Source organism: Amphibalanus amphitrite, unplaced genomic scaffold (genome assembly GCF_019059575.1).
Source record: "Amphibalanus amphitrite isolate SeventyFive unplaced genomic scaffold, NRLGWU_Aamphi_draft 001605F_arrow, whole genome shotgun sequence".
NCBI lineage: Eukaryota > Metazoa > Arthropoda > Thecostraca > Balanomorpha > Balanidae > Amphibalanus > Amphibalanus amphitrite.
The window spans coordinates 1-54789 of record NW_024883098.1 but is presented as its reverse complement, the minus strand read 5'-3'; the positions used below and the strand labels follow the sequence as shown (position 1 = coordinate 54789).

General features: G+C 51.1%; 1 protein-coding gene across 1 annotated transcript; it reads left to right on the top strand.

Moving 5' to 3' along the window:
- Positions 1-6718: 6718 nt before the first annotated feature.
- On the top strand, positions 6719-31881 carry LOC122374103 (pre-mRNA-splicing factor cwc22-like). The gene is made up of 3 exons (XM_043352655.1): positions 6719-6843; positions 30009-30205; positions 30443-31881. Exons 2-3 carry the CDS (start codon positions 30033-30035, stop codon positions 30774-30776), a joined length of 507 nt encoding a protein of 168 aa, XP_043208590.1. The 5' UTR covers positions 6719-6843; positions 30009-30032; the 3' UTR covers positions 30777-31881.
- The last annotated feature ends 22908 nt before the right edge of the window (positions 31882-54789 follow it).

Sequence of the window (54789 nt, the reverse complement as noted above, 5' to 3'; positions counted from 1 at the left end):
AGTTATAGTTCATTCGATGCGTCTTGACGAGAGGAACACGATGCCGGTAAAAGTAAACTCGTACAGGGCTTGGGTCAAAAGTTATTGCAGAAAAACTGTTTTCGAAAAAATCGGCTATTTTTGCAGTTTTTGCCCCCTGCAGGCAAAACCGTTGACGCTAGGTCAAATCTGAGAGAATTACTCAGAAAGGGCGTTAATAGGGCTATCGAATGCGCTTTTCCGCGGCGCTGTAGCTCTATTGGTTCCCGAGTTATGCGTTGGCTTCTTGGAAATTTTCGCCATTCGACCTGGAAATCGGCGAAATTTTGCCTTCAATGACCTCTGGTGACCTGACCTTTGACCTGACCAAAAAATTGACCGAAGTGATTTCGTCATTATTTTTGACGCTCTTTCGAACGCCGCCTTCCGCGTATCGCTACGTGGCCCAGGAGCCGAGTTACAAGGGGGGGTGTTCAAACACCCCCCCCAGCAGGGCGTGGAAATCCAGGACCCCCAGCCGGGCGCGGGTTAAAAAAGGGGGAGCCGAACCATGTTGGGTCGGGTTGAACCCAGTTGGACCTGTGTCTTACACGCAATCATGGTCAGAGAAAACAGAGGCCAATTTTGGGTCAAATATTTTTATTAACCGATCTTACTGTTTTTTTAGCTTACACGTATAATAACTTTAAGCTTTTTTAATCGAGACTTCATGCACAAAAATGTGGCATTCGTCCGCTTTTCCTCATCTTCTCTCAGCGACTTGATTTGACCTTAAATCTTACCAGCAAAAAATAAATCACCTGCGTAATAATTATTAGCCCAAGGGCGCTCTACACAAGAAACGCCAGCCGGTCAAAAAAAAAAAAAAAAACTGGCGACGCCGCCAAATTTTGGGTACCTTATGGGGCAAATCTTGCGCATCTTTTGATAAAAAAAAATTTGACCGGGTCATGTCAGGTCACGGAGTTATGACGTCACAAAGGGAACAGCCTCCGGCCGGATTTTCACAAACTGAGTGCCAACGCCCGAGGTTTCCTGCCGGTGGTACGGACATCGGTTGATGGATCGTGATGAAACTTCCCATGCATGTTGGGGCAAGTATTGGCTATCATATGGTATAAGAAACTTGACCGGGTCAGGTCAGGTCACGGAGCTATGACGTCACAAGAGGAACAGCGTCCGGTACTATTTTTGAAAAGCGCCCGAACCACTATTTTGCTAATTCTTGTCACCTCAATGGGAATATGCAGCAATATTAGCTTCTATAGGGAGCAAATGGACATCCCAAATCCAAAAATACAATCAAATTTCAAAAATTTAAATTTTGATTTTTCGAATTTCTGCCGCCGACTGTGACCTTGCCGACTTCCGGCGCTCCCAACGCGCCATTTTTAGAGCTAGGGAAACGAAATACATACCAAACGATAGAGAATTGATCAAGGAACACGATAGTGAAGGTTTCAAGTCGATATCTCCCACCGTTTTGCCGCAATCGCCGCGGAAAATTTGAAAAAGTCTATTTTTCCGAAAATTTGACCTTTGACCGGTCAAAAGTAGGTCAAATGTTGACCTAGGACCAAAAAATATACCACCAATCGCGAGATCTCGGCGAGAGCAATCCGTTGGTCTTTTCCGCTAAGCTCTACGACGCTCCGTTTTCAAACGCCAAGGGGGGGGTCGCACCAACCCCCCCCCCCCTGCATGGGCGAAGGTGGCAGATCGCCGTTTACGGGCGAGGGTTAATCCTTAGCTACCGGGCGCTCGGAGCATTCGCTAGCATTCCATTGCCAGCTGCATTACCAACATCATATTTGCATTACTTTGGGTTAATCATAGTTGACAGTAGATGAACCGGCCACAGCAAACCCATGCCTCATTATCCTTTCCTTCCAAGTAGCCAAGCTAACCGGCCGCCCGGCCCACCACCGCGATATGGAACAACACTGGAGTGCGCCATTTGCCTGCGGCAGTGCCCCACCACGCCGGGGCTGTTTGACAGGTCACCCGCACCGTGACCTCGCCAACCGCCCCCCCCCCCCCATCGGGCCCAGCTCGGTACTGACCTCCCCTTGAATTTGACATGGACTCGACTGAGGCTCAACGCCATCTAGTAACGTCTGGAGATCCTTAATAGATCCACTGTACGGTACTCTGTTCTGTGCTAGTGATGTGTGCATTTGCATGAACACGAATCGATGCCTACGTATTCCAACTGGTCACTGGTTTAAACTGAACGGGTCAATATTTTCCGTGCTACGTCTTTTCCCCTTCCATCACAGACAGACGACTGAAACTGAGAGCGGAACAGGTGGCCGATGGCTCACTGTTCGAACACGGACCGTGACGAGCGGCACCGCGTCCCGTGCCCAGGCGCGAATAATTAATGCCGGAACTTGCATAGTGCATTGTCCGACACGGGCCTCGCGTTCGTTATCTGGATGTCGTATTTTCCTCCATGTGCCGGTCGGCCCATTGTAGACGCATTAAAAATATGGTGTTTAGCAGTCAGGAGTAGAACGACAAGGCAAACACCGCCTGACGTTCACATGGATTAGCCTGAATCGGCCTCGGCTCGGCTGAAAGTGTGTAGCCATGCATTGTATAATGCTATGGGTGCCGTAAGTTCATGGTGGTTACCCTTAGGTGTTGTTTTTTACATGGTGGTTACCCCTTGCATGTGGTAGGCTAGGGCGACTTACCACCGCTTCTGGAAAAAAAAAAATCACCATTGAACCAATGTGTTTATGAATTATAGCTTTATAAGGTGTCCAGTATTGAGGAAATCTACTACAATGAAGCAAGCCCCTATTCATTTTAGACGAAGCCTGTCCTAGGTTTTAAGGTGAAAACCCGTCCCTGAGCCCACGAAGAATCCCACAGGCCCTGCATACTCAGCCCGGTTCTTTAGATAGAACACTTCTCATGTCATGCCCACTCTCCGCGCGCTCTCCCCTCTCCGAGCTGACAGTTCCCGTGACCCCCGCCCCCGGGTTCAACATTCCCGGGACTGCGGGGTCGTGCCGGTCTCGGAGGGCCGGCTGGTGCGCGTGGATCGCCCCGACCGTCACTCGGGCCCCTGATCGATGTATATTATTAGCTGGTGTTTTTTGTTTGTTTTGTTGGGTTAGGCCTTTTCGGTCTGACAAGACCATTGCAGAGCCGGAAGGACGATAGGAATTAGGGGGAGACATTGGTCTGGGCAGGCACCCTAGTGAGTCGCCGGGGCTGAGCCCGTCCAGAGGACAGGCCACCCAGCCCCAAGGCACTCACTGCACCCGGCTACGGGGTGCGCTCCCTCGGGAGCAGCGGTGCCGCTCCAAGGGAGCAGCCCGCATGAGATAAAGTTGCCTGTCCAGCCCGGAGGGGGGTTGCGGCATGGAGGAGAAGGATTTCTGCATCCTGAGGATAGAAGCATGGAACGGTGATGATTAGCTGGTGATGTATGGCCAGGTACCCTCACGGCTCGGGCGGTCTCCCGTGCCCCACCCTTGGTGACTCGGGTCTCCGAGCGGGGGTGAGAGTCTCTGTCTCCCCATGGTTGTCTCTTCGGCGAATGGCTTCATTTGGCAGGGTGGAGGATACGTTTGACAGCGAGAGAAGCGGCGATGGGATGAGGCGGAGTCGTTCAGGGAAGTTGTTGGTGTTCTTTTGGGCTGTGCGTGGGTCGCACGACCAGAACTGGGGTCACAGTTCGGATAACGCCGAGAGAAAAGGCCACCCTCGAATTCTGTGAACAGGGGAAGGGGTAAGCGTCTGACGCGCACCGGCGAGGAGGGCCAGCTGTAACTGGACGCTCCAGCGCATCCCTCCCTCCTGTCATGGACCTGCTGATGACTGAACTTTACCCTTCTGTGGGCCGTTGCAGCGTGGGATCTCTACTCTCCACTATCTTTCGGAAGTAATAGTCCGACCATTTACAGCCCATACAAGCTGCACGGCCTCCACGGCCCACGCAATGACATGGGGTTTGACAGAGTCGCCACCGCCAATCAGGAGTCAGACCAACGCTTGGAGACCATCGACTGAGTATTTCTCGTAAAGTAGCTCTGGGATTGGAGTTTGGTTTGATTGCAGCTCGTTTGACTTTTACTGGCTAATATGGATAAATGGTTGCGTGTTTGCTCGTTGGGGATGACGTTTCGGGAAATGAAATGGGAATGACATCTATGAAAATGGGTCTGATGATATCGATAACCATTTCATTTCCCGATTGAGTACTCTTGGTGCATGCCACTGTGCTTTCATTTCAAATCAAGCCAAGTATCGACTCTTGCGTAGCTCCCGTCGTGGTCTCCTAAAATCCTCCGTGGAGCGGCTGTATTTGGAATTTACCAGCCACGTGCGTCGGTGGGTCGTCTGCTAAGCGGTGACACATCCCACATCTTACGAGCCCGCTAACCCAGCTGAGCATTCGACCAAGGATAAGCCGTTTTGCTCGGGCCAACCCATGTTTTAAGATGTAACGCCAGCTTTGGTAGAGTACATACTTGTGTTTCTATGGCATTTGAGGACGGTATTAGACCGGACTTGATCCAACAAAACCTGTTTCGGCGTTGTGTTTATCAGTAACACAGTATTTGCCGACGGTTCTAGGGTTCCTTACGTGGGTGGTCTCTTTTTAAGAGAAATGTTTATCAGTAACACGGTATAAGTGTAGACGGTTTAAGTGTTCTCTGTGCTCACGTGTGTTGTCTTTATCTTTTTTGCTTGAATTGTCCACCAAGTTTTGTTGTATTCCTACAGTGGTGCTCGCGCTCATTGCAGGACTAAAACGCGTAACGAATGGTGATTGTGCATCATTACTGGACGTGAGCTTGCCTGTCCTTTCGTGGAAGAAACTTCAGTCGACTTTCAGTTGTTCAGTTTTTCTTCCTGAAATGTCGAAACTGGGTGTTGAATGCCTGCTCTTCCTTAGGCCTCCATGATGCATGTGGTTACTGCCTACTGACTCATCATGCAACTCTGACTATCTCAATTCTCATCCCTCTCCGGTGTCAGCCGTGCCGTACCCATCTCCCTCCATCTCCTGTCACCCGGATCCAGCAGTAAACTACAGAGCCCATCCGCTAACGACCTCAGCCCGAGCTGTCGTGACGAGCGACATGAGGTCACCCAGGGCCTGCTGACGTCATATGTGACGTCACCAGTGCAGGATGACGTCACTGGCGGTGTGGTCTGGGCTCAGCGTGTAGTGTTTGTTGCTGACTCTGGTTTCTTGGCCAGCTGGCCGGCCGGTTTTGACCGAGTCGGTCCGGTCGACATGAGCCAAGTGTCACGGACTTGTGAGGTTCGTTCCGCTGGTCAAATTGGCTGTCAGAGCGCCAGGGCTAAGGAGATGTCGGCGTCTGCTAGCATGGCGAACGTCCTAACTCGGGTTGATGCTACTGAGTCGGTCCTCCCTGGATCTGCTAAAACCTATTGTGTCCCGATTTCAGAGCCTCCTGGAATTGATAAAAAAGCTTATATTTGCTGTGCTTGTCAAAGTTGTTGTTAACGCCTGCAACGATAACCTCGACTCGAGTGACGGAGTACGAGGGTAAATATTCTACTCACGGTTCCATACTCCAGTCCGTACCCTTACGGTGTGAACTCCACGCTGTCCTATCCGGTCACGACTCACGGCCGGTGTGTGAGTACCGCCCGGTGCTCGGCGCCGACCCGATCCGCCGGTCATGAATGGACGAGCTATCAGGACACGGCCGGATCGCGGCCGTCTGCTCTGGCCGTCGACCGGTCACGTCTGCCGTGAGCGCCGCCCGGTATCGCGCCGCAGCGTGACAGAGCCAGTGAGCAGACGAGAACGGCCCCGCGGCCAGAGTCTGCCAGGGGTACGGTGTTTTGGCGGAGATGAGGTGAATGAGGTGGAGAGTCGTGCCTCCAGATTGGATGTTTCGTTCTTGCATTCAGGATGTTGTGCCCTGTATTCTGGCGGTTCAGTGAGATCAGGCGTTCAGCGTTTTCAAATACCCATCGTTCCTTGCTCTGTGGCTCGGAATTGGCCGCTCTACAGATGTCTGCCTTCCTGAGCCATGTGTTTACCAGTTCCTGGCGCACACGTTTGGTTCCCTCCTCCCCAGTCACACAGCTGGTCCGGTCTACACGTGTGACCGAGCAGCGGGCAGAAATAGCTGCCGCTGGGGAGACTCGCCGCCGCGGAGGGTGAGCCAGCCCCTCCTCGGCCTCCGTCTTCCACCCCACACGGGCGGCCCGCTCCGAGTCGTACCGGCCGCGCTTCGTGCGTGTGCGTGCGGCCCGGCCGTTTGGAACCGCCGCGCCGGCTCGTCATAACGCGAGAGTGGAAAATGAACTGAAACTCGGTGAAACTGAGTGTTCGGCTGCGCTCTGTTCATCTCTGATCATTGCAAACGCGAACCCTAGGCGTTTTTCGTTTGTGAACTCTTGTCAGCAGACACTGATCTTCATAGACTTTAGTCACTTCAATAGTGCAAACTCTTCCTGATTTTGTCTCGTAACTAAATCACAATCTTGTCTCCCTAACTAAATCACAATCGGCTCCCCCTAACTTAATCAACAATCGTACACTGAGTCTACTGTAACTTCTGTGCCGCCACTGTCGGTAATTCTCGTCCACCCCAGCCGGTAACGCCGGTAACTTTTGTGATGACCGTGACGGCGGCGCGGTTCGGTACGTCGCGGCACGGGCGGAGCGTGCGCCGCCGCCGCCGCCGCCGCCGTTGCCCCGTGCCGGTCGTCGGCCCGTCCGTCGCCAGTCGCCGGCGAGCCGCCGAGGTGTAAGGAGGTGTGTGACTGGGGTGTGAGCGTTCGGTGCACGGTGCGCGGTGGAACGGTGTGGTGTCGAGAGGGGAGTACACGAGAGGACTTCACGGAGCCACGCAATCATGGGTGAGTGTGGGCAAGGGCTGTAGGTGGGCACAGAGACGAGACAGGTTGACAGGTAGTGCAGACCGCTCGTAGAGGAGCGAAACACAGCAAGGGAAGGAAGAAGACAAATGTATATGAAGAGGTGGAAGAGGTGCCTTGAATAGGTGGAGTCGTAGACAACGTGGGTTGGTATGTGGCATAGGTCCCAGACATTGGATTATTAGGAAGAGGTATGAATACGCTGAGTGCGTCTGGTGATGGATCACAGAAAAGGCCTGCAGGCTTTGTAGGATGGATGAGAAGCGCTGTTCCGTGCTGAAACTGTTCTTTATTTGGTTTAGCAAAGGCTGGACCAGAGAGAACCTGCAACAGGCGCAGAAAGTGGACACAGTCCGAACAGACGGCGTCCGGAGGTGTTGGCGGATTCCCGGAAGTGTCTCCCGTTCGCCGGCGGCTGGTGCGATACGTGTGTTTATGGAGAGCCGGTGCCGTGTGACGACCTCGGGGACGTGGGAGCGCCGACGGCGATCGGTCCACGCCCACGGCACGATATGGACGCCGACGGTGGTCCGCGGCATACATGAGAAGGGCTATCCTGTGTAGACGTTCGTGGGTCAATGTCTCCTTTCGGAAGACGACACGGAGCGAGGAGATTCGGTTTGAAAACGGGAGGGATTTCAAATCAAGGGATGGCTGTCCTTCGGCGCAACATCTGACACCATGGTCATAGGTCAATCATGTGGCAATCGTCTGTCCTTCCTTCGTTGTTTGGTGAACATTCGTCACCGGTCCCGAGGCTGTCCTTACGAAAACGATGTTCGTGCTGGTCGTGCGTCGCCAGAGCTTTGGTGTTCACACGGACGAATACCAAAACGGTGGTGTGAAGATGGAGCGGTCTACCGTCCGCATTCCGGTGAATTGTCTTGAGAGATGTGGGCTCGGTGAAGTTTGGAATGCCTCGGCTCATGAGAGTGACAGATTCAGTTTTTAGAGCGTTGGCCTTGACATTCTCCATCTGTTGCTGTTGACTGTTCCAGACGTTTTAGCATCTCCCGTTTTGCTGGACCTTACACATACCTACGTCAGTCTTTTTGTCCTCGTGCCACGGAACCCGCCAGCAGCTGAATCTCATCTTATGACCATGTTATGTAGTTCAGCTAGCCACTGATACCACCTGGAGACCTCGAACCCCATCTGCCCTCCACCGCGACCCGTCCGCTCTCAGCCACTCCTGCCCGTCAGGGCTGACACTCATCATCTCCACCGTCCAGTGTTTGCGGTCGATGCGGCTGAGGCCGGACGCCTGCGGCTGTCCGTTTTTACCAAAGCTCGTGCACAGTGCACAGCACGGTCCCGGTGCACTGATCTGCACAGGTGCGTCTCATCTGTGCACACCGCGGCGCGCCAGCCATGCCGGCAGCGTCCGGTGTGAGCGCGCGCGATGAGTGCTGCGGCCGCGCACCACGCAGGGTTTTCTTAGATGGACTGGTTACATGGCCTCGGCGGAGTTTTTTTTCGGTGGTTTTCAAATTGTTCGTGTGACTTCCATTGTCCTTTCTTATTTATATTTTGACGTGCCTGAATCATGTCTGGTCCATTTCATCCACTGGTGAATGAATCCCATGCTCTTTTCATGTGGCTCTTATCACCCTTTCAGTGTTATCCATCTTGTCACCCGTGCCTTTTGTCCCAACTTCATTGCGCTGCTGTTCGTGACTTGCATTTTATCGCTTCTTTGCTGGCTGGCTCGTAATGACCCATGCACTATGCTCAAACGCTCTTCCTCCCTGATATAGTTTTGTCACAGTTTGAGCTCTGTTTTGTACACCTCTCACAGCATCCGCCGGTCCCAGGTCGGCCCATTCCCAGCAGACCGGGCGGTGGTGGCCGCTGTGGTGCCGCGTCCCCCATGTGAAGGCCGGCGTGGCCGCACAGACCGGTAGCGGCCACAGTAGCCTCCACGGTCTGTGCTCCGGGTAATGACGCGGTCACAGCACGCCTCGGTGACGAGCTGTCTGGGGAGCCGACACAGAGCCGCAGACACTCCGACCCAGCTGCTCCGCCACCCGTGGACACCATGGTGGTGACAAGGTGTTATGGACGAAACTGTGATGACTGGAGTTTCGCTAAGGATCGTAGCGGGTGGCTGCCGTTGGGTATCTCGCACCTTGCGTGCCTATGGCTGTGTCTTGATGTCAGCTGACTGGATCACCAAATTGGTGGTCCTGCTCAGCTCTTGATCAGTGAATCGACCACTGTCCTGGTCACCTTCGTCTGTCCAAATCTCCATGGCACAGTTCCGCAGTCGACGCTTAGTGAGATGTCAACAAACCGATCGACGACCGGGCCCAGACGACTGGCGAGTCTGACGGCCGCTGATCGCCACACGCCGACTGGTCAGGGACCGGGCTATTACCGATAACAGATGGTGACAATTACCGCAGCTGTGTCGTCGACACGCTCCGACACCTGTAGGGAATATCAGTGGAAGCATGACAAGCCTGCTGGTGTTCCCCGGTCAGCCACCGTGGTGGGGTGTCTACATTCGCTGATGATGACCCTCCCACTCAGAGTCACATTGTGATGTCAACAGTAGTACAACTGTGATGATACATGATCACAAGTTGTCAGAGTCCATGTCGAGTCGTGTCTGATCTGAGGAGTATCAGGGACTCTGAGGGTCAGACCGAGACGGCGCGGCGGAGGGTCTGACGGCTATGTGGCGGCCGTGAATCTGATTGATGTTTCGCGTCGCTCGGGTTAAATCCAAACGAGGCCGGCCTGGTTACAATGTTCGGTGGAACGTGACGACATGGCCACCGCCGAGCTTTGCGGCGCGGGCCAAGGACGATTGTGCTCCTGGTTAAAACCACCACCTTTAAGTTCGACCCTAAAACTGAAAATGCTTGGATGTTACGGTCTTGATGACAATCTGTCATTGAGTTAATGTAGGTACAAGCCGAGGACTTTGAAGCCAAAATATTACCTTTTCCATGTCTTATATACCGTCCGGCTGCTCCATCACAAATCATCCTTGATGATCGTTGCTTCGTCATAGCGGCGATGTCTTACCGCCCACCCGCCCATCTTCCCAGGCCGTGCCTGAGCCGGCGTCTGGCTGCCACCTCATTCGGTGATGTCAGTTCCCCCAAGTGCGGCCGATCCGCCGACCAGCCCTCTCAGAGCTGCCCTCGCCGGGCCATGAGACCAGCGTCATCGGGCGGGGTTCACCCGTACCGACGCCCACCTCCTAGAGTGGCGATAGGTCGTTGATAGTTGGTTTTGTTAGGAAACTTTTCCTTGATTGGCATGTGAATCGCTTGAGTTCAAAGGACGGATGATGCAGTTCTACTTGATTTATTATAATTGTATGGTTTTATTCCTTTTTCCGGTAATGCAACTCTCTCAGGAGTCTGACTTTATGGTCTTATGGTGGATGACCACATTCATTTTTTTTTCAGATTTCCTCGTTAAGTCGTCGTCCCTCTCTGGCTTCCCGACGGGTTCTGTCCCGGGGGTCAGCGTCCTGTTCAGGGCCGTCGTCGGGAGACAGCACCGCCGCCCAGGGCCCGCATCGATCGTCGACGCCGATCATTTGCCTCCAGCGCCCGGTGCCCGGTCCTGTCGAGACGCCGTGCACGCGCCGCGCGATCCTTTGTTGGCCGCGGCTGAGGGCGCCGCCGCCGGGTGCAACGCGCTGGAAATGGATCAACAGGGGTCGGCGCCGCGATAAATGGCTTACTCAACGGAGGCGCCGGCCGATCTGCATCGGAAAACGAGGGGAACGCTGAGATTAGGCCGAATAATAGATGGGGTGAGAGGGTTAAATTGGATGAGGCGCTTTGGAGGCTTTCTTCAAAGGCTCTACGTCTCTGAAGCGAAGGGCCTCATTTCTCTGGGTGATCACGCTGTCGGGCTGGAAGCCTTTCCATCCGGTCCGCCCTCCACAGTATCTCCCCGGCACGGTCCCTCGGGCCGCGCCAGGTCGGTCCGGCCGGCCGGCTGGCTCATGACGTCAGGACGAGTCGGGTCGTATTGATCTCCCCGTCCTGCAATCACAGAGCACTGGCCGGCGGGCTCCGAAAGCCAGCGGCCTCCTCGAACCGACAGCGCCGGCCGCGGTGTGGCTTCATGTCTGGATGGAGCCAACTTGTCCGCTAGTTGAAGATGACCCACGCGGATGTGTCTTCTACGTTCATTAGATGTCATACCAGCCTACCTTTCGGCAATATCGTTCATGGCGAATGGCGATGTTATAACCCGATTGGCATGTGCGATATGATTATATCTCGATATTATCATATCGAGATTATATTGCGAGACTATATTGAGATAATCGAGATAATCTGAGATAATCGAGATTATATTGAGATCATATTATATTCTATCTCATGAGATCGGATGACCAGCGGTCACTGGCGAATAGGACAGCCGCAAAACTCCGGAAAGAAAACGGAGCAGAGCGCTGCGTTGGTGACCTCATTGAGCGTCACTGCAGCCGCCCGTGGCTGCCGGCGCACTTCCAGTGCTGGTGACAGCCGGGCTGAAATATTACGCCGTCTCTGCGTGCTGCCAGTAAATGACTTTTCGCCAGCCGTCTGGCGCAGTCGACAGTGTAATCCACTCTGGAAGAGCTCAACACCGTCATTCATCACCCAGGGGTCGTGAGTCACATGCGCGAGGCGACTGAACTGAACTTGGGAAGCCTGGGAAGCGTTGGGAGCACTCAAGTCGCCCCGACTCAAGTGTCTCTATTCCTCGTTTTGGTTCGCGAAGTCGGTTGTGATTTTCCTTTTTTTTTAGATTCATAAGCCTAAAGCCTTTGTATATTTTGTATCTGTCCGTGCGGGTGGCTCAGCTGAGCCCGATCTCCCCTGGCTCACGCGGTTCATGAGTCTCCGCCGACCCACGCCGTCTGCAGCTGACAGAGGGGTAGGCAGGGGGAGGTGATAGTGCGTGACGGCCAGCCGACCGTGTGTGCATGTCAGCCATGGCGTCACGTCGTCACGATCACCGGCTGACACCGAGCGTGACATCGTGACGCCCCCAACCCCGCCCCGCCCCGCCCCCGCCGCCACGACTCCGAAAGCTGCTGCCACTACGAGACCATATCGCTACCTGTTTCAACGCCTGCCCAGGAGACCTGTCGTTTTCCATCAGTGGATATCCCTGAGGTTACGCGTTTATCATGGTTGTGGTCTGTCATGCATGGGTGGGCGATGGCTCGATTTCATAGATAATTGAGCTCATCAAGATGCATAATTTGTATATGAAACATCAACAAAGATGCATTGGGTTCTCATGACCGCCTCCACCTGTTGCTGAAAAGGCTCGCCTCTGGGTTCATGCCTGTATCACTACTCTCGCCTCCCATCTCCTCTCCCTCCCCGTGCGGTACGCATGGCGCCGTGGCGCCCGCCGCGGCTCTCCCACCCCAGGCTGGCGGCATCGGATGACACACGGTTGCCATGGCAACTCGACTGTGCACTGTGCTGCTTCCGGTTTGGCTGACGGTCCGCGCTACCGCCGCCTGTGCCGTCGGCCAAACACTGGGTGAATGCCCGCCGGCGTCTCGGGCGGCGGGAGGCGACGGGGTGGGGCGGCTCGAACAGTTTGGTATAGACGGACGAAGATAGGCAATGGAGGTATAAGTGAAGAGCTTTGTGGCCATTGTCGTGTCCGATAGTTCGTCATTTAGCTTGCAATTTGAATTGCCTGTTAAGTGTTTGCACGCATCGACGAATGCACTTGCAACAGATAACAGGCAATAAAGCGAAACGTCAAACAAATTTCTTTACAGCTTCACAGGAACATCCTGAACTGAATGTGCTATCATCAGCACTTGTGCCAGCATTGTGATGCGCAAGTCAATAGCCAGGTGTCGTATGCTTTGGTTGATACCTGTCTGCTGTCCCATCATCCTCTTGGTGGATGCTGTGTGCCATGCGATTGTCGCTCCGTGTGATCGTCGGCGTCCCGTCGGATCCTCCAAGGCCGCGCTGGGTCCGTCCCTGTCGCCGCTGCCGTCCCGTGTGCCGCGGGGCGCTCTTTACGGCCGCCCAGCGGACGGGGGCGCGCTTTACGAGCTAGTCGGTGTTGTGTGTCACACGCAGCGGCCGAGGTCCGGGCCTCGGATGGGGCCGCGCGCCGACACTGCCCGCGGCGCTGTGACCGCGGCCAGCGGCAGAGGCAGAGGTTGGATCTGTCCGGTGTGCGGCTGGAGCGTCTGTGAAGGCAGAGGAGGAGTCCAGAGTGCATCACTGTTGAGGCTGGTGTGATACAGATGTCGAGGCTGGTATCGGGGATAGCTGTTGGGGCCATCGGCCGCAGCTCTCCGTGATAAGGTGGCGGCTGTGGTACCGTGTGAAGGGGGTGACTGATGGTGAGAGCCGTGTGCCGAGCGGGGGTGGTGGTGGCCGGTGCTGGTAAAGGATGTGGGAGCTGGTGCCTAATGGGCCTGCTAAAATTCTGGTCAGGAAACTTTTAATTGTGACAAGCTCGCCAGCAATCTGAAATCCTAGAATAGCAGCGTCGCTCTGGATCCAAGCTCCAGAGATGACACAGAGCTCAATTCTTGTCATTTACATCTAGTGATTCAGTTTGGAGCCTTGATTTTTAATCACCTGCTGCTATAAACCGTCTATCCTAGAAATGATCCGACACATCTGTGTGAAACCTTTTGTTTCCACCACTAACGCGATGCTCTCATCATCGTACTTATTGTTTTATTAACGGCCCTTGACTAATAATGTCTACTGTGTACAGTGTGTATTGACTTGTAGGATATCCAATATTCATGTACTGTTATTGATGTGCCCCTGGTATGACCCATGCCATAATCCATCACTTTTGTCCAGCATTGTTTTGAAGCCATGCTCGATGTTGCCCTTCCTCGTTGGAGCCACCGACGCCCGTGATGTCACGTCTCCTTCACTGACCGGCTGCCGGTCACATTCCCCATTAGCATCGGCGCCGTTTGACGGCCAATAAATGGCGGATCGCGCCTGCACCGTGTCCCCAAGCCGTACACGGTTCGGCCGTGATGTCACGGAGCTGATCGTGGGACGGAGCGGGAGGGAGGGAGACGGTAGCGGGGGCAGGGAAGGGAGACGGTAGCGGGGGCAGTCGGGCTTCCAAACCGCCTTCATATTGCTGGTGGCGAGTGTTGGCGAGGCCTTGTCTGATGTTGTTTAGTAGTGTGTTATTGAGTTTCCTCACCAAGTTGTATATCAATTTACTTCGATCGGGAATCAAATATAATTGTAGGGCTTCCATGTTAAAGTGCTTCCTTCCCAGAAACCGTAAGTCATCACCCTAATGCGAGACGTGGCTTGGAGGTTGTTGTTACATGTCCAGTGCCCTCTACATTGTCTGGCGCCATCACAGCTCGAATTTTGAAGGAGTATTCATACATATTTGGAGCTGCTGGGCGCCATACGTTCGCCCTTTGGGTGGTAACGCCCCTCTATGCCGCACCCCAGTTCTGCCCGATGCAAGGCACTCGTCCGATGGCGGTGCGACCGGCCGGTGTCAATATTATCGTTGGCTCGTGCCTCGTACCGTGTGGCCAGCCCAGTCGCTGTCCATCAGGGCTTTCTACGCTGCTTGTCTATCTCGTGGTTCCGGGGGCGGCACCCGATGATGCAGTGCGCTCCTTTCCGTTAGTCCACGGGCTCTGCGTGGATAAAGACGGGCCCGTGGACCGTGTTCGTCGGTTTGTGTTGGTGTGAGACGAACGGCGAGCAACAACTGCCACTCCAGCCAAACAGCCGTCCAGCTCGGCTCAGCGCGGTGCGACGCGGCGCGGTGCCTCCTTCCGGCCGGCCCGGACAGGTAACGGCACCTGTGATCACGGCGACAGTAGTGGCGCGGCGCGACGTGAGGCGGCGCACCGGGCGTGGAGCCACAACAGACACGAAAGGAGGCGCGTCGGCGCCCGCCCTATCGAGTGGGCGCCACAACGGGCAACAGGTTCCCCGGCGGTCCGTGAGGGGTGTCTCGAGAGTGGCACTTACCTGGGTGATGCGCCGCCGAGGCGTGGCTGCAGTGGGATGGAGGTAAGGTTGTAGATGTAGAATGATGATATCAAAGGGCAATAACCATTTATGAACACAGTGGAATCTTGAGAAGAGCATTTTGGCCAGTGTAGCAGAATAATGATGAGAAAACGATTGGGCCGTTGCTGTAATTGCCTTGGTAAACATGTACGGTCTCCGACATGGCTATTTTCCAATCTCGCCGCTCGCCATCCAAGAAGACCACCTGATCCCGATTTCCACGATCGAGAGCCACAATCTCATGCATGTCTGAGTCCCCTGGTTCACCGTTGCGGCGGTGGTGCATTGGTGTTCGATCGGCCCGGTCTAGACGGGCTCTGTTTACGCCCTGTGCCGCTCAGACGAGCCGTGACCCTGCATCTCCCAGCCCCGGTCCGACCTCGGTACCCAGGCGGCAACGGTACGCGTCCATCGCCACTGGCGCGGTGGTGAGACGGACTGACACGCGGAGAGTTTGACGGGCTGACACGTGGAGAGTTTGACGTACTGACGCTCGGAAAACCTGACGGGCATGTGGTGCGGCTTTCGGACTGACACGCGGACGTAACGGACTGGCACTTCGGGAAGGCGACTGGTGGACACACTGACAAGTGTTATGGACGAAACGTGGAGGCGGCGCACGGAGCTACCGGGTGCGCATCAGCCTTGATTGTGATGCGTTACAAATGTAACGGATGTGTGGATGATGCCGAGACAAATATTGGAATAATGTTGGCTAAATGGACACAAGAGAGGGCTCTACGCTCCTCATGCTACTGTTCCGAGACATCACTGAAGGGTTTGGTGGATCTATTTGTGGGATTTGTCAATAGCAGTGGCTGTGTCAATAACTGCCTCGGACGGCTAAATACACACGCCTTGAAAAATGTTGCCCCTTCATCCTGAGCAGCTGCGGCTCGTCTGACCCGTGTTTATTGTCGCTCCTCGCCAGTTATCACTACCGATCATCGGGGACGCGGCGTGGCCGTCGGCCGGCGGTCACGGCGGGGTGTATTCAGTGAGCTCCGCTCTACCTCCCACGCCGCTGTGGGGGCGGCCGCGGTACGTTCGTGGGTAGGGCACTAAGCTCGGCATCGTGCCTTCCCCAGCAGCGCTGCACGGCGTGCCAGTCCATGGGAGGGACGGACGCGGACGGATGCGCCTGCAGAGGCCTGCCGCTGGGTCCGGCCCCCGACATCACGCCTTTGATAGCCGACTGATTTGCATATTCTCGTGCATGACGCGCGACAGCGTCCTCGCAGAGGAGGAATGCGAATTGACCCACACCCCGTCCGGGTGGCAATATACAAACATAACCAGTCGGCGATTAATGCCCATCGCGCGGCGCGTGTCCGGCGTCACTCAGACTGTTTGCGCAGCTGTCGGTTAAACTTTCGTGTGGCCCGTAAGCCTTCTTGTCTTGTTGACTCGTCTGTGGCTGGTATGCAAGCTGAGGTTACCATCTTTTTATCTGGAAGGTGGTAAACATCAGTAGCATAGCAAGGTACACAAGAGTCATGCACAAACTCACGGACACATTCAGGGACTTATGTCTTGTTCTATTGCGAACACATCCAAGCTTTTTTTCTTCAAACTATCGCTTACATGTGAGCGACGTAAGGTCCACTCCCACTTATTTCTGGGCTCGTTTGATATTTTTTTTTTTTGTGCTGTCGACTCCGTCCCAGCCCAGTGAGTTTCGGGCCTCTTTTAGCTGTTCCAACCTCACTCTCCTTCCGGCATTCTGAAGTGCCGTCTTGTTGTACCGCTCGTCAGTCCCTTCCTAGCTCCTGCCGTCAATAGACCGTGTGAACTCAGCACATATTTTCGGCAGCTTATCTCTGCTCGGACACCGATCTCTGTGGAGCCGGACATCTGTGACCTCGAGCTGCGGCGCTCCGTGACGCGACACTGCTGTTCGTGGAGCGGCTCGGGCCGACGGATGCACCTCACACGGAACCGCGCACCACGCTCGCACGCCGCTCGCGAGAAATTCGCACCAATTAATCACTCTAAGTGCGTCTTTTCAAGGCGATCGGCGACTGAGTGAGGCGCTAAAATTGGATTGCCTCGGCAATGGGAGCCGAGCAGCTTCTAGGTCAGGCCTAGTTAGCTGCGTGCGCTGTATCCTAGTTGTGATGTAGGGGGTTCTGTCACGTCATTAGGAACTGCGGTTTGCTGGACCCCTGTAATGTGTCTTGCATATCGCCACTTCGCAGTCTTCAGTCCTATGTCTCCTAGTGACACAGTCTGCTGTTCGTCGTGTCACTGGCCCACCACATGTTTTCTCAGAGACTTAGTGGTCATTGACGTGGTCCTCAGTGACAAAGTTCTCCTTGTCTCGGTCTGCCGTCTCTTCAGTGACGCGATCTCCATAAGTTTGCTGTGACGCGTCAGCGCCGACGTCAAGAGAGCTGTTCTGGCCGACACTTCATCTGGCCGTGACAGGACCAACCAATTGGCCGCGGCGGCTGACGCGGGGGTGACTCAGCGGGAGACGAGCGGACCCCGCCGCCGGCCGCTGAGTCACGCGCGGGTCACGTATAGGTGGCGCTGCCGGCGTCGGTGGTCACCGCGAGATGGCTTTGCTGTTGAGAGTGGTTATCACAGGTCAGCTTCGAGGTCAGCATCGTCATCATGTCGGCGCCTGTATGTTTTGAGAAGGGGCGGGTGAGTGCCAACTGCCAAAGATAGGTAAATGCTGCTTTTAATTGTTAATAGATCCTAGCTGGTGAATATTAGACCAACAATGATGTGAAAGACTTGACAAAATCATATCCGAATACGAAAACATGGATAGCGTCCTCTGAAAATATCGACTGCGATCAAATGTAAAATACGTCCGCTAATTTGAACAGCCAGGGATCAGCCTCCATCTGTGTAACATGTCGGTACGATGTATTGCCGCTCTCGTCGGTCGATCTGTGCACGTTGACAGATGAAGGTTGCAGCTGAGTGACTCACTGCTCGTTGCCTTATTACGCTCGTTCCGCGCGGGTCGCTACGTCTCTGTATGACCTGGCCCCGCGGTCGGCCGACGCAGAGATGGTGTGGCGGGCCGGGCGGACCCCGCCACCTCGCCTCTGACCTGGACTGACCTCCAGCGACCGGGGTTGACTCGCCGGTGACCTGGCGTTCATTGAGCGCCGGATGGCGACCAAACTGAACGCTCTCCTCATTGGAGCACCGTCACCTCTGAGCAGACAGACCTTTCCCCGTGGTGATAGTTCTCGGCGCCTCGGGAGTCGGGACGCTCGGCGGCAGCGCTGTCCGTTTGTTTGTCTACACACACGGAGCGACTCGCGTGCCTCCCGGCGCGCGTGTGTGCGTGTGTGCCACAATCGTCGCCTGTGCGTCGGTATCGCCGCCACGGCAGTTCCGGCCAGCCAATGGGCAGGTTTCTCCGTTGGAGAGCGCCGTTGCGGCGGCCCTTAGCCGAGACAACGGCCGTTTCACCGGCTGCCTCGGTTTCCCCTGCTGTCGGAAGAGGTATTGTGCCGGCGAGCTGTGCACAACAGGGCGCTGGATGGCCGCCGATACAGCGGGGAAAGGAAGCACACTGCTGCTCGGAGAGATGAGAAAAGGAAATTGATGCAGGGAGAGTGCGAGCGGACCACACAGCTGACGTTGCGTCGGATCACTACGTTTTAATAGTTTTGCTATCTTTTGATACACTTTGGTATCATTTGATGAATCTGTATTCTAGTGAGTGGCCATGTTTATGGCGCCACTCTGTCACTCCAGTAGGTACTAAACTGGTCCGCGGCCATATATTTATGACCAAAAATGGCTATCATTTCATCAGTCACGCACCGGGGCAGCGGCTGCTTCATTTTTACGTCCGTGGCTTCCACACCGGGGCGGAACGACACTACACTACACTATTTATAGTCACCGTGCACTACACTACACTACACTGTGTACTCCACCCCTACTAGCACGGTAACACAGCCGACTGTGGCTTTAGCTCGGTTCATGTCGGTGCTCGGGGCCGTGCCGTCGCCGGCGCGTCCATTGAGCGTGTGCCTCTCTCCGTTTCACTCTCCTTTGTGTCGTGCAGTGGCGGTCGTAATAGCGGGCACGCTCGGTGCGCTCGGCTGCCGGCCACAGGCTGAGGTAGTTGTAGCCGTGTCGCTGGGTGAGGCAAGGGACAGCGGTCGCTCCGGTGCTTATACGCTCGTAAGAGCTGTGGCCTGTGAAATCTCTACCTTCGCGGTAGAGATCAAATTGATGGCTCTACTTTTAAATGAAACATTTTTCTCGTTCGTTTGCCTGTTGTCGAGTCTTCTTCCCTCCCATTATAAGCTCTCGGCTTTTATGTGTTTTGCTCCACGTACCACCCACGGAAGAGTGACTGTAATGATCCCTCTGCAGCGCGGCATTTTCAACCTACGCAGCCGGTCCTTGGCATCCGACGAGTGCTCAGATGATTGCGCTTTACAATCATTTTACTGCTGAAACAAGCAGCGCGCTCGTTGTAGTCGACCAATGGTATATTTTATTGGTCGCTGTTCTTTGCTGGCAGTAGGCTGTAAAGTTTGTTCAAGGAGCGCTGATGTTCACAGACTAGCATAACACCATCTTTGTTGGCCATGGCTCATTGCTGCTGGCTCTGCAGTGGGCGGCCACATACCGTTTATCGCTGAGCCTCGCTCGGGCCGAGTTCTCGTTTGCTGTCGGTTCGTAAAGTCGGGCCGTTTGGACGGCTGGGCGGCGCTGTTGTGACTGGTCGGTATTGTCTGTCGGCTGTGTGGCTGTCGGCTCTGTCAACAGTGCCGCTGTGGACAGTGTCGCCTCTGTCCGGGGTTCCGGCCGTGTCGGTCTGTGTCCCTCACGGTGACTGGTGTGTGCCGAGCGGCCCGTCCCGTCCCTGGTGGTAGGGGTTCTGCGACACCTGAGCGAACGTTATTTCAGCGAACGACATTTGAGCGAAACATTTTCAGCGATTATCAATTTAAGCGATTGGCTTTTTCAGCGATTGTCAAGTCGGCGAATTCAATCACAGCGATTATCAACTTTAGCGAGGACCAGAATCAGCGAAACCAGATTGAGCGAATATATGGGGGTCAGTGGGAGACCAATTGAGCGATGCAGTTACAGCGAATGACCGAACGCGACGAAAGTCAATCATTTGCTACTTTTCAGAAATTATTGCACCTCTTTACACATCATTTGAATTTTGAAGACACATATGTACATCGGACGACCAACAAGGGGTGCATGGGAGGGGAAGGAGGCGGGCAAAATTTGAATTGAAAATGTGGAACGTGAGAGATAGGGCGACGGAAGGAATGCCAAGGACCAATAATAAACTAGAGAGATGGCACAGGGGAATCCAGTCTATGTTTCAGGGACCTCATCCAAATATCTGGAAATTCGTACGGTGCTTGGGGCAAGAACAATTTTTTAACATGGGGAACTGATCCAAATTCAAGCGGGGCAATCTCGTGAAAAAAGCAGAAGCAATATTGATCTCTGAACAAACGTTTGGTCACCATTATTGACAAAGAGCAGGGTGGGGTGGGGGGGGGGGGGGGTGAAATTAAACCGTTGGAATTTTTGAAAAAATGTAGCATTAAATTTGGAGCTCAATGTCTGACCTTTGAACGCGCGACATCCGCCATCCAGTTCCGGATAACCATGAGAAATTCCGGAAACATTCGTACGCATACGCTCGCAAAAGAAAAAAATCCACCGTTACAGGACGATGAAATGTTTCGCTGAATTGACAGTCGCTCAAATTGTAGTCGACGAAATAGATGTCGCTGAAACATAGCTTTCGCTAAAATTGATAATCGCTATATTTGATAATCGATGAACTTGATAATCGCTGAATTGTCATTCGCTGAAAATGGTTCGCTCAAATGACGTTCGCTCAAATGACACTCGCTAAAGTCGCTCGCACCGGGTGGTAGGCTGTGTGGGAGGCGGCGGCGGCGCGTCCCGCATGGGGATGAGCCTCGCGCGCCGGGTGGCGGCCGCGCGGAGTCGTCACATCACACACCGCCGCTGTGTGGAGTGACACCGACACTGACACCGACACCGATACTGACGCCGACAGTGACACCGACACTGACGACGACACCAATATAGAGACAGAGACTGACACCGATACAGACACAGACTTCGACACCAATACTGACATCACACCGACAAGAACACCGACTCTAGACACATTTACCGCCTCGAGGTGTATTCCGAGTTCCGACTCCCGAGTAATTGACACTGGCATCGGTATCGACCCTTGCATTGACGCTGCAACAGCTGTGTTGTCTATACTTTTTCTCTGTGACTGTATGATATGAGGCATCGGAGAGGGACCCATCGAGAGACGTGAAGTCTAATGAGATAAGTGCTAGTCTGGTGTGGAACAGGAAACAGTCGAAGTGGTTTGGTGATGGATAGGTGAGCGAACGGGATAGAGTCTCGTTGGCTGACTGACGAATTGACTGAGCGAGTGAATGGATTGCTGGTTGGAAAACTGAATGACTGAGTGATGACCTTCCGCGAATAGCTGCATATACTGACTGTCAGGGTGGTGAAGCGAGTTGGGCTCATTAACTGTTGGTTAATTGGCTCAGCGAGTTACTGGCTATTTGTTAGTCCGCGCAAGCTGGCTATAGACTTACGAATTTTGAGGCCGTCATTTCTCAACAGGTTAACAGACGGACACATACTGAAGGCCTATAAAATACAGAAAGACAAGAAACACATCCTATCAGCCAGACAGGGAAACTGACAGAAAGACAGGCAGACACGACACCTGCCTGAGACAGACTCCGACGGTGGGTGTCACGACTCTGGAAAATAACGCGTGGAGCTGTTAGCGAACACACGGAATAGCATTAGTGTCAGGTGCGTTCGTTTTTACGGACCGCTAATGTGCCGCCAAGGGCCCGTGTCAGAGGCCGCGTCTGGGCTCTGTCATAGCCACTAAATCATTCGCCGGCCCGCGGACCGGTCCGTAAGCTCCATGGGAGGATGCGTGCGGTCTCGCTGATGCACTCTGGGTACCTATTGGAGAGGGCGGGGTTCATTCATTGGTTTACGATCTGACCCGTCGGTGGTGAATGAAAGTCGTGGATTGCTTTGCAAGTATCCCGGGGTCAGGTCTGTGGTGTGAACTTCGGTTATGCGAGTCTATGACACACCTCAAATGGATGAGGTGTGAAGGTGTGTCTGAGTTATGGGTTTCATAGCATTTTGAATGGGCTTTGGCAACAGTCTTCCGTTACGTTGCTGCAGCTTTTGTGTACTCGCGCCATTCGCTGATCGAAAAAAGACGTCTTGTCTCCTTTTCGGAAAATCAGCTTATTGACATGACACATGGCTGAAAGGAGCTGAAACCACTCTTGCTAGCAGCTGTTTCCAAATGGTTTTACTGGTACAAAAGCGTCTTCTGTTCCCGGGCACTCTGTTCTGTTTTTGTGTCTTACCTTACCTCCCATAATGGTTCGGTTCTGGTGGGTGCCAGCCCGGCGGTAAGGTGGCTCCCACACAGGACAGCTGTCACTGTCTGTCGCTGTCTGCCGCTGTCTGCCGCTGTCTGCCTGTCGGTCTGGACATGTCGGTCTCACACGACAGATGTAATTATTGTCAAACAGATCATTCGGATACGGTGCGTGAAGTAGTCAGTGGATGCCACTGTCGGAGCAGTCAGGTATGGGGCAGGCCATATCAGCTGACCGTCTGAATCGTGGAAACGGGAGGAATTAAGCGACAGAGAATGCATCGACGTGCTCGCATTCACTGAATCTTATTTGACCGCTACTGTGTACTGACGTCCTCATAAGTCATAACACAATGACAGCTCTTGTCTGATCCAGCACCCATACACAGCTGGCCCGTCCGTCACTCCACTCTCGTCTCTCAACGTTGCGGCTCTTCTCTGCCTACCCGTCCCTCCCCGCCATCCCAACCCGGGGGTAATCACGGGCTGAGCTGGCGGCCCGCGGCGGCGCTGCGGCTGGGGCGGGCCGCCCCGCTCACCGGCCGGAAAACAGTGGTTACACTGGCGATCGGTCATCACGGTACAGTAAACAGGCCCTCCGGGGCCCGGCGCCGCTCTCAAACTGCCGGGTCGCCGGCCGACCCACGGGTGGAGCGCCCTGTTTGGTTTGGAGCGCATTGCTTCATCAGACGCGGCCGTGACCTGTCAGTTTTGGGCTGAAGCTACGGCTGCTTCCCGAGTTTTAAATGGACAAAAAAGAATGTAGGCTACGTATCAGGTTATGCAAAGCTTAGACAGCGTCGCTATTCATTCGTTTAAAAGAAAATGGGTCATCCTGTTATTGAATTTCTCCTATTTTAAAAATGTATTCTTTCTCATTTTTTTTCTTCATACAAACGGAAGGCACAACAGCTAAGACCACCTGATAAAGGCACAACAGCTAAGGCCGCCTGGTGCATTAGCTATTCAATCGCGGAGCCATCGGTAATTGTTTAAAAAGGCTCCAATTGGCACCTGTGCCGCCGTGCTCCGATGACCCACCTCCCACAGAGGTGGAGACGAGACGGGGACCCGGGCCGACCTCACCGATCGCTCGCGCTGATAGTTCGCCTCTCCAGCGCGTTAGACTGGTGGGCCGGGCTGAAAAGGTGCCACTTTGGCGCATTATTACTCAGCGATGGAAATTTTCACCCAATTTTCGAGCGTTTTATCAGGGACTATTGTCCTTGAGGTGAAAACCACTTCTGAGTGCTTTTGTTCAGCGGGGGCTCAATTTTCCGGTGGGTTATTATGGAATAACATGATTTCTCTTTCATTGCGTTATTAGTGGCATCATTTCACAAAAAGATACTTATTTTAGGTATAATAGGTCATAGGATGGATGTACAATTGTACAGTCTGTCTTAAAAGTACCGCGCAAAGTAACGGTGGATCCATCAACCTTGACCGATGAAGGGCGTGCTAAATTTGAGTCACCGAAGCAATTGACATCCTCGTCTATTCCCCAGGTCAATTGGTTCGGTGACTTTCAAATTATAGCATGCCCTTCCTCGGTCAGGCTTGATGGATCCACCGTTACTTTGCTCGGTACTTTTAAGACAGACTGTACATTGTACACTCTTGTCCTACCGTCCCCTTACGACGTTCGCCTCAGCAAATATTTGGTGCCGCAGCGGTAGAGGCATTCCGTCTAAACTCAACGTTTGGACGCCGACCTAACGCCGGCGTTTCAGTTCAGTGTCCCACCCACGTGCACATCGTTAATCCAGCGGGTACAGCCTTACGATGCCGGATATTCCACTCATCATGCCCCAGATCCGTCGGATCGCCGATCCGCATCGGCGCTGGATCCACCGCGGATATACCGCAGTCCCATTGTGGATTTGTGGATAGATTTTACGTGATGACCCGGCCCGCCGCGGATCATCCACGGATCAACGGCGGATCTATCGCAGATATACCTCGAATCTACCCTGGATCTGTGGTGAATCCGGCCGGATCAGACACAATCCTCCGTTGTTGCACGGTGTGTCGCAGGCATCAGCCGCCCGCCGTGTCTGGTAAGCCACGTTTCCGGTCAGCTCAGCGCCGTACCCCTTGTGACAAACAAACCTGACCTTGGCGCGGGCTAATTTCGGCCCGTTTGACTCCCTGCCCCGACGTGGTTTAACACTGTACCGGTGCGGTCATCGTAGTTTGTGGGACACGGGAAGCGGGGCCGCCGGCTGAGCCGCGCTGCAACAGCCCTACACTGCAGATATGAGATTACTGTGATTGAGCCGCGGCTGTGGGGTGGTGTTTTGTTGTGCTGTGCTGTGATCTGATGTGTTGTGCTGTAGTGCTTTGGTGTGTGTTGTTTTGTGTCGTAGTGTCATATGCTGTCGTTTGGTGTGGTGAAATTTATTGTTCTTTGCTGTGTGGACTGAGTTGTTGTTAAATGTCAATGTGCTGTGATGCACGGTACGGTGTGCCGTGGAGTGCGGTCGGTAGCTCTCCGTGAAGTGGCGCGGCTAATGCGGCGTGACGCGGCGCGCACGCGGCTGTCTGGCGCGGGTCAGGTCGGGTCACGGGCGTGGGCAAAGGCCAGTGGGTGGGGCACGGCTCGTGAGGCGGCACAGGGTCACAGTCAGCTGTTTGTGGGGAAAGAGGAGAGTGAGAGGGATGACTCGGTTGGGTTCAGAAATAGAATGCCTCATTTACATGGAACAGCTAGAATGAATGAACGGTCGCGGGCTTACGCCAGCGCTACAGGACATAGAAACATTTGAAACATTTGTAATCGTTTGATTTTTTTCTCTAATCTAACTACTTTTGTTAACAATAACAATATTTCCTTTATTTTGTCCAACAGAGTGGCAATATCAGTATACATCTTCTTTGACTAGGGTAGGGTGGGGTAATTTGAACATGTCGGGCAATTTGAACATAGTGTAAAAAACTCAAAATTACGGAAAATCCATAAGTGACATGACAATATGACCAATGAGGGAAATTATCGTAACTAAAAGGGCTATCATATGAACGGGGCTTAAAGTTTCATGGAATGAAGATGCTGACGCACACTGTAAAAAATCATTTTCGCAAGTAAAAACGCCTAAAAACACGTCATTGCAACTTCATTGCAGCGCAAAATCTTGCATTGCTAGCGCCTAATACGCAACGGCTTTTGTTGTACAATGACCTGATCAGTGCATTCAATCCAAGAAATTTGTTTTTGAAACCTGTTTTTAAATATGGCAAAATAACTTTTAGTGTGGGGTAATTTGAACATAGTGTGGGAATTTCAATAAAGACAGGGATAGCTCCGAAAAAACAACGCTCCCAGTTTTTTTTTGCCAACATTTTCGACCCAAAGCAGTACCAGATAAGTGATGCCAGTTTTATAAAATTCACGTCTAATATCCGTCTAATGTCCGGCATTTTTGTTGATTTCCGTTCAAAAATGTTAAAGTCAGCCATTTGTCCAAATATGTCCGAAAATTACGCATTAATAAACACTCAAAACTGTCATTTAAATTGCTTATAATGTACTTTTACCAGCTGAAAAGTGTTCATTATATTGAGAGCCTAACAAGCTTTCCATTCGCCAATCAATGCTATGCACGATTACTTTATAAAAAGCGCTGAAGTGTAGCAAGCCATCGTCCAATGTTGTCCAGTCTGCTACCTTTGTCCAACCAATTCCGAATTGGACATTGGACAAAATCAGAACTCCAAATGTCCAGGTTTCGATTGGCACCACTTTAACAGATGTAGTACGGTTGGGAGAGTTTTTATCGAACAAAAATGATAGACGTTCGAGTTTTTATCGAACAAAAATGATAGACGTTCTGTTAATTGAAGACAGGCGAATTCTGTCAACTGACCGGTGTGCAGCGTGCAGATATTGATACTCTGCAACTGTTATTTTTGTTGTTGTGTTGATTTTTCAAGTGAAGGTATGTTTTGAATTGTTCTGCCTATTTGTTTATGGGTCAAACAACATCGGCGTTGGCGAGACTATCGTTTCTATGACAGGTAAAGGCAGTATGTTCAAATTATCCCACAGTGGGGCCATTTAAACACACCGTGACTTGGTGGAGAAGTGAGGCTATGCTTTTCAAGGCATGCTCGGCTCGTCCAAAAATGAGGCTTGCATGGTGAAAGCAAGTGACACTTGCGCTACTGAAGCAGTTTTTCTTCATCCTGGGTTAAGCTGGAATTTGGTACAACGGAGAAGACGTAAAAATATGTTCAAATTACCCCACACTACCCTATGGAAATCACCAGAGAGTTTGGACAGCAACCGTTTGTTTTCGCTCAAATAAGTCGTACATATTGCCATCCACAATCCACACGGCCCTCGGCCTCATATTATCATCACTCCTCTGGAGACGACTGTGCTGTCTCGGCAGGCACGCGCTCTTGATCCTCCCGGCCCCACCCACTCCCAATAAACGTCCTCTGTCGCTGACAGAAACTAATCACCCTCGTGACATTTGCCTTTCATTAGCCGGGTGCCGTCCCTGCGCCGTATGATGAAGCGTTCGGCTCGGCACGGAGCGGCCATGCATATTAACGGCGTGTGTCAGCCAGTCCGTCAACGTACCGAGAGAGGAGGGAGTTTTAGAGGCGCCGGCTTCGTTAGTGGGATGATGGGTGGTGAGGAGTGGGTCAGGTCACGTGGCGCGGTGAAGTCACATGTTGTGGTTTTAGTGCAGGGGTCGGCAAATGGTGGGGCATGCCCCCTTTGGGGGTAATGGCGCCCTTCGGCGGGGGGTAATGAGGGCCTCTGAGAAAGCCTCATCTTTTTTAGAATTAATGGCTCCCTTGATGGGACAAACATCGCAACTATTGTGCCCCAGGATTCAAAGATTAGTCGAGGTCAAACGCACAAAGCATGAACTGATTAGCTGGCGCATGCCAATTTTCATGTAGCTGCTCACCATTCCGTACAGTCGTGGAAAGTTACTGTCATGTACTAGCCGGCGCTCGTCTATTGGCGTTTTCACAGTCACTAACGCAAGGGAGAGGAGTCTTCCATTGCACCCTGACCTGAGCATCTCGGTCTCTGAGCTGGAGCTTTGCAGAAAATTGAGCGTGTTGCCCGTGAAGATAAGCAGCCGCTGCTACCCAATTTAAAGGTCGTTGATCATTGGGTGACCTTCCATAGGTCAATAACAACTGCCGAGTTAATCGGGTCCTGCTGTAACTTCTTGAGGTGAGATTTTGTGGCCTGCCATGATCTCAAGAAATATCTCACAAATCAACGGTTATTCGGGTTAATGTCATGCCATTTTCAGGACAGATAAAAATGATCGGCTCGATGGTACAGTTTTTTTCGTGATCCGACCCTTGTGATCTATGTGATCTATTCTCGAAAAATACCCGCTACACCTATACGTATGGGGGTTAACCCGCGCCCCGCTGGGGCTCCTGGATTTCCACGCCCTGCTGGAGATGGAGGTTGAACACCCCCTATTAACTTGGCTCCTGGGTCACTAGCGAAACGCCGTAGTCGGCGATCGAAAGAGCATAAGAAATGATGAAGAAAAACTATGGTCACCTTTTAGGTCAAATCAAAGGTCAGGTCACCAGAGGTCATCGAACGTAAAATTTCGCCAATTTCCAGGTCAACTGTTGACAATTTTCGATAAACTGGCCTATAGCTCAGGAAAGGATAGTGAGCTACAGCGCTGCGGAAAAACGCATTCGATAGCTCTCTTAACGTTTTTTTTTTTCTGATGCCTGCCCTCAGATTCAACCGAAGATGGTTTAGCCTGCAGGGGAGACAAAAACTGCCAAAATGTACGTTGCTTCCTGATAGTTTTTCTTAAATAACTTTTCACTCAAAACCTGCAAGAGCTCACTTTTATCAGCATCGTGATCCTCCCGTCGAGAAGCATCGAAGGTTTTGTTGCACATCAGTCGATCCGTATCGTCGAGCTGAACACATCTAAGGCATTTTCATCGCTCTGAGATGCCTTTATCAAAGTTATTAGCGAATAGCTGTTAGATACCATTCATGACCTGAAATGACCTCAGGGACATACAGTGGGGTTACGGGTGCAATTTTCCGGTTCAGCGGTCATGTTTACTTGTAAATAAGAGTGTCACAGTGTTAGGAATGACACTGGTCCAAAGGAGGCACCTTTCAATTTTCTACCATTGACTTTGCGCCCTCTCCCATTGATAATGGGAGAGGGCGTGAAATTGACCTGAACTTTGGTCACCGACATCAAATCTCCGAGATGCAAATTTTGTACATGTTATTGCCTTTATCAATTCCTGAAAGCTTGAAAGAGATCTGTCACTCAATGCAGCTAAAGCAGGCGTTGCAGTCTTTACTGAGGTGAGGTGAGGTCACTCGAAGTGATCTGGTGACCTGACCTTGAGTGACTCTGGTCTGAAATATTCACAACATGTGCAGAAACGATGCATGATAAAATGTTCAAAAATGGTGGCGCTCCGTGCCAACGTTTTTGAGATATTTGCGAGAACCGCAGGGGAGGGGGCCTGCGGTTTCTCGCAGATATGGTACCCAAAGAGTCACGGAAAAGTATGGAATTTCAGTAACCTTGGTTGTATCACCAATGGGGTCTGGTAGGTGGGGGTAATGGCCCTGCCTGGCGCCAAAAAAGGGGGCACGACCCCGGAGGACCTGCCGACCACTGTTTTAGTGCTTAGTGTTTTAGAAGTGGGTGCTGACTGCTGGAGGGGACGATAAAATTAACCAGCCTCCATGCTCCCGTTGATTGGCTCCTCTCAAGTGAAGTGTTTACAGCATTTCTTTAAATAAAAAGAGAAGAGACGTTTCAAGCAGGCTTGTGCACCACAACAAAGTACATTCCGAGACGCTCACCTTTTACCGCGCTCCTCCCAATGTCTATGTATCTGTTTATGAACTGTAAACCTGCTCACACTCCACGTTTGTCCATCGTTCACCTGTAGTGACGGTGTTTCGTAGCCCGGTTAGTGTGCCGTAACTCGTGCTCAGCTCCCGGCCGGCTGGTCGTGCCTGCCCCCGCCGCGCTGCCCGGGAGGAGGGTGGTCGGTCCATGGACAGCATCCGGCTGACCGGATGGCTGGGGCGGGGGTGTTCGGCTGACCGGAGGGATGGGGGCGTGGTGGTTGACTTTGATCACGCCGGGCTGAGTGTGGGATGTGCACGAAATCCGGGTCGGGTGGCTGAGGACCGCGGGGAGGGTACCGACTCGCAGTCGATGGGAAATGGATGGCCTGATTCAGTGGATTTGGTTCAGTGTTGGCTGACGCTTATTTTAATGCTTCCGCATCATCGGCATGGCCAACGTAACCCTGGCTGATTCAAAAGTCGTGCAAAATGCCTGCATGTCCAAGTGTCCACTGTCCAGTACCTACTTATCTGTTGGATATCAACAAATTTGTGAGCTGTGATAGCAGCGCCGCTCGGTGGACAGCTTTCGAAACGATGAATTGCTCAATCTTGTGTGTCTAGATGGCGCTGTGGTGTAGCACAGCCGCCGCTTATTACACGCCATCTCAATCCCAATAACCACGCCGAAATCTGGCACGTTTTGCCGTGTTGTGCTGCCTCCCATAAACCCCAGTGCTCACCGGCTGTCCACACCCCACCGCTTTTGGACTAATACACCTCTGCCACCTCTCTGACAAGTCCGATCGGCCGGTGCACCCACCACCCCCTGGCGGCTGGCTGACACCCCTCTTTCTCTCTCCCTCAGGTGTGAGCTGCCGGCGCCGGCGCCATGAAGCACGTGCGGACCACGCCGGGCCCGGCGGCCTCCTCTAGGCCCGTCGACTGGGCGTCCCCGCGCACCCCGCGCTCCGTGCGTCTGGTGACCACGGGAGTCAGTGTGCGCAGCAGGACTGTGTCGACGACACCCACCCGGCGGCCGCTGGGGGCAGACAGGGGCGCCAGGTCAGTAGTGGGGACAGCAGGGGCGCCAGGTGGGTTTAGAGGGGCTGAGGGGACGTCAGGTCAGTACAGGGAAGTAGATGGACGCCGTACAGATCATTAATTCACTCGTACAGATCATTAGAAAGGTTTACGTTTGCTAATTGCTTCATAAAAAGCTGTGCTGTGTATTTTTCAATGCAACACTGAAAATACTGCTGCATCTGTCTCATCCCCTGACAGCTTCCCCTTCCCCCTCAGGAGCGCCCACCGGACGGCTGGCGGCTCTCCGAGTAAGCCGCGCACGGTGTCCACTCCCCGCTCGGGCTCCGTGCACCGGGACATCTCCAGCGGCCGGCCGGCGGCGCTGCGCAGCCTCTCGGCCCGGCCCCGGGAGCTGGTCAGAGCCAGCGCCGCGCGGCCCCTCGAGCTCGTGCGCGCCGGCTCGGCCCGGGGGCGCTCAGCGGCCGCTGACGCTCTGCCGCCGCCCAGGGCCCGGCAGCTGGCGGCCAATGTGACCGTGCGCCCCAAAAAGCCGCCCCGATCGCCGGTCAAACGCCTGCGGGCGTCGCCGGTCAAAAAACTGGCGAGGTGAGGTCAACGATAAGTGGTGATGCTTTGTGCTAAAAGTACATGGCTAGGTGTGTTGATTGGGGGTGGGAGGGAATGGGTTTGATCCGTAGTATAAGGTGGATATAGGACGGATAATGCTGCTGCAGATATAGTTTGCGGGCTTAGGAAGTTTATTTGGTTTGCGGGCTGCAATAGTACGCACTTGGGGTAGAGCTCAGGGGCCTGCTCATCAGTGCATGGTATGTGAGGTGTCATTTAGCTGTGGTGTCATTCAGCCAGTCTTGATGGGACCTTCACTTTAGCTCAGCAGTGCTTAGTCATGGAAAGAAACTGATGTTGAGCCTTCAGCGGGTGCATGTTTGGGATAATGTCTTCATCTAAACTCTAAAGCCAGGGTCAACGTGGAATATTACCGTCGAGTCATTGCTGACCAATTTGTCCAGGGGTCGCTGTTCTCAGTGTACCATGCATCTGATGACCTTGCTCTGACGTTCTCAACATGCCTGGTGCGGTGGTGTGGGGTCGCGGCACCCGGAGGTCACCATCCCATCCCCTCACTAGTCACAATCCCTCTGGCGGCACGGCGCGTCGTCAAATGAAGGACTCGGCGACGGCGCGGGATACGCGAGCGGTCTGCTGACGAGTGGCGGGTTACCGATTAGTGGAACGGTGATCGCTGGAGTGATGATGCGCGTGGATTAATTCGTGAAGCGAAGAGACGAAAGCGAGCGACGAGTGAAGCGTGCTGAACTATGATATCGATCGCGGATTCAGCATTTGTGGCGGATGGACGGTCGGAAGACTGCAGGTGTGGATAGTGCTGCCACCTGTGGCGTGGCCTGGGAAGCTGTGGTTTAGGCAGCTCTGTAAAGATGGCAGGATGTGCTAGCCGTCTTCCGTACCAGCTGACTGGAAGCAGAAGACAAATGTCATCACCGGCCACTGCCTCTGCTGCTTCCTCCTGGAGCCTTTTCCAGGTGAGTGTGCTGTTCGAACAGCAACAAAGGCTTGCCTTTTGTGGAGCTGAAGCATAGAGTTCATCGAATATTTGCTCATCCGCCATCGCAATAGCTAGACACAGCTTCCATGTTGTAATTTATGCTCGGGATAAATTACAACATAATCCGTTGATGTTTTTTCAGACAAGATGCATGCTATTTTCAAGCACGTCTCCAACCTTCCCGAATTCCATGTGTGTGGCTTGGTGCGAGTGACTGCGACTCGGTGACGCGACTCCCCGCGTCGTACTCAGTCGTATTTATAGTGTCTGCGGTACTTGCTTGAGTAACGTAAGAGCTCGGACTTTGCCGCCTTCCGTTGGTCCGTTTACTGACTGAAGGCCAGAAACTGACGCTCTCTGGTATTTGAAAATCATATAATCATGGACGGCACCGCTGGGTGTATGTTTATGTGCTGGGATATGTGTTGGTGAAAACGTCTGCTAATTGACGTAGTACGACCCCTAATTAGGCAGCGGACTTCCTCAAATGATAGTCATTAACCGCGGGACGACATAGCAAACGCTGCAAGACGAACTGTCCAATCTCCTAGATCCAGGGCAATTGCATCAGCATTCCATGTGAAAGAAAATCAGGGCTTTGTAGGTCTCAACGGGGAGTTGACATGTTTATTGCATAAGGAATTTGGTCTCGGACGAATGATCGTTCCAGTTGAGTGACTCGTTATATGCGCTTTGACACTGGACTTATGCCACATTCCATTTGAACCTTCCAGTCATCTTTGAGGCTACATCTAGACAGTCTGCCATTCCCGTCCACTACCTGCCTTACTTGGAATACATTCACATGGGCTTGTTTTTCGACATGCCGCGGGCGTCAGCCAATAGCGACTCGGCCCAAAAGCGGACATTCATCAAAACTGGCCGATGGAATGTTCCAACTGTCATTGTTCTTCCTCGTGGCTCCTAATAGCTTCCGTGAACTGACAGCAACAGTGGCGGAAGACTTGTTTTGTCATTCCGCTGTCTTGTTTCCGTGTTTCTGGGCGGTGAGGCTGGTAAAGTATCGCCCAAACACTGGTGTGGTGCCGCCCAGGCGCTTGTGTGGTAATGCATGCTTTTGTTTATGGTGTAGGAGGCATTTAGTGTTTCCGTGATATCCAGGGCACGGAGCTCATTGCCTCCATAGCTCATCGTGGAGATGAGTTTCCCTCGGCGCCGCCCGTTCATTTCATTCTGGACAGTATCAGCGGCTGTGAATTTAATGAACGACGGAACGTGAGCTGACCGGCGCCGGTCCGCCGCCCAGCCGACGCGACTGGCCGGCGTCGGCGCCGACGTTCATGGACCGTCGCGTCGCCGGCGGCGGGGTTCACAGGGCGTGGCCGAGCGACTGCAGAAGGTCAGGGTCGAGATGGGACGGCGCAAAACAGTCACCATGGACTCCGTGTGCAGGAATTGAAACACTATGCTGTGTTTAGGAGCCTGATTTGTGGTCTGATTGGGAACCAAGGGTTCTGTATGTGATTGCGCTTCATTCATAATTTGATCAATGAATCTTGTTGAGAGTGGAACTTGCATGCACTTTCGGTTCGATCACGTGCACCAGATGCTGTGTCAGCGTGACTGGCCGTCCGGCTCCACCCCGCTCCTGATGACGGTGGCAGGAAAACATCCGGGGTCTCCTGTGTCACAGCGAGGTCTCCGAACCGTCTCCAGGGTGTCTCCATATCGTCTCTCGGCTGTCTCCGATCCGTCTCCGGCCGTCGGTATGTGTTTCCAGCTGCAGCGGCGACCTGCCGGGTCGGGTAAACACAGGCGCTGGAAGTCCGGCCGGCTGGGCAGACCGTCCTCTCCGTCTCCATAGCCATGCTATCAGCCGGCCTGCCATGCTGAGACAGACCGTGACGAGAAGGAGTTGTTCGAACTGCTCGCTGGCAGGACGGGAGGTGTCGGCTCCAGCTGCCAGAGCCCCTAGCCACCGCCGTACGTTATTAATGAAGACGATATCGACTGGCGAATGATATCCGGTGGCTGGGTTTGTTTAAAGGGACCCTCCCACCTTCAAAAAAGTTAATGAATTGGCATGAAAGTGATGTCGCTCGGTTCAGAAAGAGCAAAAACGAATATCTACCAAATTTCATCGAAAAATATTCACCGGTTTTCAAGATATTAGACTTTTACTTTTGTTTACTTTTTGGGATCTCCGCTGTTCCTAGCGACTTTATTTGAAAGTGCGGCATTTGTTGCGCGCAAAGCAGCATATACCACCGCGTGCTACAAAACGTTTTAGTCAAACATTTAACGGACGTTCGAAAGCCTGATGACGTCATCAGATTCCCGTAATGGTTAAGAGATAGGGACCACGCTGGTCCCACCCTGCAAGTAAAGGGAAGAAATTTCTTGAAGACCATAAAGCTGCGGGGGTTGCGACCAGGATAAATGGTGGTTTCTGAGCCTGGCCGCAAACTTCGCTATCTCAACTCAAAACTAATGTTAAGGTGGGAGGGTCCCTTTAAGGAGCCCGGAGCTCGCCCCCGACTGCCGCGCCGGTGGCCCTGCCGTGTGCGGGCGCTGTGTGATGCGTGGCTGCCCTGTGCGTGTGATATGATTGGCGCCCGGGTGCTGGTCTTGGCTCGGCCCGCTGCCCGGCTCGCCAGACGGCCCGTTTGACACAGATGTCTGGTGCGGGGTGCCATCCATCCGGTCCGGCCGTCCAGAGCCGGGTAATGGAGCCTTCGAGTGGCCGGCCGGAATGTTTGATTGCGCTGCAAATGTAAATAGACAAGCGGAGATGAGTTATGCCGTGTCGGGAGTGATGGATCGGAGTGGTGAATTGGCCGGAATTATGGACCTGCTGTGCAATGCCGCCTGATTGATGTGCGCCACTCGCATTACCTCTCGCACGCGACGTGTTCCGTCAAATAAGGCGCACTTTCGTGGCATAGGTATGAAGTCGGCATTGGCATCGATGTCTTGGCTTGTTATATGACCTTCGCTTATAGACAAACCAGGGGCGATCCTGATTTGAGGAGCTCCTTCTGAATGGTTAGATTGTCTCGAGCTGTCGATGATTTCATTCGATCACCTGGAAGCATAATTGCTTGATTGCGCCTTGAAAATCGGAAATTGCTCACTAGCACTACATGAAATTAGTCCTCAACCGAATCAATGCGCTGTAAATCACGATGGCGTCCCAACGCGTCTCGGCGTATACCAATGCCGAGACAGCACCCGCTAGCCATAGCATGGCATATTCATTGCAATGATGCGGGCTCGCTCGTACAAATGCAAAATCTCAGCGGGCGACAGCTACCCATTGGTATCGGCGTCAGCTCGTTGGCGATCGACAAGTCTGAAGCTGGCTCGTCAAGGGAGACTGCAACCGTCACCTCCGCGATTTTGTATGCAATGCGGGTAGGAATGCATAATGCATATGCCTTGTTTTCAGTCGTCGCTGGCTGTATGTCGTTATGCGTTATGCAATGAGGTTATGCGATCCAAACCTGATTGTCAGGGCGACCGTTGAATCCGATGCTTAAGGATTCAGAAGGTGGTTTCTTGTGGCCGTTTATGGTTTATTGTGGTTGGTTTGGTCTGGTCTGGTGACCGACTATATGTTGTATATGGGATTTTTTCGGCTCCTGTGCCGCCATGACGCACCAGTCTACTGACTTTGAACGGCCTGGCCCGACGTGCGGACATTCAGATTTGGTGCGGAGTCTCATCTGGCTCCGTTGAAGGGTTCCGGTTTCATTTCCGGCCAGACTGTAGCCTGCAGCGCTCATATCTGGCCCCAAAAGCCGCGGTCTCTCAAATCGAACCTGAGCTGCGGCGGCGACAGACAGACCCGCGGGCCCTCGCCCGTGCCGCCCCGCGCGGCGGGCGGCCCATACACGACCTTCAGCTGGGCTGGGCGGCCGCCGGCGGCTGGTCGACCGTGGCGCCGCGTGGCGGCCGCGCACCCAACTAGAACGCGACGCGGCCGGCCGCGCTCGGCCCGGCAGTTTGTTGTCGGCGCAAGTGGCGTGGACGTGGGACTCCGGTCGGATCGTGCTCTGAGGTGAGGTGTGCGTGCCTGGTGCTGGTGCAGACCGGCTGGGACTGGTGCTGGGAGTTGTCCGGTGGTGACGGTCACCCTGACAGGGGTACAGACAGCGGAGTAAGCCGGTAAGAGGCCACTCAGACGGCTAACGGTCGTAGACATGTGGGCGGCGGCTGACGCGTTATCTGCGCTCACTCAGTGGCCTGTGACGCCGTCGGCTCCGGTTCATTCGCCAGTCTGCCTTGGTTCAATCGAGTCCGTGCTACATTTTCTCTCCTGTCGCCAGCACTTCAGTCTCCATTGGTGACACTGGTGCTGCTTTGTTATAGAGACTCGGGCCGCGTGGGTCCTCTTGAGCCCATGGGGATTTGAACTGACCCCGTGCCACCCGACACCCTATCCCCGTCCGCTTTAGCTCATCCCCTCTCCCGCCCCTCCCTCTCTATCCTCTCTATCCTTCACTATCCTCTCCGTCCCTCTCTATCCGATCCCCGGACGGCACCGTTAGGGCGTCCGTCGGTCCGGGTCCGTCCGGGGCTTCTGTCCCAGTGTGTGTGACGGAGCGGCGCGGTGCGATTCGGTGGCCGGCAGCCCGTGACGGGCGAATGGCCGACCGACAGCCGTCCACAGCGCCGAGGGTACGCCAGAACGCTGTGCTACAGGGCAGAGCTAGTGGTCGGTCGAAACTCAAAAAAATCATCTTGGCTGTTACCATAGACTTTGAGGAGGCTGGTTCAGGTTATCTACACTTCTGGCTACTTTCTTTTTGTTTTGTCTCCGCTCTCTTCCAAATATCCATCCGTTTTCACGCGTACCACACCTGCTGCATTAGTCTGACAGGCAATTGATAATTGACCAGCGCATGTTCATTCGACCTTGAACCCCCGACAGCCTCTCCCCTCCCCCTCCAGTGACCAGCCGGTGGCTATCGCCCCGCCCACGTCCACGCCCCGTCCACTAGGCTACGTCCACGCAGTTTGTCTAATTGTCTGACCAGTTCATGTGGACAGTGGACGATGGGGTGATGATCCATCACGGCGAACGACACACATGGACCGCTTTCCAGGGTTATTAATTATGAGTACGGCACGTGAGGCGTTCAGCTCACTCAGTCGAGTTTGACTCGGTGCGGTGCTCCACAACTGTCCTGGGACTAGTCCGAAATCCGAATTCTTTCAACAGACATTTTATATCACTTCAGACGGTTCTTTATTCCAGCTACCGCCGACGCTACCGTCGCACCCCGTCGCACCCCGGGCGTTGTGCGCGTCCCGCTCCCCCCGCGGCGCCCTACGCCGGCCGTTATCCGAGGGGTGACGCACACTCGCACACTCGCTCCCCTCCCTCCCTCCCTCCCTCCCTCTCCCCTCTGTCCCCTCAGCCGGCGGCACACGCAGGGTGCAGTGGCACCGCCCCAGTGCGGGGACCACTCCCGGATTATCGGCGGTATTGATGTGTGCGGACTGTTGTGCGTTTGTGAGAGGAGGGAGAGTGCGTGGGAGAGGGGACCTTTTTGATTAGAGTTCTTTCTGATATTGAAGTGCTCGTTGGTATGGACTTTCAGTTACAAATGACTCAAGTCTCGAACGCTGTGGATTCGGACCGTGAACGCATAGCATTACCTCCCCTTTCGGATTCTAGTCAATCTGCATCTGTTCAGGACGACTTCACCCTTCACATCAATCGATAAGGCTTCCTGTTCATGCGGTTGCCGATGGGTGACGCGAGTCTGAGTCCCCGAGCTAGGCGCCGGTCGGTATTCCAACTAGAGATGCCACAAATTTGCAATTTCATTACCCGCCCCGCCCCGCAGCTACCCCATGCCCAACCACAACTACCCGCAAGCTGCTTTTGGCTGAGCCGAACCCGCAAAAACCCGCAATTTTAAAAACCTGCTATTGCAAGAAAAAAAATACAGCTGGGTCAATGCTAGAGCTATATAAACCTTACTTGCTTCATTGCTGTGCAGAAAAAGACAGCCAAACAAATAGTAATGACTTGAAATTGCTATGCTAAGTCCTCAGGAAGTGCACACTGGATAGTGGACAATGCATAATGCATCAATACATTTGAAATTCCTTTCTGAAAAGAGTTCAGTAAAATCTTTCTCTCACCTTACCCTTCAGCATTGGCTGAGGATCAAAATTTCACTCTGGCTCCCTCTCAATGTTAGGCTTCTTTGTTATCAAAATGAATGTTGATATAAAAAGATATGCGATTTCCAGTTAAAAATAAATAGTGACACGGTGAATAATGAGTATCCAGTCGATCTACACATAAAACAAATGCAAAATCCCAGCAAAATCCAACTAACCACCAATGAAACCACGCATTTCTGGAAACATGCGTCAGAAGCGTCACCAACAGCTGATTGCAAGGAATGTTACAGCGAAATTATTGCGGCCGTAGTTAGTGCGAAATTGTTGCGAAAACACCGTTGTATAATGCATTTTCATGTGCCATTCTGATAAAATTATTTTACACAACAGGTAAAGTTTTACAATTCAGAGGTTAATCACCGGTTGAGAAATGAAGAGAGTAGACAGTAAACACTAAACTAAATGTAATAATTTTATAGATGGTCTTGCTTGGTAATGCCCTCCGGCTGGTCCTCTCTCGGCATACAAATGATAAGGACGTAAAAAGACAAAAGAAATAAATGCGACCAGCTACGTGGTTTCTGCTATTTTGAGGTATTCAAAAACCAAGAAAGAAAAATTGATTGTAAAATTATTGCGTCATCAATGACAGCTTTCCTTCGCCTCAGAGACCAAAATTGTCGCAGTCAAATGCCAATCCTTGTCAGAATGTCGGAAGTGCGCCGGTATTGTATTGCGTTATGTTTGGGCCGCATGCCAGTCAATATTTTGATTTTTTGTAAGGGTAATTGGTGTGTTAATTTCGTAATATAGGGTGGAACAGAACATAGAGTAGGATAGGTACAGGGACCCGCAGTTGCTACTGTACACATATATTACCAATTTAGAATTGTGCTTTTATTTGCTAAGTGCTGGCCATTCGAGAAAGGAAATGTAGCGCAAAGTATGGAGGAATAACACATGTTTGCTGCTAGGACGTATGTTTTGTATAATTCCTCTTACCGCAACAGATATTCTTCCAAAACTACAATCGTGCTATTTTCCCGCGCCGGTTGCCTCCCCAGAGCCCGTCCTTGGTATCGCCTATAGCTTCCGTTCCCGCTACGTGAATGAAAGTCACGTGACTACTACACGTTTGCGCTCAGTACTAACACACCTAGCCCGAGGGCCGGTCCGTAGCGGGGAGGGGTAGAACGCCAGAGCTCCAGCGCAGTGGAGGTGGTGGTGGCCCGTATCATAAAGAGGCAACCGTAAGCAGAACTACAATTGCCGCAGTATGAGATTATGATAAAGTTTTCTTTAAATGTATTGATTGACAAGAAAGTGAAATGCTTATCAGGTATAATAAAACGGTGTCCAAGGCCTTGGAAGAACTATAAAACACATTCAGCAACGTATAAATTTCTGATACAGGCCATGACCTTTCACCTTGCCTCCGGGGAGGACCGCTCAGGAATCCACATACCGAACGAGTCGAGGCCTCGCAGCGCGGCGGCAGAGGATGTCGATAAACCATCGCCAGATCTTTCGGTTACTTATGTTTCCAGAAGAACATAAGTAAGGGGGGAGGTGGAGGGTGAGGGCTGTTTTCAACCCACTCACCAATTCTTTCCTTATTAACTTATAGCTTACCGAAAAAATGCAACTTAATGGTGGCCGTCACGAGATGTAGCGAATAGTGCCTCAGCCACACCGGTTTAGAGTAAACTTTAACCCTATTAGTGGCAGGGGGGGTTGTTTTCATCCACCCCTCAGGTTTTTTCGGGAATATCTCCGAAACCGCTGAAGCTACGATGCTGAAATTTTCTGACTTTTCCTAAAACTAAATTGGGCACATTCCCTGAAAATTTCAAGTTCATAACTTTACCAAGGGCGGCTCCAGAGCACTGGGAATTGGGGGGTCCTATTCGTGAAGCGAGTCATTTGGGCGATGATCACGATGCTGATGTATTATAACTGTATGCACCAGTTTTATCATGTGATAACATATACAAAGTTATTGTGCATCCTCTTTTGACACGTTTTTGCTATAATAGGCGGATCCAGGCGTCCAAAAGGGGGGTTATGTTTTACCTCCCAACATAGGTGCCCTGACACCGCCTATGCATGACCAATACAATTGTAGTCGTTCTCTCATAAGAAAATTGTAACATAACAAGACCATTACCACCCTTTTAGAAACAGTACCAACAAAAACCTTATTTGCTATACTTTTTGTGTACCCCCAATTTCAATGATCTGTATCCGCCTATGATTTTTGAAAATGCATATTTTTAGGATCCATGTGAATTCCTGGTTCATTCTTTATCGATCGGCAAAAGTTGCGTTAAGATTGGTTCAGAAACCTGGCCGTGATAAGCAGTCTAAAATGTATCTGCAATTTGCCCGTTTTTACCCCCCTCAACCCCCCTTTTGACATTTTCTTAATTTTTTTTTAAGAAATGTAGATCACGTTGAGCGAAGTCGAATGCCGTTTGAATTTTGAAAATCGGCCCGTTAGATCTCGAGATATCAAGGGGGGGTCGTAAACAGCCCCCCCCCCCTGCCACTAATAGGGGTAGCCAGGAGCCTGCCACTAATAGGGTTAAGCATTGGAATTCAGACCAGTGATCCTGAAGCATTATTTTATTTTTGTCGTTCATAAGCTGGGATGAAGTGGGCCAAGTTAATTGCGAAGAAACTGTTTTAGTTTCAGAATCTTCCTGAGGCTAGTCGCGCCAAATAGTATACGTTTGTTGCAAAATGTCAAATATAATGTTGACGTGCTATCCAGATGATGGAATTTATTCGACACAAGAAGTCAAAAAGTGACATCGTTAGTCATCATGCATACCTATAAATCGATTCGTCACCTCGGTTCGAGCTCAATAGTAATTTTCGCGGATGATCGGTTTCGTTTTTTTTTGGGGGGGGGGGAACAGTTTATGGGCCAGCAACCACCCTCCCCAGTCCCCCCAACAACAATTGTTGACAAATACTGTGATGGCGTAAATGCCCTCAATTGTGTTACGTATTTGGGGCTCGCAACTTTGATTTGCTAAAGTTATTTGTCTATTCATTATAAAAAGCTGTCAGATTTGCCGTATCATTAAACTTTTATTGAATTTGTATTTCACACTTATCTAAAATGAACATTTTTATCACTGGCTTCTTTTATGAATGGATGGTCGCATGAATGAACGAATGAATAGCTCTACATCATTTGAGCATCAGCTGAAATCAATCCTAAAATTTAATCTACCAGTCTGCAACGGAAAGGTTTAAAAACCAGTGCAAGTTAGGTGCAGTTTCTAATCTATGCCGTTTTTATTAAGTGTCTCATAGCTCCTTAATCTTGAGCCGCTTTTCTCACGATTCATTTTATCTGGTGCTTATGCATTGCTCAAGAAGTTATAGTATTCGAGCTCGTTGGTCTTAAAAAACTGCTATCGAAGTAAATTAAAGTGCTTCGGGCTTTGGCACTTAAAAACCAATCGATATTTTACCCTCACCCATTTAGGCATTTCTTTTCAGCGTCTTACATGTAGCGAGGGGCGTAGAAACCCTCAGCCATTCGGCCCTTGATAAAAAGCCAGAGCTTCGCTGAAAAAGCAAAAAAAAAAAAAAGAGCGAACTGCTCGTGACGGGAGAAATCCCATGATTTGAGGGTCCTGGTCATTGCTGACGAGAGAAAGCCAATTATTTCTATGTCCTGGTCAATGTTGGGATCCTAGGTCATTGATTGACCTCCCAGATCAGGTTAATAACCCAAAAACACGGAAAATTGGGTCCTGCTAGAATTTCTACAAGTGAAGTTTGCTGGGATTTGACTTGCTTCTGACTCCGAATTTGCACTTGCTTTGATCAAAGATGACGTATCAAAGCATTTGGGGTAGGACGGGTCACGCCAGATCACCCATTAGGCGTTCTGCCGGCTATCCAAAGAATGTTAACTACAGCCTTGCAACATATTGCATAGGCACATAACTGATACCTAAGTATGCCTAGTTTTCAAATACTAAAATGGGTGCTAAATTTCATAGCAACACTTCCTAAAAACCACAGTAAAAAGGTGTAAATTTAAGGAAGTTAACCGAGATCATTTAACGTAAATGACCTTAACCTGAGTTTCACGTGACCTTGGCACCCACAACAATCAATGAGACAAACATTAGATAGTATATTTCACATGTTGTCACGTCCCTAATCACGAAACGACTATGGAAACACAGAAGATGTGCGCTGACTTTCGATTGCTATTCTGGCCTGACGTGATCTAGAAAAATAATCACAGGTTAAAGGTAATTTGGTCCAAGGATTTAAAATTATCGGAGAAGATGCAAAAATTGATTAGGGCTATTTAATTTTCCGGGGAGTTGTAAAATTGATTTACTCCAGGGCACCAAAGAATCGTCGCAATCCTTCGCATTGCCGCGATTTATTGGTGAAAAACAGGGGACGCGGTCTACTTACCTCTACTTATATGTGTGATGGGTTAATATTCATTTTATCTGTGTTGATGAATGTGCAACAATTTCTACATGAACTGAGACCAGTCCATATGAGTATGTTTTTCTCACGGACAATGACAATATAAAAACAATGCGAATAAAACCCAACGTTTCGGACAAGACAACAACGTGCCTTCGTCAGTGGAGAAAAATAAGTGTAGGTTTAACATTGATGAGAACTATATGCGGCACCGTCTCGGTCTGGCCAGCCGGGTTGCCGATAAAATACACAAATGTTTATAAGCTTCCATGATGTGCTTAAAAAATTGCTGAAAATATATCTTAGAAAAATAAATAACTACTTCATCGATTTAATCGAAAGAAAACATGTATGCCTAGTTACTTATTTCTTGCCACTGACGGAGGCACTTTTTTGTGCGAAACGTCTGGTTATATTCGTATGGTTATTGTAATTGTCATTCCCTGTGAGAAAAAAAGGACAACTCTTCAGTTAGTAACCATAAGAGCGAAACGGCTTAATGTAACACAAGTCACTGTGTATACGAAACCTATAATTCCCTAAAAATAATCCTATTTACAGCTTTTAAAAGATGCAGCTTATACAGCTTAGGCATACAATTTTTTCTGCATTAAGATTATATTCATTTATCTCCACAGAATCAGAATATGGTAAATTAGTGCTACTGAAGTTCGCTTTCGAAGCGTCTCCTCCAGGCATTCCACAGCTCTCGTGCCATTTTGGATCACGGAACATGGCTGGGCGCGGGACAGGTCGTCTGCGAGCTTGGACGGACCACGTGACCACCTCCTCCCCTCCCCCTCACTCCAGTCCCCTTCCCCAGCAGGGCGTCCGATTTAATCGCGCCCCAGGCAGTCGGCTCGGTCCGACCCTCACTGGTCGAGCCACGGTGCCGCCTGAGTTTGTGCCGGGTGCAAAACTGGAGCAGTAACTAGCGCCGGAACTAGTAATCAGCACGACCATCGTCAGATGGCAGGAGTGAATGGAATAAGCGGTTCCAGGTTTCTGAAGGAATGGGGCAGGAAAAAGCGCTGAAAACAATGTTTTGCTGATATAGCCATAAAAAGTTCACTGAATTAGGAGAGCAGCACATCAGTTTAAAGCCCTTCATGTGGTGGTTTTAATAAGCACACAATCATTTCCCAATTAGCCTCCAACGGTGTCACAGGCCAAGAATACGCTGAAATACTAGTGTGTACAGAAGCAACTGCGGGTCCCTGTACCTAGAATCAATGAATTTGCATCAAATTTTGTTTAGCTGATAGCTCTTTTTTATGCCGACCAGACGCAAATAAAGTAACATGTGGCATTTGCTCTGATTTTCAACATCTCATTTAAGTCTGGGTTCTTCCATAATGTATATCTAGTGCACACTGCACATAGACTTCAGTTCAGCTTCCTATAAGTTTCCTTTCAGGTTCTTCTATGTTTTATGGAATGCTTTCATCAGCATTTATTTATGCTTTGTAGTTTGTTTCTTGTACCCTGGTTTGGTCATTGCTAGGCTGTGGATGCTATTGCTGGTTGTTTTCAGTTTTGCATTTGAAATGTGCTTCCTTGATATATTTTATATTTGGTTCTGTTTTAAAAGCTGTTATGATGAATATTGTATTGTTAACCTGAGCAAATGCACTTGGCATTGTGTTTTGCATCTAAAAAATCAAAAATAAAATTTATAGGCTCTTAAGTCTGACCGCCAAATACCCGCCACACGACAAGTTTTGCTTCTCGAACCCGCCAAAAACCCTGCGGGTTTTGAAAACCCGCAGAAAGCGGGTTCGCGGGTTCAAAAGTGGCATCTCTAATTCCAACCCTCCGATTACCGTCTTCCCATTTCGTCCTTGCTGTTTGGCAGGAATGTCATGTCGATCTTCTGGTCTCCAGGGATTAGCTGTCTCACGAATCACTGCCTCTGGACCTCTCGGTAAACGGTCTGCCGGCCCGCTAACTTAACCACGGACCCATGCTGGATATCGGAAAAACGGCAGGTTTTCGGAAACCCGATCCCCCGTGCCGCAGCGGCGCACGAGTTTGTGCAGCGGTACCGTTTATCCAATAGCGGACTGTCTGGGGAAGGATCAGCTGATTCGTCCTGCACAGACAGCTGGCTAGGCTTGCCACGACCCACCCTCATGCTAAGGCTGCTCGAATATTGATTGTATGGGCGATAGCGCCACCATTGATTTCCGAGTCGGCTGCATAAAGTCGCGGCCGATGTAACGAGCCGGTTTAATTGTTTCCTCAGAATAGTGGGGAGTACTGGGGCTGGCAGCTAATCGACTGATGGGTTCTGTCAGTGTGGGAACACTGCGCACGCTTATAGCGATAACTCGTTGATTGCATTACCAAAGCCCACACAGTGCACACGTGGTGGAGTTTTATCATCAAATTAAGTGACGTCAGGTGATGGCATGCCTCCTGCTGAGCGTCGATCGCGGAGAGTTGAATGGTAACCCATATCTTACCATGTACAGTCTGTCTTGAAAGTACCGCAGCATGGCGGGGTGGCGCTGGTGATCCGGCGCGGCGGAGGGCGGTCAGGTTTGAGGGCCACTGAATCGCCTGACCCTTGGGGAAGGGAGGGGAGGAGGGAGGAGAGGGGAGGGAGGGAGGAGAGGGGTGGGCGCGAGTAAGCGGGCTCTCGGTGCTACCAGTGCGGCAGACAAGGCGCTCTTTTATGAATACGTTATACAGAGACACCAGCTAAGCGTAGTAATGCTCTTCCTGACATGAAGTTTTGATAAATGGGAAGTGAAGCTTCCCTTTCGAGCCTCGCCAGACATGTATGTGTTTCACATGTAATGCGGCCAGAGGGCAGCGTGTGCGGTCTCCGTCGTTTCGCTCAGATTAAGCTAGGGCTTCTAGAAAGTTGTGTGCGTGGTTACGAGACACATTTACTGGTAACTGATTTTAATATTGCCAGTATTGGCCGCTTTGTAGCGTCTACTGATGGAAATGGTCCGTACTCCGTAGGAACCCGCCTTACAGCCGTTCGGCTCCTGATCGGACGTGTGAAATGATCAGGTCGGCGGCTCCTGATCGGACATGTGAAATGATCAGGTCGGCCCTGATCATTTCGCCTGCAGGGACCTGATAGTGCCAATCACAAAGTGCCTGGAAACGCGTAGATAATATGCGCTGACATGCATTGAATCGGCATTGTGGCCTGACATGGTATCGAGAAAGAGGTTACAGGTCAAAGGCTATTGGGTTCAGGGTCATTATATTTTTAGGAAAGATAAAGCATTGATCAATTCCGGGATATTGAAAGTTTTGCCATGGTCGGTCGGTCGGTCGGTCGGTCGCTTTTTACGAGAGTTATTCGTGAAAAAGCCGTGAGGGACGCATCGGTTCGACCTCCTCCTGTAAGTGTGAAGGTTAAGAGCTCAGGTCAACCAGTGACCTCTCGAGCATTCTTCAGTGCCGGCGAGCATTATAACTTTTCCTGAGGCTAGGACACTATAACGTAACCTAAGTGACCCGACCTTGAAGATCTGGGTCTGATTCATTCCGCCATCACAAGTGTTTAAAAAATGCAATATCAGGTATGGGTGGAGGGATGTTGCAGCCCCCCCCCCCCCACCCCCAACGCAGCAGTGTGCAGACAGCCTGCTTTGTTAAAGGTAGTGTGCCACCTTTGAAAGATTTCCCATTTTATTTTTCCTAGGATAAGAAGCTTCTGTTTTTACCTAATATCGCAAAAAAAATCAAAAATGGGCCTGGAATAGTGCCTTTTTCGCCTAAAAGTGTTTTCGGTTTTTAGATATGTATAACAACTGTAGTGGGCTCACCTGCAAACAGGCGTCGGGCAACAATCGCGAATGCGGCGCACTTGTGACAATAAGCAAAGGTCATTATAGTGTTACGACCATACGACGTACGGGAATGAGTTATCAGCTGTCTAATCGTAGACAACACAATGTCGAGCCTTAAACTGTAAGCCCGTATTGGTATTGTTTCTTTTATTTGGCTGTCGAACATTATTTATGGTTTGAAATGTGATTTTATGTAAAATAATTGATATGAAAAAGACGTCTTATAAGTTATGACCCCATTTCACCACACGCAACTTGCGTTGAGTGGCAGAAATGACAATGATCAGCTGACGCATTTTTCTTGGCCGAAGTCAGAGCGCGCGGCCCGACGCACCACGCGTATTTGGAAATTCCGACCTCGACGAGCATCAGAAGCCACCTAACAGGCGTGTTCGAAACCGCAGGAGATGATGATGAACGGGTTTATCGAAACTTGATTGGATGAGCATATCGGTAATAGCGATTTCAGTGTGTGCATTTATTGTTCATAGTGGTGTGAAATGTGGTTGGGGTACGACCGACAACCCGTCGGGGCGAATTTCGCACTGGGGTACTCAAAATTTGAAGAATTTAAGACGTTTCCATGAGTTTTGAAGGTATGGATAAGTTCTAAAAATCCGGTTCTCCTTATCTGGGCCATTAACTCCATACGGTCCAAGAAAGCTGGCACACTACCTTTAAGTAATAAATCTAGCCAGCTACTTTGAAGCTGAAAGTACCTATAAAGAAAAAGGGTTCTGAGTCGCGACGGCGCTGTTCCCACCGCAACTCCAAATCTGACTTCGGCTGCTGATCGGTTCCGACTCTGACTCTGGCTCCGGACCAGTGCACTGCCATAAGCATAAACGTATCACTTGCAGGCACGGGGATTGACGCAACTCTTCCGGACTGCTTTGGTAGCTATTATAGTAGACTCTGCAACATTTGTTGGAGTCTGCTAACATTTTCAGCATCATGGAGGGGGAGGGGAGAGAGAGAGAGAGAGGAGAGAGGAGAGGAGAGAGAGAGAAGAGAGAGAGAGAGAGAGAGAGAGAAGAGAGAGAGAGAGAGAGAGAAGGAGGAGGAGAGAGAGAGAGAGAGAAAGAGAGAGACAGAGAGAGAGACAGAGAGAAACAGAGGAGGGAGAGAGAGGGAGAGAGAGAAAGAGAGGAGAGAGAGGAGTTTTGATAGATCGTTAAACGAAATAAAATTCACACCAAACAGCCTCGTATGATCTCAACTATCATCTTGAACTGAACAATGAACAGTGAGCACTCAGGAACTGAAAGATTAATATGTCGCTACATGTTAATACCCATAATCTCAGTGACCTTCCGCATAAATCTGCATACTTCGTGTTTGGTATACGATTATCAAAGTCATCGTAACTTATATGGATAGGAAACAAAGGAGTATAATGTGTTAGTTATTTTGTGATGTTTTTATGTAGCAGCCATTGACCTTCTATAGTATGAATGGTTCGAAACGTTTTTTCTTTTGGCATGATAATGATTATACTTGTAATAAGGTGGAAGCTTTGGCACATAAATAAGACAAAAACACCCAAGTGTAGGATTTGCTTTGCCTTCCTTTAGTTTATGAGCCAAAGGTTACCATTCCATCTTACTTCCATTAGCTTTCGCTTAAAGGTAGTGTGCCAGCTTTCTTGGACCGTATGGAGTTAATGGCCCAGATAAGGAGAACCGGATTTTTAGAACTTATCCATACCTTCAAAACTCATGGAAACGTCTTAAATTCTTCAAATTTTGAGTACCCCAGTGCGAAATTCGCCCCGACGGGTTGTCGGTCGTACCCCAACCACATTTCACACCACTATGAACAATAAATGCACACACTGAAATCGCTATTACCGATATGCTCATCCAATCAAGTTTCGATAAACCCGTTCATCATCATCTCCTGCGGTTTCGAACACGCCTGTTAGGTGGCTTCTGATGCTCGTCGAGGTCGGAATTTCCAAATACGCGTGGTGCGTCGGGCCGCGCGCTCTGACTTCGGCCAAGAAAAATGCGTCAGCTGATCATTGTCATTTCTGCCACTTGCGTGTGGTGAAATGGGGTCATAACTTATAAGACGGCTTTTTCATATCAATTATTTTACATAAAATCATATTTCAAACCATAAATAATGTTCGACAGCCAAATAAAAGAAACAATACCAATACGGGCTTACAGTTTAAGGCTCGACATTGTGTTGTCTACGATTAGACAGCTGATAACTCATTCCCGTACGTCGTATGGTCGTAACACTATAATGACCTTTGCTTATTGTCACAAGTGCGCCGCATTCGCGATTGTTGCCCGACGCCTGTTTGCAGGTGAGCCCACTACAGTTGTTATACATATCTAAAAACCGAAAAACTTTTAGGCGAAAAAGGCACTATTCCAGGCCCATTTTTGATTTTTTTTGCGATATTAGGTAAAAACAGAAGCTTCTTATCCTAGGAAAAATAAAATGGGAAATCTTTCAAAGGTGGCACACTACCTTTAAATACTATTGTGCTTCAATCTCAACAAGGGTGGTGAGAATGGGAGTTCTTTTTTATCTCGCATAAATAAATACGCAACAAATTACTTTATCCTAAGTTATGGATCAATCGATCAGATCTAAACCCATCGAGATTTTCGACAAAACTTCTGCGTTGACATTGTTCTATGTTGTTATTCATATTATTATTTAGTTTTATTACATTTATTCTGTTCCGTTCCATGACCGTAAATTATTGTAATTCAATATGTGTCATGTTCTGATAACAATGCAAGCAGTCGCGCTCATCCTTTAGATTGGCTTCGTCTGTCTTTTCGTGACTTCGTCTAGAATAAAACGGTTCCAAGGGTGATCCGGTCACCGAGGGATCGGCCGGGCCGGTCAAGTTCTCCACTCGTGCTCGCGGACGGCCCGTGCCCCCGGGCGACAGGCGTCGCAGCGGGGTGGAAAGAGTAAGGGAGCGGCACCCCACGCGACCTGCCCGGTCACTCTCTCCTGGCTCACTGCCGTCACGTGCTCTGGGGCTCTCAAACCACCGAGCTCCCGACCTTTAGTTCGCCGGGCGGCCGCAGCCCATGCTGCGGTACTTTCAAGACAGACTGTACGTGGTTTGAACCGGTGTCATCCACCTAGACTGGGTCACTTGTTCACCGGCTGAGTGGTCACCAAGTGGCTGAAGTGTTAATCATAAACTTGTCCCGGTGTGACTGCACTCACTGTCTGAGCGAAAGACTCGCCGCCGCACCGCTCACCTGTCAGAGGTTGGAGAGGGTTATCTCGTCCAACTTGCATGACTTGTGTAATGCAAGTGCTTGTGTCAAAAGCGGGTTAAATCGGTCAGTCGGAGGGTTGGCGAAATCAGAACGACGGGTTAAAAAACATCCAGGAACAGGACGGTCGCGGCCCTTTGATGACTCTGGTTTATACATACGGGTGTTTTGTTTGATAGGCCTGTTGGCTGGCAATATCCGAAAACCAGACCTGTCACCTTTGGCTTTGGCGTGTTGAAGAGCTGTAACAGTCCGCCAGAGTAGCGGGGCGTCGAACCTCGTTCAGGATTGGAACAGTAGGCTATACCGTTTCCCACTCGATTTTAGTTATTTTTGTCATCAGCTTGTACAGAGATATCAGTCATGTGCGACGTTGGTTGGAAAGTCCCGTTTATTTTTGGCGAGCTATCAACTCGTCAACAATGTGGAACTGGTCTCCACAAAGTACATAGAGCCCGCTGATGTGCTGTGAATCCCGGTGAATCAGGACTGGGGAAAGAAACCCCAGACTTTCTGACAGACTTCCTTGCTGGTTGTTCTGGTTGGCCCCATGAGGGTGCGCTGCAGTTTTGGTCAAGTCACTTGAGAGGAGTCGCATGCGTAGGCGAGCGATTCCTAGCTCTAAATTAGCGTCTTTCAGCCTTGAAGTATGCTGATGACCAAGCACTTGGGTTTTTACACGCCTCAGAGACACGCACAGTTGCATGACGCCAAATAACCAACAATCGTAGGCTCTCCAAATCACCGTCATCACTCGCACCCGGGGCCCGTGGCTGGCCTGCCCACACAGCTTCCACGACGCTCTGTGATGAGGGCCGCCTGCCACTGCATGTGATCGGAACAGGACTGACCGTTGACCAGGCCGACCAAGGCTGGGACGGGCTGTCAACACAGGGCAATCGTCAACAGGTAGTGTTACACCGCCCACTCCAGGGTCTTGGGTTGTAGAAACAAAAAGCATACATGTAAAATATCGATAAATGCTGATCTTAATGGACTTGCAATCACCTGAAAATCTATTTGCAACAATGGTTGAAGGTTGTCTTTGTTGTGGATCCCCGGTTGCCTTGCTGTGGATCTCAGTGTGACCAAATTGGTTTAGCGTTAGGGGGAGGATGTATAAAAAAAGTCGTACGAGGATGTCACTATTTTCAAAAAACTCGTCTTCAGCCTCATTTTAGGTGCAGTTTTTACAGGTAATGTGGGAAAAAAACTATACATGACGTCAAGTTCTGGTGGAAAGTAAAAAACAAAAAAAAACAAATATTGTCAATAAAGATGTAAAAAAACGACATTGCAAGCGCGACAGTACGAGTATGACGGTGCGAATCGTACATCGGAACATTTTCTGTCTTTATTCCTACACTAGGTACGTGGTATCGACGTAGGTATGCTTTCACGACAAAAACGTCGTGATGATGTAATTTTAAAATTTCTGAGGATGTCATTATACTTTTCATTGGGGGTGACTTTCCCCGCAACATCACCAATTTGGCCACACTGGTGGATCTCCTGCTCGCCTTGCATTCTTTACAGGGTGTCCCGAAATTGATGTCCTCTCCCGTTCGTTACGTTTCCCGCGAGCGATACCGGTATACCAATGACGCTTTACCGGGACCCGACCCTGGGGCACGGTCACGTGTTTGTTGGTCACGTGACCTAGCCAGGCGAGCCGACCCAGGACCCGGCGGGGCGGCAGAGGTCATGTACCGAGAGGGTCGCGAGGCGCGCGGACTGCATATCAGCCATGGCGAAGGAGTACCCTTTGTCGACTCGCTATCGCGCTGTCGGCATGGTCAACGGCGGCACGCCCCAGGTACAGGTAGCCAAGGAGCTAAGGATAGAGCCCAGGACCCTCAGACGCTGGATGACCCTCGACCGCAAGGGAGAGGCACTGGAGAACCGCGGGGGAAGAGAGAGGAAGACAGCGATGAGCCGGGTGGCCAAAATCGTGGTGGCGAAATCCGTTACGAAACGGCACCAGTCGACACGGAGACTGGCGCGGAAACTCAGTGAAAAAATCATCCGGCCTCCAAGTCCGCTGTCCACCGGTATCTGCGGCAGTGCCTCCGTCTGAAGCCGCTGAAACCGCGCGTGGAGCCCAAGCTGACGGCAGCACAGCGACGAAAACGGCTGGACTTCGCTAAAAGTCGGATCAACTGGTCCATACAGGACTGGAGGCGGGTCCTGTTCAGCGACGAGTCTCCTTTTGAGCTGTTTCATCCTCCCCAACCGCCAGAACGACCGTGTTTGGGCCCAGAACAGCTCAGAAGTGCCTGTCATCGAGACCGTCAAGCAGCCGGGCAAGGTCCTAGTGTGGGGCATGATGAGTTTCCGTGGCCTGTCAGACCTTCGCATCGTGCCCCGCGGCCAAACCGTGACAGCGGACTACTACGTGGAGGAGGTGATGAAGGGAACGGCGGCATCAACGATGAGACGACGGAAGGATAATGGACCACCAACGGCCATCAAACTTCTGCCGGACATGTCACAGGCCATTTTCCAACAGGACGGTGCCCCGGCTCACAACGCCACCAAGACCCAGGAGTGGTGCCGGGCCAACTTCCCTGGCTTCTGGGCCAAAGGAGAATGGCCAGGTAACAGCCCGGACCTGTCGCCAGTCGATAACCTGTGGGCAATCGTCCAGGACAGGATGGACAAGATGGCACCAGCGTCGTCCGAAACTGCTCTCATCAGGAACCTCCGATCGGCCTGGAGCAGCATCTCTGGAGAAACTCTCGACAACCTGATGTGTGGCATGCCGGAGCGCATGCGGGCATGTGTGCGGAAGCGTGGTGGATACATCAACAAATAAATCATGAACCGGTCATTTTTTGTTTTGATGTTATTGCACGCCATGGGAGAGGACATCAATTTCGGGACACCCTGTAGAGCTCCGACAACGGTCCCTCTCTTTTGGAGCCCGGAGCCCAGCTGACAAGGTCTGCTGATAACATTATTCAGGGAAAAGGCGGGTCCCTTTCTTTGCTGTATGCTTTGTCCAAGTATATCGACTGCGGACGTTGTGTTGCAAAACAACTAATTGTGATCTCACTCCTAGTCCAGTCCGATGGGTCGACATCATCTTTTAGCCTATTTTGCTTCATTTTCATCTCTCGGAATCCACACCCATCGACATGGGAAACACATCTTGAACCCTACCCTACACCCACATTGTGATTGGGTGACTCCGCTCCAAACTCTAATCACATCTCCATGGCCCAATCTTATAAACGCCGTGAAATGGATATGGCAGCACTCTAAGGCTGGATATATAGTACGCAATCTTATAAAACTCTGTGAAATCGAAAACACGGCACTCTTTACGGTATTGGTCAGGGTATATTGAATTAGGGGGTAGGACCAAGTTTAGTAGGCATGATCTCAGCAATTATTTTGTTTTATAATAATAATAATAATAATAGCATTTATTTCGCACCAAGTCGGTGCGAAAATAATTTATATGGCGGTTTTCATTATCACAATATTATTTTTGATATCATGAAGTTTGTATATCTCGGTTTTACGAAAAATAGTAGGGCAACAAGATAAATTTCGTGAAAAAATAATTTTAGTTGGAAACATCCATTCTGGTATGCAAAATTCAGTATGAAGCCCAGTATGGTGACCGTCTAGTGTGCTTCCAAGGCTGAGTACCTCACATCAACAGGAGTTGTTTACGGAGCGAGCGAAGCGAGCGGAGTCTTACGTAGAATAACGGAAATTTCTGAGTATGAGCGGCCGGCCGGCCGGCCGGCCGGCCGGCCGGCCGGCCGTGCGGACGCTTTTGCGAGGCTTATATCTCAGCAACCACTTGACCGATTTACACGCGGTAATTTTTATAGGGTAGCTTCATTCCTTCTACCAAGTATTGGACTATTCCCGATGCATGTGGGTGACCCCTTATGCACGTGCCACGTGCAAAACGAAGAGGTGTCAGTTTTGCAATTGTTGCAATATTTCGGTAACTACTTGGCCGATTGCGCTGAAAGTTGGCATGTAGGTAGGCACCCACTAGGCACTGCATATCCATGTGCCAGAGTTGGGGTGCTGCTGCACGTGCGCACGTGCAGGGGTCGTTTCCAGATCTCGAGAACGGCTGGACCGATTGCGCTCAAATTTGGTACACAGTTAGGGACCGGTTAGTAGGGTGCCGTGCAAAAGCCAGTCGGGACCCATTTTGCACGTGCGCACGTGCAGGGTGCCGCTCCCAGATCTCGAGAACGGCTGGGCCGATTGTGCTCAAATTTGGCACATCGCTAGAAACCGGTCAGTAGGGTGCCGTGCACAAGTCAGTTGGAGGTACCCCCTCGAAATTTCGCACGTGCAAGGCTCACCCTCTCGCTCGCTCCGTTAGTCGCCCCAAAAGGCGCTATACTGGTTACTATTTTCTTACGTTGCTAGGTGGTTGCTAGGGAGCTAAGGATACTCTCTTGCGTGATCATTTGCACTTGTTTTTCCTCATTATATCGACATGTTGCTGTTTCTGAGAACTAACTCATGCTAAGAAAGAAAGCAGTTTTCAAAATGTGTATTTAAGTGCCGTAGTATTAACACAGCTCTGCAATTCTGCTTAAATATCTGCAAAATCCTGACTTCCCGGAAAATTGTTGGTGGTGATGGGGATCGAACCCGGCGATGAAAAGCAAGTCAATATGCAAAGGCTTCAAAACGTTATTTCTTGTTGTTCTGTGAAATAGCAATGCAAAGACCGATGATAGTGCCAGTGTTGAGCTTTCCAATGAAGCATTGCAATTAGTAGTAAGGTTATTATCACCTAAGACATCTTCCATCAAATATTAGAATTCCGCCATTGTCTTGCTGTAGAACAGGGTTACTTTCAGTCTCTTGGGAACACGATTTGCCGGTCTCAGATCGAAACACACTTCAAAAGGCGGTAATAGAAAATGAAATTTCCCACCTGATAGCATCTCGGGTTTTATATATCCTGTCCAGAATTTTCATAAATCAGACGTAAAAATGGACAATTTCGTCAGATTCCGAATTTTTGCCATTGGGTCTAATGTAAAGCATGGCTACTTTCAGTCTCTTGGGAACACGATTTCCGCACCTCAGATTGAAAAACACTTCAAAAGCCGCAGATAGTTGACGATTTAATCTACAAGATAGCATCTCGCTTTTTTCTGTATCTGGTCATGTATCTTCATAAAACCCTCTCAAATATAGTCAATTTAGCATTAAAGTCTATGGATTTAGAAGAATTTTCATATCCGACTAGATTGGGCTACCATGTCTGTTGACCGGGGGCCGGAATTAGGGTATGGTAGCCGCTGGTTTTGAGGATACCGTAAACTGATTTTAACCGTGAGCAGCTGTGCACATCTCAAAACACCGACAATCATCAGCTGTTTGCGGTTTCAGCGGCGGTCC

What these genes read in the sequence shown, in the direction of transcription:
- LOC122374103 (XM_043352655.1), top strand. Translation starts at nt 30,033, where the DNA reads ATGAAGCACGTGCGGACCACGCCGGGCCCGGCGGCCTCCTCTAGGCCC. An exon ending in GGGGCAGACAGGGGCGCCAG is followed by an intron (nt 30,206 to 30,442) that starts GTCAGTAGTGGG and finishes CTTCCCCCTCAG; the next exon opens with GAGCGCCCACCGGACGGCTG.